The sequence below is a fragment of the Phoca vitulina genome, unplaced genomic scaffold (assembly GCF_004348235.1).
Source record: "Phoca vitulina isolate PV1807 unplaced genomic scaffold, GSC_HSeal_1.0 scaffold11, whole genome shotgun sequence".
NCBI classification, from domain to species: domain Eukaryota; kingdom Metazoa; phylum Chordata; class Mammalia; order Carnivora; family Phocidae; genus Phoca; species Phoca vitulina.
The window spans coordinates 35,816,770-35,888,667 of record NW_022589714.1 but is presented as its reverse complement, the minus strand read 5'-3'; the positions used below and the strand labels follow the sequence as shown (position 1 = coordinate 35,888,667).

The 71,898-nt window shown below is 42.1% G+C and overlaps 2 protein-coding genes across 2 annotated transcripts; both read left to right on the top strand.

Moving 5' to 3' along the window:
* Positions 1-1,661: 1,661 nt before the first annotated feature.
* ADGRF2 (adhesion G protein-coupled receptor F2) lies at positions 1,662-24,174 on the top strand. Its single transcript, XM_032410161.1, has 9 exons — positions 1,662-1,733; positions 6,044-6,086; positions 6,784-6,935; positions 9,108-9,341; positions 10,477-11,838; positions 16,515-16,556; positions 19,632-19,691; positions 22,109-22,185; positions 23,384-24,174. The coding sequence occupies exons 1-8, from the start codon at positions 1,662-1,664 to the stop codon at positions 22,154-22,156; spliced, it is 2,013 nt and encodes a 670-aa protein (XP_032266052.1). The 3' UTR covers positions 22,157-22,185; positions 23,384-24,174.
* A 3,353-nt stretch (positions 24,175-27,527) lies between these two features.
* Positions 27,528-50,121, top strand: ADGRF4 (adhesion G protein-coupled receptor F4). Its single transcript, XM_032410160.1, has 10 exons — positions 27,528-28,004; positions 35,035-35,143; positions 36,063-36,117; positions 38,594-38,745; positions 39,480-39,731; positions 40,603-41,982; positions 44,303-44,344; positions 44,804-44,863; positions 46,095-46,151; positions 49,717-50,121. The coding sequence occupies exons 2-9, from the start codon at positions 35,057-35,059 to the stop codon at positions 46,146-46,148; spliced, it is 2,082 nt and encodes a 693-aa protein (XP_032266051.1). The 5' UTR covers positions 27,528-28,004; positions 35,035-35,056; the 3' UTR covers positions 46,149-46,151; positions 49,717-50,121.
* Positions 50,122-71,898: the final 21,777 nt, after the last annotated feature.

Below are 71,898 nucleotides of genomic sequence, written 5' to 3'. Positions count from 1 at the left end.
ATAAAATATTTTTTTCAATATGACACCTTAAACTTTTTAAGCAAACAAAGATTTCATATTGATCCATCCACCTGATCTAATCATTCAACTTCTTCCCAGCCCCTTTTAAAAAATCTGTTTGAGGGTCTGGGCAGAGCAGTGCTAACCCTTCAAAAGTTTGTTGTCTTCTATCATTCCTTAAATCTTTTTTTTTTTAAAGGAGTTTTAAAGAGAAAACATTCTGTATGATGAGAATTTTAATGTAAAATTAATGTAATTCAGAAAAACATGGACTCATGCTCAGATTTTATGAAAATATGTCAACAAATTCATCAGTGGCTTTAATTTCTTTCTAATTTTGATGATTTTACCCAAAGCAGTAACTGCATTGGTGATGATTGTGGTAAGTCACTTTGGTGATTTTCATACTGGATTTTTATCCCTTTGAAAGATGTAAGTTGGAGAAAAGGAAGCCAACCTGACTGAAATCTACTTGAAACTGTGTGTCTGTCTGGGTTGCTACTAAATACATTAGAAAGTGATAAGCAACAAAGTAATCCTTGTGCTTAAAGAACTATGGACCTCCAGAAAACCCTATTAACAACAGGCTGAAACAGGCAATGTAAAATATTTTAAATAGTCATTGGATTTCAGTGAGGTAAATATTTCACTGCGGGAAATATGGTTAAAAAGACATTTTGCCTAGTCTTTAAAATAATGGTATTGTTTGCTGTAGAATTATGCATGATTGGGAGAAAGGCTACTCCTTTTTGGCTAAAAATGGTCAAATAGCAAACATCGACCATTGCAAAAGCTCCTGGCCTTTGTTGATGACACCAAGTCCTCTGAAGACTTCCATCTAAAAGCAGAGAAACATCAAATACCGTTCAAAGAGGATTTCACTCAAAATGAAAAATATTAAAATTATTAAAATTTAATACTAAAAAAATTCAACTTACGTGAGTCCTCTACAGAGCATGGACCTGATACAAATTGTCAGCTCTTCCTAACCGCCTCCCCTCCCTCCCTCCTTTCCTCTTTCTATAATGAGCATATCGTGGGCCCACCATGTGTCCAGCAATGTTCTAGGTGCCAAGGAACCATTTCAGTTTTGACATCAATTTGGACAGAAATCACAATGTCAGGACTTGGCTAAGATCAGTTTTGAAGTTTGATACCTACCTATGAAAATACAGCTCTGGTGTCAGGTGGGAGTGAGGATCACGGGCCAAGCCTGGAGCCTACTCTCCTTCCCAAGATATTTCTGGGCTGAGTTTGCACATAGGAACCCCAGCTCACCTGCTACCGTAGCCACCCACACGTTTCTCAGGCCTGCCTAACCCAGGGAGTGAACCATCATTCTGGTTGCCTGAACACGGGCTATTATTCACTGCAGCCCAGCAGGCAGCTTCCTTTGGAGGGATTCCCACAGGAGGTATCCCATTGCCTGCGCTTCCCGGGTCCAACTGTTACTCACACCTGCAGCCTCCCCGTGATCGATGGGAGGCCACAGGGAAGCCACCTGTGGGGCAGAGAAGTCTGAGTTGACCGCACGAAGGACAGAACCTAGACTTACAGGTTGACTGGGTCTGCAGGGAGAAGCTTCAAAAGCTTCAGATTGGAGACACTTTGCTTTTTCATTAATTTTTCTAGAAGCAAGAAAGGCAGCTACGTGGAAGATGATGACTCACATGCTTTGGCTGTACTGCTTCGTGTTTCTTTTGCCCACAGAGTCTTGCAGGATGTTATGCCAGGTAAGAAAAGGGAGGTGGGAGGAGAAGGCTGGTGGGAAAGCAATGGAAGCGGAAGCCCATCTGTGAAGCAGCTCCTACTTATCTGTGCTCAAGTGGAGGGAGAAGGCAGTCGTCCAGCCAGAAGAAGTTACCTGCAATGACAGGTATCCAAAACCCACTTTGGCTAATAGCCTCAAACTATTTTCTCTTTGATTTTTTCCTATGAGTTCCTGAGATGCAATGAGGCTCAAATGATTTGAGGTTGATAAACTCCTTTTTTTTCTCATATCCTTTGATGGTGAAGATTGTCATTGCTCATAACCAGGGGAGTGCTATTTCCGTGGAGGCACATGAAGATGTGGGGGTGGTGAGGGGGTGTCACAGTGACTGGGAGATACTTAATGGCAGTTAGTGGGCAGGACCTAGGAATGGTCTGGCTCAATGAAGCATTGTCCCACCCAAAATGAGATCTCTTTGAGAATCCTGAGAGTGAACGCAATGGATGGGCCGGAAGGAGGAGTGAGCCCCTCAGATAGTCAATGGTTAATCAAGGTTTAACTGGGATGAAGTTTGTAGCAATGTACTGGTTGTAAATTTTGTTGGGGCAGTGAGCCCTATGACGCTCTCTAGAATATTTTCCCTCATACCATAAGTCATTTTAATGTCCTTAACAGTTACTTACTTAAAATAAGGTGTGGAGGATCATTGAGATAGATAGATGGAGAGAGAGACATAAAACTACTTTGATATTCTTGGGAATATCAAATTATTATTATTATTGGACTACAAGATCTGGAAGGGAGCTTTGAGATCAACTGGTGAAGCTCCATCTCTTACATGAGAAGGAAACTGAGGCCCATGTCGTGGAATGTGATTTTCTTGAGGTTACATACTGATCCAGCCACAGGACCACCAAGGCAGGACCCCTGTTTCTTTAGATTCTGCTTCTTGTTCTTTCCATTGTATTATGTGCCTTCTTAGCAGAAGCCTCCTTAGGAAAGAATGACTTTGGAAATTCTTTGTAGGAGTTTCCAAATGATACTTACTTTACATTTTAAGTAGTGCGCCACTGGCTGGGAGTTTTCTCTACGACTCCCCTTCTCCCCAGCATTGAGCTGGTGCCTTGCTTTTGGGACAGGCTAAAGACTCCTTCGGAAAGACTTCTTCCAGAAAGCATCCCAACCCCACAACTTGGTTCTCCTTCCCCTCTTCATTTCCTCATCCATATTTTCCCACAAGACAGAACGTGGAGAGTAGACAGAGTCTGGGATGTTGGTTTTGTTTTCTTGGTTATTGGGGACCACCTTACAAACATTCCATACTTTTCTTCTCAATGTACAAGTTGCTGGATGCTGAGCTTCTGGGTGCTACCCCTCTCCTGACCTCCCTTCTCACTCAGGCCACTTCTCAGGTTTAGCAGATTACAGGTTTCCAAAGGGTCTTTTTCATAGTATTCTGCTGAAGATTGCAGATGTCTGAAGCTGAAGGGGCTCATACTGGAGGCCAGCCTAGAAGTGAAATGACCAGGAGGAGTTGGATGTGGATGTACTTTGGCAAGTTAATTGGGAAGAGGCAAATCAGGTCCTTCACTTAAGAAGACAGGGTTTCCAGAATTCCCTGTAAATAGCACACCATGGTCTTCTGCCCACATATCTGATTAATATAATGTGACTTCAGGAGGTTCTGTTTAATGGGCCAAGGGTTATCCAGAGTTGTTCACTTTGAAGTGCTTTATTGTGGTGTATTAGGGACCATGGCCCTCTCAAGATGGGTTTAGGGCATCACTTCCCCACACCCTACGTCCTTGCACGTGGGCTGACTTGGTGGAAAGGGCAGTGTCATAGGATTGAGAAGAGCTGTGTTCTAGACCCAGCTCTAAGAGGAACCCCCTGCATGGCCTCAGGTAAGTCACCTCTTCTATCAAAGACTCATCTTCCTTACCTATAAAATAAAAAGGTCTTTCAAAATGCAAAAAATGCCATTTTATTATTCTTGTTGGGTCAAAAGCCTTTAAGTCTTCTAGGTATATAATAAGGCTTGGATCTCTAGACTGTGAAACGAGAAGTCATTTTACATCAGTGCTTTGAAGGACATTGTATTTCACGAATCCTCGGTGATACCTTCTTCCCCTTGAACAGACCCTAAATGCTCAATTCAGATTTTCCATAAATTCTTATTGGTAGAGAAAATGGAAGATTCGGGCTTGTTTCTTGATAACATAGAGAGAAACAATATTTTGAAGGGGAAAGGGACATGAACTCCACGTGTTACTCACATAGCTAAGTCACTGCGTTTCTAGGTCCTTCCCTAGTGGTGTAGATCTTGGAATGCAAGTTGGAGAATTGGACCATGGCTCCTCCTAGCCACTAGAGAGCAAACTTCTGGCACAAAAACAGGAAATTTCAGTCTCCTTTTCGTTCTCTCTTCGCACACACACAAACACATACATGTATGCACATGTCAGTATATACATACATGTTAATACGTACACATACACACAAACATGTGAGATACAGAACTAGCTACTTAGGGGGATGTAAAGGATACAACACACAACCCATGTTCTTAAGGAACATACAATTTAACTGAAAAGATAATACGTGCATATAAAAATGGTTAGATAGTAAAGAGCAGGTAAGTGACTATGTGCATATATACAAAGCATTGAATGAGTGCTATAGTGGTATATATAATAAATCTTACAGGAGCCAGAGAGAGAGAAGGATGTATCATTTAGAACTGGATCAGGAAAGACTTCTTGGGAGGGACAAACTTGAGCTTTGTATGTCATAGATATTCAGCAAGTCCCTATTCAGAGAGTAATAATGGGAGCTAAGTCTTAAATACCGCTTACAATATTCCAGGCCCTATTCTAAGTGTTTTCCATAGGATGATCTCATTTATTCTTCATTAAAGTGCTCTGAGGTATCACACAATTATAATACTATCATTCTTACCCTACTTTATGGATAATGGAACTGAGGCCCAGAGAGATGAACTTTTCCAAGGTCTCAAGTAGTGGTATTGGGATTTGAACCCAGGTGGTCTGTTCCCAGAGTATACCCCTTGACAACAATGTGTGACTGCCAGTCTGATATGAATGGGTGGGATGAAGAGGGGTTTTTACTCAGGAGAGTGGGAAGTGCTCATGATAGGGGGAAGCCTAGATTTGGAGGAGGTTTCCTTAAAGAACAGGAATACAAAATTACAAATACAAAATTAAGGGAAAAGTGAATGTCTACTTAAATTGAGGAAAGTAATTACAATAAATTTCAAATTTTACAACAAATTTAGAAATGCTAAAGAGTTTTACATTCAGCAATTACTCAGCATTATTCAGTAATAAACCCAGTAAAATCACAGTATTTTTATTAATAAACTGCCCACATCTTTTTCTCTACATTTTTGGCTGCATACTTGCATGTCAATAATTTTATAATATTTTTTTTTCTGTAGAGAAAATAGAAAGATTATTCAGTTTTTCCTCCAGCATTGCTGATCAAATTTGTTTTTTATTATTGCTAGTTTAGAAAAATATCTTTCAGCTTCTCCCTTTCATTATTAGTAATGCCATGTAAATATGTAAGTCTGTTGTCAATTTTGGGAAAGCATCTAACAAGTTTCTTTGAAATATGAGCTGCAAGGTGTCCAGAACACTTAGAATTTTCTCGTTCTGTGACTCATTGTAAATACTATATTTTTAAGAATTGTAAATACTCTAAAAATGAATGCCACTTACATGTCGATGTCCCCATTGTAATGTGGAAATGGCTGCAAATTACATAACTCTATCCTATTAAGTTCAAACTAGATGGATCCCCAATTCAACCTTTACTTGTCCAGATTCCATAAATACCTACAACCTCTCTGGTGCTATCCATCCAAAATGAGGGAGAGTGTGAAGGAAGGCAAAGTGGAGTGGCAAAAAGTAGTGGTCCGAACAGAAGATGGTTAAACTGTTTTGCTTTGAAAATTTAATAAAATATACGATCGTGTGAACACATTGCTGGACCCTCTGTCAGTGTTTTGAAGGGGCCCATACAAGCAAGGGATTCCAAAGCTTAGCCTCCTTTAGCTTCCACGTAATTCCACCTCTGCTCTTGGTGTATTTCTTGGATAGAATGCTGGTCCTTCTTGCTGGAGAGGAAGGAGGGATCCTGCTGAGTTGCAGCAGGAGAGAAAACTGTCCAGACTGATGACAAAATGATGACATACTTCATGGTCTCGGCTGTTGGTGGCGGCCTGGCATCATTAGTCTGTGCCTAAAGTGGATCCTTGGGCTGGCATTGCAACAATTAGTTTTCATGTGGATTTTGATTTTCCCTTTCTAGGTTGCCAACAAAAGCAAGGAGAAGATCTCTGCCAGGCCACATGGTATGTTGGCAGTGGTTAGTAATCAAATGGAAGTTTTTGTTTATTTATTAGGACAGAGAGCCATGCTCAGCCCTCTCTTGATGGCATGACAGATGGGACTCCCTGATGGCTCGCATTTGGACTCTTTAGTTTTCTCATATTAAATTGTACCTTTGGCCCCTGCTCCCCTCTCCTCCCAGGACCCTCTGCACCATCCTGGCCAGAAAGTTCTTTGCCATGAACTCTTTCAATTGAGCCAGGCCAGCCTGGAGCAGTGGCCAGACCAGGGCTGTGAGAACTCATGGATGACATAACTCAACGAAGTTCTGGAGCTGAGAGCTTTCTCAAAGAACACGGGGTGCAGTGGCTTCCATACTGTGTTCTGGGGAGCTGGAGGACTGTGAGGGAGCTGTGGGGTATGAGAGACCTCATGGACTGAACGTGGGCTCTCCCTTGTCACTTCACCTGGGGAAGTTCCACTTTTATCTGTTTTATACGTTTGAGTTCTGGATAAGAGTTTGTTGGAGACAAGAGGTGTTTGTCACTGAAATAGATGATGATCACTGATCTATTTCAACCTTCCTCCACTTTGTGAAGAAAATACATCTGATGTCCACGGGGTTTATGTGTCCTCATTATGCTGACACCTTGGTGATTGGCCCATGCAGTGCAGAGCCCTGAGCTCTCCATCTCATGCTGATACCTTTTATTTCCCCAGGTGTATGTGATGGTGTCTGTGTAGACAATTCCCACTGTAGCCAACCTTGCCCTCCTGACACTCAGGGGAATATGGGGTTTTTATGCAGGCAAAAGAAATGGTACAAGATCACTGAAACCTGCCGGACTCTTAATGCCTTCAACATCTTTGAGGTAATATCCTTTTTCTCATACACAGAGGGGAGCCCCAAATTAGCAATGCATAGTGTGGTCAATAGAGAGAGGGGGAGCACGAAGCAGGGCTGGTAGGTGAGTGCTTTTTAACGTGAATAAATACCTACTCATTTTCTCTCTCTGCACAAGAATGGAAGTCCTAAATCTGGGCATCTGAAAGTCTGTGCTCTGGGCTCCCACACGCTTCATGACACAAAGGAACCTGATCCTCAGCTCAGAGCTAGAAGAGCTGTCGAGAATGATCATGGCCTACTTCTCCATCTTTGCTCTTAGCTCTTTACTACAAAGCCTCGGTCCTCAATGTACCCTTCTCTGACCAGCAGCATGGGCCACCCTGACAACTTTTATTTGTTTATTTTTTTAAAAAGATTATATTTATTTATTTGACAGAGAGAGAGAGTGAGAGAACACAAGCAGGGGGAGTGGCAGGCAGAGGGAGAGGGAGAAGCAGGCTCCCCTCTGAGCAGGGAGCCCAATGTGGGGCTGGATCCCAGGACCCCGGGATCATGACCCGAGCCGAAGGCAGGTGCTTAACGACTGAGCCACCCAGGCGCCCCTACCCTGAGAACTTTTAGATATGCAGGCCCCACCCCAGACCTGCTGAATCTGAAGCTGCAGGTTATCAAGATCCCCAGGTGATTTCTGTGCCCAGTAAAGCATGAGGAGCAAGCTGACCTAAAGGGAAGGACTTCATTATCAAACAAATGAACCTATTTCCATACATACTTAAGTAATGACACATTTTAAAAAAATCATATTTTGATAAAGAAAATCAGGTGAAATATTATTTCTTCTCTTTTTGTTTCTTTCACTCCTTTTCTCCTAGGGGCTTCACCTTTCTGAAGTTCAGCTCCTGATTCCTTCAGAGGAGTCAACGCTTTTGCATCTCTTTAGTCCTAGGGAACATTCCCCATTTGGTGGTTTTGGGGGGTGGCCAGGGGGAGTGCCAGTGGATGCTGTACCTGAAGTCCCTGACCAGACTTCCAAGGACTGCCCACCCCAGGGTGTCCATCACCGGGCCCACCCCTAATTTGAGGAATCTGGGCAAAGATACACACAGAGACCCATGTACCATATGTTTTAATATCTAAATGCTTTAAATCAAGCTTCCAGACTGCTAAGTAAAATATGTTCTGCTGGTCTCCCATCACATTCTATCCTGCACCTCCAGGGTGGTGGAAAGCCAAGGTCACATGCTCATAACCCTGAAAACCAGTGTCCCTTGGTCACCTCTCAGGCCTAGTGGTGAGCATACTGGTGGCATGCTCCATCCTTGGTAGCATAGACTTCGGGAAGAGGCCCATGCAGGCCCCGGAAGTGGGCTTGGGGTTGCTGAGCAGGGGATTTGAGTGTCTAGATGCCGGGACATGAGTTCTGAGTGGGCATATCCTCTAGGCCCACAGTCTCTTTGTCTTGTGAGGGGGCAGGCAAAAGGAGGCCAGAAAAGGGTCCTCTAAAGTAAGGGTTGGCAATTTTTTTTTTCCTGTAAAGGGCCAAATGGTTAATATTTTAGTCCCTGTGGGTCACAGGGTCTCTCTTGTGAGTATTCAACTCTGCCACTGTGGCAAGAAAGCTGCCATAGACAATACTTCAATAATGAGCAGCCTGGGTCCCAATAAAACTTTATTTACAAATATAGGCAGCCAGTCGGGGACCATGTTTGCCCCTCCTGCTCTGAAGTGTGGGACCCAGAGCCTGAATCTGTGGGACAGCCTGTTTATCACTATTTTCAGTCACTCTTTTGTGCTGGTGTCTGTTGATTCATCCAAATCTGGTTCAGAATGTCTATGTTTAAAATATGCTTAGTAAAAATAAGCTTAAATGACACTAGAAATTTATCAGATGCACAGGACATAGATACAGTGCATATACACAGAAGCGCTCTGAAGTGCTATGCTAGAGATAGCATTTGTTCTCGGCAGGGGGAGGGTTTAGGTGCAGTCAGCTGGCAACCTGGACCTCTGGTTTTCTGTTCACCTACCTTGGTATGGGGCAAGTTATCCCATAGCAAATGCGACTATGAAAATGTAAAATTGAAAAACATTTTGCGTGTACAATTGCGTGATAAGGCTATCCTAAATTTTTTTAAAGGTACTTTCATAGTCAAAGCAAAAGTAACCTAATACAAACTTTCTTTTTGCCCTTTCTTAGACAAATTCATATTCGGTTCAGCCATTCGGAGGAAATACAATAGAAAAAGAGTATGCCAGAAAGTCTGAGACCATCACAGACATGCTGATGCAAAAGTGTCCGGAGGATTTGTCCTGTGTACTCAGGAACATTCAGCAGTCTCCCCGGATCCCGGGAAACATCGCTGTCATCGTGCAGCTCCTACACAACATATCCACGGTGCTATTGACGGGTGTTGATGAGGCGAAGATGCAGGTGAGTGACCTTGATTTGGTAGAATGACATTTTGGTGCAAAGGAATGCAGGTTCGCTGGAGTATTCTGTGGGCTTTTTAGGGTCTTTCACATCGGTGTCTGTGATGCTTGGGTAGCAAATGCTCAATAAATGTTCACCACAGAATAAACAAGGGAAAATGGAAAAGGTGAACACAACCAATACGCATTTAGAGACAGAACTTACTGGGTGCTGGGTCCTACATGGGAATCTTTTCCAACGTTCATTTCGGCTACTGAACACCTCTAAGAACCATTCTGGTTCTGCAGAGAGTCTTTTCCTACTCTCATTTGTGAGTCAGAACAGGCTGCTAAAATGGAAAATAGCCGCATGCAAAGAAAACAGCCACACATGTCTGCTGCAGACGTGTGAGGTGGACCTGGATTCACTTCTTTTATTTTTGATCTTTGAGGCAGAGGAGAAAAAGGAGGTTCAGCCTCTGGTGTCAAATTTCGATTTGCTATGTTCCTGTCCAGGGTCCTGCATACAGTTGGGACTTAATAGATGTTCGTTGCATGATGGGTCCTCTGAGCAGGGTAGGCAAGTGGCTGGCTTCACCACGGTGTGAAGGGAAACTGATGATGTCAGTGAGCTTGGGGAAGGCTGCCCACTTGCCTGCCTCACAGGGAGACGCTTCATACATGACATGAGGGCAATTCCTTCCTCGCTCTATTCTCCGGCTCAAACTTCCGTGGCCTGCGAGTACCCTGGGGATCTCATTACGATGCTGATTCTGATTCACTAGCTCTGGGGTGGGCCCCGAGATTCCATACTTCTTCTTCTTTTTTTTTTTTTTTATAGATTTATTTATTTGAGAGAGAGAGAGCACGAGTGGGAGGGGCAGAGGGTAAGAGAGTCTTAAGCAGACTCCATGCCCAGCAAGAAGCCCCACACGGGGCCTGATCCCAGGACCCTGAGATCATGACTCAAGCCGAAACCAAGAGTCGGAAGCCCAACCGACTGTGCCACTAGGTGCCCCGAGATTTCATACTTCTAAGAAGTTCCCAGGGGATGCCTATGCGGCTGGCTGGCGGACCACACTTTATAAAAGTGAACCCTGACTGTTCTGGCAGACTCGGGTGGTGGCTCAGTACTAATGCTGCTCCTTCGTTGGCAGAGTTACAGCGTCATGGCCAACCACATTCTTAACAGCAAAAGCATCTCAAACTGGACCTTCATCCCCGAAAGAAACAGCAGCTGTGTCTTGCTACACTCGGTCAATTCCTTTGCAAGAAAGCTATTTATAAGTAAGTATCCCATTGACATATCAGACGTCTTCATTCATACTACGGGCACCACCATATCCCGAGACAACGCTGGGAAGAATTTCACTTTTTCAATGAGAATTAATGACATGGGCAGTGAGGTCACTGGGCAGGTGCTGATCGGTAGAGATGAACTTCAGAACGTGCCCGCTCCTTCCCAGGCCGTCAGCATTGCATTTCCGACTCTTGGGGCCATCCTAGAAGCCAGTCTTTTGGAGAATGTCACCGTCAATGGGCTCGTCTTGTCTGTCATTTTGCCCAAGGAACTTAAAAGAATCTCGCTGATTTTTGAAAAGATCAGCAAGTCGGAGGAGAGGAGGACACAGTGTGTTGGCTGGCACTCCCTGGAGAGCAGATGGGACCAGCAGGCCTGTCAAATAATTCAAGAAAACTCCCAGCAAGCTGTTTGCAAATGTAGGCCAAGCAAGTTGTTTACCTCCTTCTCCATTCTTATGTCACCCCACATCTTGGAGAGCCCGATCCTGATTCATATCACGTACATAGGCCTGGGCATCTCGATTTGCAGCTTGATCCTTTGCTTGATCATCGAGGCCTTGGTCTGGGGCCAAGTGACGAAGACAGAGATCTCGTACTTACGCCACGTGTGCATCGCCAACATCGCGGCCACCTTGCTGATGGCTGACGTGTGGTTCATTGTGGCTTCCTATCTTAGTGGTCCTGTGACACACCACAATGGGTGTGTGGCAGCAACATTTTTTGTTCATTTCTTTTACCTTTCTGTGTTTTTCTGGATGCTTGCCAAGGCACTCCTTATCCTCTACGGAATCCTGATTGTTTTCCATACACTGCCCAAATCAGTCCTGGTGGCTGCTCTCTTTTCAGTCGGCTACGGGTGCCCTTTGCTCATTGCTGCTGTTACGGTTGCTGCCACTGAGTCCAGCAAAGGCTACCTACGACCTGAGGCCTGCTGGCTCAACTGGGACATGACCAAGGCCCTCCTGGCCTTCGTGGTCCCAGCCCTGGCCATCGTGGTCGTAAACCTGATCACAGTCACACTGGTGATTGTCAAGACCCAGCGCGCTGCCATTGGCAGTTCCATGTTCCAAGAGGTGAGAGCCATTGTGAGAATCAGTAAGAATATCGCCATCCTGACACCGCTGCTGGGGCTGACCTGGGGATTCGGGATAGCCACCGTCATCGATGACAGCATCCTGGCCTTCCACATTATCTTCTCCTTGCTCAATGCGTTCCAGGTAAGTCTAGGTGCTACTGACCCAGTACTAAGTGGGAGAATTCAGGAAGAAGCTTTGTCATCCGGAGCTTCTGCAATGATATTTCTTTATAAAAGACAACAGATTCGGGGTAACGTATTGAGTCAGGAAATAAGCTATTTTTCCCCAGAAAGGCCTGGGTTCAAATCTTGACTCTCTCACTTACTAATGTGTAATGATCTCTTAAGATACTTGCTTAACTTTTCTGAGCCACATTTTTCTCACTTATAAAATGGGTATAATACTGCCCACCTTATAACGGTGTTAGGAAAATGAAATAAAACACCAAATAGGAAAGCACCAAGTACCAAAATGACCTAAAGATCATAAAACAACGGTAAGGCTGAGCTCCTACTGTTTAGAAATTAAACATCACCATTTCCCCCAAATCCAGGTACCTAACTGGAGGTATTAAAATGTGCATCTTTATTATATTTCTTTCCATTTAGAATTTTTAATTCCCATTGGAAACCATCTTATTTTAATGAGGCAAGTCATACAGAGTGATATTAAAGAGAGTTTCTTTTCTCTCACCTCTATGAATTAAGCAATGTTCACAGTTTCATGTGTCTCCTTGCCAAATTTTTATGCTTATATAAAAATATATTTTGACATAATATAGGGGTTAAAAATATACATTATTATGTACCTTACTTTTTCACTTAAAAATACATAGTAGCCTCTTATGAGGTTACTATGTATAAATATGTCTCTTTAATGACTGTATAGTATTTCATATTCAATAATTCCTTACTGAAATTTGTTTTTTTTTCATTTTTTTCTGTCATTGTGTACCAATGAGCCAAAGTTTATTCTACTGAATATTAAATATGTAGATAGGAACTAATTGATAAGAAAGCTTTGATTTTTCTAATGACCTTTAAAATAATCCTTTTTTCTGAATGTAGGCTTATTTGAAAATAAATGTTTTACCTGATGGATAATAGAGATTTGAAGTCAAATATTTTCTCCTTTTTCTCTTTCAAAAATGATTTCATTTTATAATAAGCATTTTGATGCCTTGGTGAACAAGGTTAATAATAATAGGGGTGCCTCATCTTTTGAATCTCTATTTTTATGCATTTCTATAGGAAAAAGATGAAGTGTATCCAACATTTTTTGTATAGCTTTTACCCATGTTTATGCAGCTAGTCACGGATAGAGCTGGGATAACCACCTAGTGTTCTCAAATTTCTGTTCAGCGTATCCCATGGCTGTCAGGAGCCCTTAAGGAGTTCATGTATCTACTCCTCTGCATTTCCCTTTCCTCGTCTCCCCAGGGGCCACCTTGCCTGTGAGTTTTGTTCTGGACTAGGCTGTGTGCATTTGCATTTTGGTACCATGAGCTCCTTTACCTGTGGTGACAGGATCAATCTGTAATTTCAATTCAGTTTCTGCCTTGACTCCTGCCAAGGAGGGTGGAGCTCATCTAAATGCTGGTACTGATGGAGGTGAGGAGCTGAGAGCGGGGTGTGGGTGAAGGGTAGACCCTGGGGCAGGCCATAGGCACTGGTGTGTTGGGGCTGGTGTGTACTGGCTCAAGAGAAAGGACTTCTATTTTCAGGAGTTTTGCCAACTGACCTCATTAAAAATTAAATATGTAAACTTGTAATTAAATAAAACAAAGGTTTTGTGTAAGGTCCTACATCCTCAAAAGGCATTACTTACTAATTATTTGTCAACACTTTCCTATGCTCCTGAGGTTATTTGCATCTATTGTATCTGTACGGGGGAAACACTGTATGATGATGTGTCCGTCGCTTCCTAACTCCACGTTTGGTGATGTCGCATTGCTAGATTTAAACCAGCCAGTGTGGGAGTATTTAACCATGGAGACTGGCAAGTGCTACAAATTAGGAGAGCTGGTTATTGCTATTTACCAGCATGTCAGTGGGCCAGGGCATCCTCGGGATGCCCAGTGTGGGAGGAGAGAAAGGAGAGCCATCAATCTGCTGAGGTGGGGGACACAATCAAGCAAGAGGAAGGAAGCAGGACAAGCAGAATCCTAGGATGAACCAAGATGAGGGGCGCTGATGGAGCAGACAGAGAAAAGAGACCCCTGAACACATGGCGAGGTCCAGAAGATATAGGAGAAAGACTCTTCTGGAGGTTTCCCGGTCCTAGCCCTGTTCCACTGGTTTTAAAGCTCAAACACCCCCCTCCCCACCCCCTTTGCTAGGGAACTATTAGTCTGTAGTCAGTTGCTGACTTGACTGCTTACTTTGTAATCCACAACTCCCGGTTGGTATCCTCTCTTGTATTTACTGAGAGTAACTGTGGGCCGGGTAAGGTTTTGGGGACCCCCTCATAGCTGTTTTGGTGGGAGAAAAGTAAATGTCTCAGTCCATTTGGGCTGCTATAACAAAAACACCAAGGATTGGGTGGCTTTCAAATAAACAGAAATTTATTTCTCACAGTTCTGGAGGCTGGCAAGTCCAAGGTCAAGGCACACACAAATGCAGTGTTTGGAGAGAGCCTGCTTCCTGCCTCATAGACGTATAACCATCCTCTTGCTATAACATCACATAGCAGCACGGGCAAGGGAAGTTTCTGGGGTCTCTTTTAGAAAAGCACTAATCCCTTTCATGAGAGCTCCACTCTCATGATCTAATTACCTCCCAAAAGCATGCCTCCAAATACCTTCACATTGGGTGCTAGGATTTAACAGATGAATTTTGGCGGGGGGACACGAACATTCCTTCCATAACAGTAAAGCATATATTTTAAAATTTTGGAGAATACCTTGAGATTTATCTGCTCAAATTGTGCTTTATTTACTAAAAGAAATACAAAGAAGCTGCTACCAGTGAATTTTTATCAATCAGACACTAAACCCTTGATTAATAATTTATCCACATTTTCTGAATGATGTTTTGTGTAACTTTTCCCAGGGTGGGACCAATGAAAAGTGGAATATTTCCCTGTTACATATTTATGACTGTACGAATGCAGGTTGCATAATAAAGCCATTAAACACACACACACATGTGGACACAGGCACACACACAAATAAATACACAGAGACACCACATTTGCTGACAGTTTTGTGTCAAGCATTATGCTAAATTTTGCAGATATGAATATACTTAGTTTAGCCTCGAGAAATTGAAAATCTTATAAGGAGAGAAATTCCTCTTCGTCCTTTAGCCAGAGGAATGTATTTTTTGGAGGAAACAGGCTAAAATTATGGTTCCTAGATATTTAAAAAATTTAATTCTTAGGCAAAATTCATGGAGATTCTGATTTAAAAATGTATTCCTAGTACTGAAACCAGGCCTGGATGTATTTGTCCCAAACATCTTTATACAAATGACACTTTGTAACCTAATGGACCGTGCTATCTATGACATTTTCTTGGTAGACACAGTGACAGATTTCAATAGTTATCTTGCAGGCTAAGAGTGTCACACAGAAAAGCAATCCCATAGAAGCTCTCCAAGCTTTGGAGTGCTTACTGGACTGGCTGAATGGCTAGGTATATTTAGTATGTTTGGGGGGAATGGATGAGTTTTATGGCCAGCACCAGTCTCTGTGAAATCCTCCACCTCTCAGGTAAGCTTTTTTACAAATAGAGGTAGCAGTGGGTTTGGTATTGTTCCTGCTGAGGACCACCGGGGTGCAACATCTTTATGGTGCCATTTACATTAAACCCATGTGTCTTAATAGACCTCTGCCTGGGTAAGGGTTAACATTCCATTATGAAATCGAAGCAGCTTAACAAGGTGATGTCTTGTTAGCCAAAGGTCTTTATCTCATTTCTCCTCTCAGGTGAGCCGGGACCTGAGTAACCACACCTTCAGGAGAAACTGTCTAATGAATGTTGCAATCGATCACATTTTGAAAGTTGAATCTCTGAGTTTCTTTCTCCTTGTCTGAAAATGGGACAAATATGTTTCCTTCCTTCTTCCAGGGTGGTTTGGGGCCAATTCAAAGGGACTGTACCTAGAGAGGAACAGCTTCCTTTTGACTTGAATGGGGTCTGTGTTTGGATGGATGGTAAGGGATCTGAGAGCTAAGTAAGTCCCTCCATGTCCTCATATTTGGAGCATCTGTTTCTGAGCACACATTATGTGCTTCGCAGCTCAGTCTGTTTTGGGTCTTAGTCTTCTGAGGGTCCATGCACTTGATTTTTCTTTGCAAGTTTTATAACAATCTTTGGCTGTGGATGGGGAAGGAGGTTGAGAGTGTTAACAGAAGCTGAGCATAGCCACTTCTGCTTTTTTTTTTCTGTGGAAGTTTCTTTCCTTATAGTTTGTCCAAGGATTGCAAGGTTGCTGTCCATGGCTGAACATCTCCTCTAGCTCTTGCTCAGACTATTATATTCTGGTGAGATATACATTGTGGTGAGCTCCTGATAAATGCAAAACACTTTTATTTTGCCCAATTTAAGAAGAAAATCCCATCATCTGGTATGGATCATGGACCTTAGTCTGTTTGATTTACTGAGGTATCCCAAGTGTCTGGCACATGGAAGATGCTCAGTCAAAATTCGTCAAATGGATGAATCTAGGTGTTGTGACCTTAAGAGAGTCAAAGATTTAATAAATTGTTTTTATTTTAGGTGGTTTTTTTTGTTTTGTTTTGTTTTTTTACCAGAATAGGAACTGATGAGTACTGGTATTTAAAATGGCTCTTCTTCCCTCTTCTGTCTTTCTCAGGGCTTCTTCATCTTGGTGTTTGGAACAATCCTGGATCCCAAGGTATTGTAAATTCTTCTTCTTCTTCTTCTTTTTTTCATTATCAGTACTTGGCCCTGAAATCCTCACTTGTAAAGACCACTTATTGAGCATCTTTGACCTCAATCATTTGCACACGGCATCGCTCTTCTTTATGATGCAAGTAAAATCGACCCTCTGGCAAACTCCTATGGAGCTAAGCATTTTATGTACGTCAGCTCTAACCCTTAAAACGATCTTGGGTATTCTTATTTTCAGTTTTATGGATGTGGACACCGAGACTCAGAGTGATTAAACTTGCCCATGAGCTCTACGGAAACCCACTCTAACAAGTTGAAGCAGAAAGAGGATTTATTAAGTCTCATATCATCTTCGGGAAGGTCTCTCTGGCTTGGAGGCTCGGAGGCTACACGCCAGGGACAATTCCCGATCTAGAGCACAGAACTAGACCCCAGGGCTCCTCCCACTTCCCTGGGCACAGATAGCACAGCTCACCAGGCCCACGTCAGGCAGCAGATGCTGAGCTAGAATTGCTGTTCCTATTGTCTTGGAGGTCGCCGCCACCTAGCCTGCTGGGGTCCACTGGCACCTGCTTCTTTGCACTGTCATGTCTGATTGGCTGAGTCCAGGTCAGATGGCTGCACCTCCGCAGCAGGGGAGGTTGGGACAGTGAGTGCCACCTTAAAGAGCAGGCGACTTAGGGAAGGGAATTTTCCAATTGCAGATTGAGTGTGTATAGGTGGTGAAACTAAACATGCATGAAATATCAAATGTTTCCTCAGGCTTCTGAGATCACCCTCTTTCCTCTGTACTGTGCTGCTTCCTAGAGTGAGCAAAGGAAACAACTCTCTCAAATGTAGATGCAAACACCTTCACTTCAGGGTTGATTTTTAATTAATTAATTAATTCTATTATTAAGTTAATAGCTGAGGTTTATGAAAGAGGCATTTCACACTGGTCCTTTATCTTGTTATTAGAATAACATATCGACCTAATAAAAATTATTTAGAGGTGGTAGAGTATTAGTGTTTCAGTCTTTCTATTTCTGTGTACTAATTCTGCGCCACTGGGGGAGTTCCTTAATTCTCAGGAACCCAGATCCTCCAAACGGAAAGCAGAGATAATGATGATTTTCCTGCCTCTTCTGCTAGATCCTGGTAAAGAACAAATGTGATTGTGCAAGTGACAAACACAGAGAGCATTTAAGGTAGTACACAGTTGTATACCATATGATTATTTTTTTTATTAATCATAATACCACAACTAGTATTTATTGTCAGAGCATCAGCAGCAGCATTATTACTTATTAATTTACCAGGTGTCATGAGATGTGCAAAGAACTCTAAGACATAGAATTTCTATCAAGATCAAAACCTCTTACATTTAACATTATAGTGTAAAAGGTCAAGATTCAAAGATGTCACAGGACCATACATGATTAATTGACATAAAGTTGTTTATGCCAGTAATCCTCACATTTTTTTTAGGATCAGTAAAAGGCAGTGAACATATGTCCCCAGATGGGTTTATTATCAATTTACAAAGTATGTATTTTGCACGTTATGAAACATAAAATTTAAAAAGGATGAGAAAGAAAGAGATGTAAATAGAAGGTCCAGGTTGTCTCCCCATATCCCCATGGACCCTTGAGTGCACAGCCCCCAAGTCCCAGGGAGTGCTTCTCCCCCTCTGGATCCCGTGTGTGACAAAGAATACCGCATTTTCTGGGAAGCGTGAAGTCACTTTGAGCTGGAGGAGTTTGGTACCTCTTAACTGTGAAGGCCTTGGAAGGTGAATGACATTTTATGAAGTAGAAGGGAAGATGGAATAGAAATAAGACAGCGCCTGCATTCAGCACGAGAGATGTAGGGAAAATGATAGGTTGGTCTGGAGTCTGGGCACATGAAGTCAAGTCTCAGTTCTTCTCAGGAGTCAACTGACTTTGGATGTCACTTCATCTCCTGCTCTTACTGTCTTCAGTTGTAAAATGGAAATAATAGTATCTATTTTACAGGATTATTTCTTGAATAAAATGAGATGATAGGCATGAAAAGTGCTTTAAAGAGTTTTTAAAAAAATATGAATATAAAACAAAATATAATTTAAGAAACAAAATGTATTTGATATATTAATAAATTACTTAATATATAAGCATGCCTTATTAACATTATATTAATTTATATTATTATATATCATGTTAGTATTAACATACAATATATCATATATTATTTATATTATTTAATACATAAGCATGCTTTATTAGTATAGTATATCAATTTATATTATTATTGATTACATTAACATACAATATATAATTATATATGTGATATATTATTTAATATGTATTAAATATATTTACATTTCATATCTATATTTATGTGAAATCTATTTAATATATATTTAAAAAACAAAATATAATTGTTATTTATTACTCTTATTTTCCTCATTCCATGGACTTTTGCTGTGTTGCATAGGATTTTTTTTTTTTAACTATGGATTGGCCTCTAGAAAGGGTTGTTTTTTTTTTAAAGATTTTTTTTTTTAAAGATTTTATTTATTTATATGAGAGAGAGAGAGCATGAGCAGGGGCAGAAGGGCAGAAGGGCAGAGAGGCAGAGGGAGAGAGAGAGAAGCAGGCTCCCCACTGAGCAGGGAGCCTGACGCGGGGCTCCATCCCAGGACCCCGGGATCATGACCTGAGCCCAAGGCAGACACTTAACCGACTGAGCCACACAGGCGCCCCTAGAAAGGGGGGTTCAAATAACAGACAAGCTATGGGAAATGTCTAACTATTCAAGTGCTCCAAAAACCTACTCCCAAAGTGAAATCAAAGATTCCTCCAACTTGTGGCAAACTATATTTCGTAGCCATGGGTTCTACCCTCTGAGTCGGAGTCTCCTGTGCCAGCCTCATCTCCTTATGTCTCTCCCTCTCCCCACCTTCTCCTGAAGCACTCCTTCCAGTTGCTCACCCCAACACATCCCACTGCCAGGGCCTGGCTGGTCACACCCTCTCTCACCAGAGTGTTCGCCCGGCCTGAGCACCTGTGTTGACTTCTCATAATCTTTTAATTCTTAACTCCTTTTGTTCTCTCTCCAGATAAGAGAAGCTTTAAAGAGTCGAGTAACTTCTGCAAAATGGGTCTCCAGAATATCTGAGGTAAAGCCTTCATACTCGTTATTGCATGTGGAGGGTTCCTAAAACTGTCACCCCAACGCTCTGTGGTACGGGTGTTTCCGAAGTGCCCCGTGAGCACCTCTTTGAGCTGTTCAGATTCTTTCTGGAGTAGTGGCACCACAGCCAAAGAGAGGAAAGCAGACTTAGATGCATTTAGAAGAGAGTGGCCAGGCAGGGGATGGGGGTGGGGGCTTGCTGCGGGGGGCAGACCTCAACCTAGGCAGCAGGGGAGCAAGACCCTGCCGAAGCACAGAAATGGGAGCAGAGAAAATCTGATCTTCCTGTGACAGCCTGCTCCTTCTCTCTGACTCCAGTTGGCTGAGCCACATACAAAGTGAGGAAGTCCAGGGAAACAAATTCTGCAGCTACACAAAGAACTTCCTAATAGCTTGATTTTCAAGAGGGGCTGGTTGCCACGGTTATTGGAGATGTAAAGGAAGGCTGGGGCCGGCTCAGCAGTGTGGTAGGGAAGGCTCTCCAGTCTAGTAGCATACACGCCCTTTCCTTGACCTTCACTCGCACAGTGCAGAAACCATGTATTGTTACGCCAAGCTTCGACCCCTCAGCTGTTCTGAGTGAGGGAAACATGGGAAAATGTTTGGATGGCAGCAAAAGGGGCATCAGCGTTGGCCCAGGGGACAGTTCCAATCACAAGAGAAGAGGCAATGTGGAGTTTCCCACGCCAACGTTGGATGGGATCCATACCCACGGTAGGGCCACACCCTGTGGCCCTGAGTAGCAGCACTGCCCCACCCCGTATCCCTTGCCTTTCTAGTCTCTCCTTTGATTTCCTTCATCCCCCTTTTACCTTCCCTCCTTTCTCTTCCCTTTATTTTCCTAGGTCCTTTGGTGTTACTCCTACCCAAACTTGGTCCTTGGTCTCCAAACCTGGGGGATGGTTGACCCCTCCATATCCTTTCCAGCTGAAATTTTAAAAAGCTACATTTTACTGAGAATAAACATCAATAGTGATTTAAAGCAGTGGATCTCAACCTTAGCCAAAGATTGCAGTCAGGTAGGCAGCTTCCAATCATGTTGCCTGAGTCCCACCCCTGGAGAGTCTTACTGGATTGGTCTGCGGTGTGTCTGGGAATTTTACAAGCTCCCGGGGTGGTTCTAATGTAGTCGAGGCTGGGACCCTCTCATCCACGCCTTCCTGAAGTACCTAGCATTGTACATGTTTGCTCTGACCAGACTGCCTGGCGGAAGTACACCGCCCCCCCTCCAACCAGTGCCTCACTGGTCTGCCTGGTGCTCTCCCAGAGGCCGGGCGCTTGCAATCCCTTCTGATTTGGCATGGCTCCTTTCTGATGGGATTTCAGTACGATCCATCCAGCCATACAGGGCTACTCCACCTTTCAGTGCTATCCAGAAATAGTCATTTGGCCCATTTCCCTTGGTGTTTTTACATAAAAGATAAGTCAAGATTATACCCAGAACTTTATCATCAGTTTGTTTGTTGTTGGAGTCCGTGGTTTTCAATGCGGGCTGCACCTTAGAAACACCTAGAGAACTTTTAAAAAATACCACATACACCCAAGAAAATTTAAACCAGAAACTCTTGGGGTTAGGGCCTGTCACTTTTTAAAAAATTTTTCATTTATTTATTTTTAAAACTCCCCAGTGAGTCTGATGAGCTGCCAGGGCTATGAACCACGGGTCTAGGAACTGGGTAAATTTATGCTAACTTCTTGCAGTCCTTCCTCTGCCCACTAGCTTTAGGCTCTTGCAAGTCAGTTCCCCCTCAGAGGAAGTAGGCTTATCATCTGTCTTCTCTCCTGCCTTGTAGACCTGGGCTCCCTGTGTAGCAACCTCCCACAGGCCAGACTGAACTCTGTCCCCTCGCAGTACCTGCCTGTGGGGTGTCAGTCCTGGCTCCCCATACCCAGGATACGAAATGTGCTTGTCTGAGTTCTTTTTACATCCAGTGTGGTGCGTTAGTCTATGCTCATGTGGGGATCATCCCACCGGCAAGTTAACGCATTACCTGTCTTAAGCAACATTTCCCGAAAACACGAGGCTGTTTTAGACTCAGGTGCATTATAAAAGGATGACTGTAACATGGAAGGTTCCAGCAGGTCAGCTGAGGAGAGCTGTTTGAGGGCTAGGAGGCATTCTAGTGTTGCTTGGTCTCTCCACGCCACTCACCTGCCTCCTCCCACCTCCCTCCCACACTAGAGACCCCTCAGGCGAGAGAGCCAGGCCAGGCTCGGGTGGAGGAGTCCTCACACCAGCCTGTTCCCATGTTGTCAGCAGTGCTAATATAAAGCAGGAGGGGTTGGAGTGAAAGGATAAAATCAATTGCTGTAGGTCACCATTCTCTATGTGCTTTGAATAATTGTGATAATCGAAAACGGACTAATGATGATTAAGTGCAATTGTACTTTTGTCATCAACAGAACCTTTCTACTGATTTCTCTTGTCACCCCACCAAAGGGCCAAGCTAACAAACCCGGCCATACTCCTAACTTGGGAGGTGAGTGCGAAGGAAGGGGGTTCTCAAAGACATGCCATCTGTATGACCTTTCTTTTAAAAACATCACAATGTGAGTCGTGATTAGGAATGATTTCTTTCTTGATTGAAAGGATTCTTACACAATCCATTCTCATCTAGGTATGGTTAAAGTTGTGTTCACACTTCTAATGGTTGCACTACTGAAATTTTTGTTGTTGCTGTAAAATAATGAGGCGTATCTGAGAATGGTTGTAAGTCAGCCTGAGTGTATTTTGGGGGGCAGTGAGCAGAGGTGCCAGTTCTCTGTGGCTGCCGCCCCCTCCCCTCTCTAGTCCCCCATCCCCAGGGTGTGAGATCAACAATATCTGCACATATCCCATTGTGGCCCCTCTCTTTCCCTAGTGTGAAAAGATCAAGGAATTATCATAAACATTATCTGTGACAGGCCTCAGGGATAATGTAGAAGTTCACTCACTTTTGAGGTAATGTCTGAGAGACAGAGACATAGAAACAGAGGGAAGGGGGAAACAGAAGTACAGAGACACTGAGGGGCGTGGTGACTCTGGGTTGTAAGAGAGCCACCCAGATATGTGGACATGTGCAGACAAGTCTTCCAATCCTCCGTGTCCGTGTCTCTATAGATCTAGAGAGAGAAGATCAGACAGGGAGATGGAGACACCCACCACAGGATACCCACATTCACAGTGAGTCAGAAAGACACAGAGAGAGGCCAAGGGTTACAGAGAGAGACCCAGAAAAATATAGAAAGAAACAGAGATGTATAGAGAGACTGAGGCTCACTCAGAAACACACAGAGAGTGACAGAGACAGAGCAGAGGGAGATGCAGAGAGAGGCGCTCAGAAATCCAGACAGAGCCTCCCTCCTCCACCCCAGTACATCGGGGCTCCAGTATGCCGGTGTGGCTGAGACTTTCTGTGGCAGCCCAGGGCCTTGTACAAAGAGAGGGGTCTTTTCCAAGAGGAAAGGAAGTGGTCCAGCTTACAGAAAGACAAGGTTTGTAATTCAGTGTTTGTAGGCAACAGAAAACCAGCCTATTCCCTGGATTCCAGAGTGACTTAAAAGACTCCCATTTGCCCAGGGGACTCAACCCAAAGGGGCTTATTGTTCCAGAAAGAGTGAGCCCATAATGCAGCTGTTGTGAGGCTTTGGGTTCTTGCTGCTTGTACATTAAAGTTGTGATTTTCTGTTCTTGAGAAGGTCATACGTTCCAGGAATGGCAGAGCCCCGGGAAAAATGTGCTTCTTCCCGTCTTCTTGCCTCCGGGGAGTATGAAGGAAGCCTCCCATGCTGTGGTGCTGATGGAAGAGTGCATGAAGTATGGGAAGGATGGAAGGCCCCCCTGGCTAAGCTGTTCTTCGCTGCTAAACATTTCTCCCCAACAACTGTCAACATACATGCATATATGCCATGCCAGGCATCCACAAGGGAACAGAAAGACAAAATGAGCCGCAGCAGGACCTTGGTCCTGTTGGAGCCTCCAGCTCCATGCTGTCGGGTTATGTTTATCCTCAGGACAAGAGTCTGGTTCATCTTGGCCAAGGTGGCCTGGGATGTCACCTGGCTGGTTTCTGTGGGTTGCTAAGGAGGGGCCCTCATGAATAGTCACCAAGAGTTGGGCTGACTCTAAGTAGGTCATTGCTCGTTCTGTGTACAAAAGGAATCCAACTGCCAGCATAGTCCACCTGTCCAAATTTAAATGGATTGCACAGTTAGCCTGGCTTGGGCTTGGAGGAAAGTTGGCCGTGAGCCAAGTGAAAAACAGAGCTTTTGAACCAGAAAGATGCTCGTTGTAAGTTATGGAGCCTGGAGCCTGGAGCGATGGGTCATACCTAATCCAGGCTTGAGCCAAAGCTAGAAACCCAAGTCTGCAGGCTTCCAGCTCTGGACTTGCTCCTCAAGACACGGAACCACTGAGAGACTCTGTCTACTCTGATGATGTAAGATTAACCCTCACCAACAATATGTTTTTTTGAAACCAGTGATGAGGAAGGGAGACTATCATATTTCAAGCACAGAGCTGCTCATTTTCTTAACCTTGTAGGTAAACAAATTCGATGTTCAAACAAGGAGCCCCCCGACAGGAGAGCAGTGCAATAGGTAGAAGCTCCTTTGGGGGTGGGGGGGAAGCTCTTTTATAAAGCAGGCACCCAGGCTGATGCATCAGAAGGAAATGAGTGGATAAAGGAAAAGGGGGCAGTGAATAGCCCCTAATTATCCTACCAAGAAGCCAGTGTTAATGATGTTACATTACAAAAGGGAAAGTGAGACACACTTTGTGAATGAGGGGGTCTCTCTCTTCCTTTTTTACTGTAAAAAACTTTCTCTAAGTAAGGAAGCTTGAAAAAGCAAAAAATATAACAAGTCAATCAGAAGGTAGAAGAATACATCAACCTGCAGGTAAGTCATCTTTCGAGTGGCATTGCTTATCTTGCGACAACAGTCACATTTTTCTCAAATGAAGTCAGAAAGGGATTTTAACTTGACATTTCCCTAGTTATTTCTGTCGAGTCTCTTCTAGGGAAGGGAGTGGGGCAGGCACAGTCCCGGTTTTCATAACGCAGAGATCTCAGTACAAAGAAATGGTTCTTACCCAGAGTCAATATATTCAAGTGAGGATGGAATCTCATGAAGCCAAATAGTTATAGGATTAGAAATCTGGAAAAACTTTAGAAAGGACTGGGTCCAATGGCCTCATTTTATAGATGGGAACTCTGGGCATGAACAAGAGAGAGACATTGGTCTTTCATCTGTATGTGCATTAAGCAGGGAACAGTCCCATCTAGGATGAAGGCACGCTTTACTCAGATGCAGAGCACTTCCTAGGATGGGATGGCAGTAAAGGCATTCGGCCTTGGGATTATTATTAACCAAGAAAGGGCCCATGGATGCTAACAGAGAAACTCCAGAAGTTTTTGGAAATCCCTTGAAGAAGTTGTGCCCTCTCTCCTGCAGCCCACAATTCAGTCTGTCCCCTCCTGAAAGATGTCAGTGAACCGCACGTTTAGGGTGACTAGGGAAGACCCCAAGTGGAGACATATTCAGTGCCCTGCTCACACCTCACCAAGGAAGTGACTTGGTCAGGTGGCTCAAGGAGAAACTGGTGCTACCAGTGTTTAAGGCTGATGCGTGGTTAGACACTTAAGACATGATGATTCTTGGGAAAGTTATTTAAATTCCTTAGGCTTTGATTTTCTTTCCCGTACATTGAAAAAAATAGAGTCTACCTCATAAGGTTGTTGCAAAGATTAAATGAACACGTGCAGGTAAAATACTTAGAATAGTATTTGGCCATTGAAATGTTAGCTGTCTTTGTTAAAGTACCTGTGAATTCACGTACATACACAGACCCAAGCAAACACACAGGCGTGGCCTTGTGCAGGAGTTTGGACGTTGACACCCTCATGGAAGTTAGTTCATTGACTTCTAAATAAAAGAATTAAGCATTTGATTCAGTCTGTTCAACATCAGAGGGATCAGCCAGCAAAATCTGCTGAGCTTATCATTGGACAGTTCTCTCATTCAGTGTTACTGTGGTTGTAATACAGAGTCCCCTGCCTGGGAAAGACTCTGGGGTTCTATTCAGGGCACACTGTGTCTGAGCTCTGCTTCGCTTTTCGCCTTCTCTGTGAAGTCTTCCCTGATGAGTCCATCCAGAAGTGCTGATGGTCCCCACCTGATTCCTATAATAGTTACAATCTGTGCCACTCACTTTATATTTATTGTGTTTTATTGCTTATTTACTTTTAATCTTTTGGTGTGCAAATATTTTCTTTCTCAGATAAGACTGGAAACCTTTGGGGGTAGGGTTACTCGCTTGATTTGCTGACCACGTTACTCCCTTTCGTATGCCCGAAGTGCAGAGCAGGTGTGTTGCGCAAAGAACACGTTCAATAAAGGCCTCTGATTACACAACCGCAGGATTGATGATACTGGCTTTTCCAGTTCCCAAATGACCCGGTACTCAACTAGCAACCTCAGGAGAAATGACCTATTTCCACAAATGTGGCCTCCTTAGTTGTCATTATCGTGAAGATGTAACAAAATTGCCTTTCCCTTATTTCTCCTTCATGTCAACACTTCCCCTGGTGATATTGAAATGGAGGTTTGCCTTAGGTTCTGGGGCTCGGAGGAGGGTATGTAAATAGGAGACACTAGGATCCGGATGTGTGGGCTTTGGTGGTGAGAGAGGAAATCCAGCCGGGCTACCCTGTCAGAAATCAGACCATGTGAAGTTTCCTGCAAGTTGAGACTGCGCCTTCCATGTCTGAATTGCCCCCGGTCATGGCCCGAGGCTCAGTAAGAACTCTTGACCCAGTTATTAAAAAATAAAACGAAAATCTCTTTGGCGTAAGGTAGGGATTAGATCACGATTTACGGATCCATTTGCGAGCCAGTGTTTCCCCAAGTTCAGCACCGACACAGGCAAAACTCTGGTAGCCCTTAAAACTCAGCATCCACAGTGGCCTGCCCACCTTTGCATTTTATCCCCTGTGTTCTAATTACACCGGGGCGGTAGATGCAACCCGGTCTCATGTGATCGCCTGAGATAAAGATGAGGAATTAAAGCACAAACAAGTGACTCATTATAATGGATTTACTCCAGACAGGAGAAACCTGTAATTTCTCTTAGGCGTGCTTGGTGGACCCATCGTGGAGTGAATCACAGACTTACACAAGCCTTGAAACCCCGGGCGGTTTCAGACAGGCTTCTCACAACCGGTGGCTGGTTTGCACCGGGACCTCTTGGATTTCCCTTTCAAAAATGGAGAAGAGGGATCACAAGGGCTGAAGGGGGACCATGGGAAATGCAAAGGCAGGCACCCTTGATGGTGGGGCCCAGCGGCCGGACGCTCGGTGCCGACTCTCCCTCTGGGCTGCTAGCTTTCCTGCATGCGGTGAGTACACATGCCAGGACCAAACCTTCCTCCGACTGAAGACCAGGTTGGTATTGCATGTGTTCCGGAATGGGGAAAATGTGTGATTTATGGTGGTATCCTCTGGAATGCTTGATTCTGCAGGAAACTTTCCTGACATTATTTAGAAATTGGCTAGCTCAAGGTTAAAGTATGTCCTAGATCTCTTTTACATTTGTTTTTCTTTAAAAGGTCATTTGTCAGGATCTAATTGCTCCCTCCTAGGAGTGAAAATGCAGAGCACTTTGTCAGGCAATTGGACTCCATTTTCTGATTGTGCCTTTGCTTGATAAAATGGATAAATAAACCAGCTTTCAATTCCCTTCTTTTAGGCTGAACGTAAAGTTGTATATGTATTTTGATAAAGCATTCGTTAGTCGTTTCTTCTTATAGTGGGGCTGACAAAGCTGTCTTTATATCAACTTAAAAGGAAACATTTCCTCCAGTGATGGCTAAAACCTTTTTGCAAAGGCATCTACCCTTGTTTTGAGTGGTCTACCGTACACCATTTAATCACCCATATTCCTTGTCCTCTGAGGACAATTGCGGCCTTTTAGATGTGTATCGTAAGGTGCTCTTTTGTGTGTGCGTCAGCATTCCAGTGAGCTTTCTTCCTGGAGCCGAGCAATTGCCCAGTTTACCAATTACTTTAAAATCGTGTAAGTCTCAAGATAGCTGGTGAGAGGCTAGATAGTTTCCAGCTCTGAAATCGTGTGATTCTTCAAATATAACAGTATTCGAACCAGACTGCCATTCTCAGAAAAGATACTGAGCTACAAAGAGATTGGCTGGAAGCCATCTAAAATAGCCCAGGATAAGATGCTTCTGATTCTAATAGATCTTTTCTATCTTTCTTTCCCCCAAGGCTCTTTATGAAACAGCTCTTCCATGGCAAGGGACAACTGGTGAGTGACTGAATCCATTCTGTTACTGAGGCCAAGCAACACACAAACAACTTGGTTAGCCGTCTGACTCTATAATCAGAGCTCTAATTACCCCAGCGGAGTAGACAGAACGGACGGTTATGAAATTCAGCTGAGGGGAACAAAACACACACACCCCAATGTGTGGGTCAGCAGACTCTAAGTTCCTCACCCTCAGTTAACCTTTCTGAACTGGGCCTTCCCATCAAAGGGATTGGCCAACGAGTGTGAGGTGAGTTGCTGCCTAGAAGGTGAGCCAACAAGTGGAAGGGGCCCTCCCTCTCACGTTGGGGTGAAGTTCATGGAGGGGAATACTTTGGGGCAGTGTCCACTTTGTGGGCAAACATCCTAGTCCAGCTTGCCTTGGGGTGTTCTGTGTGGAGGGGTTTGAGAGATCATGGCTTCCCATGCATTCCTTCCTTCCTGACTATGTTTACCATTCCCAGGCTGTACCCTTTTTAATTTGCTTTGAGAGTCCTGATGCTAGCCCTCGCACAGCGTGTCCGGGCAGGTGGGGAGTGCCTCGGTTCCATGACTCATATCCTACAATCCCATTCTAGCGCAGATCAGAAACAAGCTCTGGGACCCAGGCAGACTAATTCCAACTCATTCAGAAACCCAGCTCTTAGTACAAGGGAGGTGGGACGAATAGGAAATGGTTGTCCGAACAGCTGGGGTCTTCTAGGTCTGTCCAAGAAAGTATCTTGTGAGTTTTGACTGTGGAGAGAGGGCAGAAAGGATGCTCGTGCTGCCATGCCCGGGGCAGACTCACTCATCTGACGTGGCGTTGTCTCTTGCCGGACCTAGATAGGACCTCACAATCTTTTGGGACAGAGGCTCCAGGTAGTATAACAAAGAGGTAGGCTGGGAGCATGTCTACTTAAATCACCGGGTTCCAAAAGGATCTAGAGTACCACATATGCTCACCTTTCCCTCTAAGATAGAGAAGTTGCCTTGTGATTTTAAAACAAAAACTTCAGAAGTTGGTATCATTCTCTGTGGGGGCCATTCATTTATTCAACACACGCTGACTGGGTAGCTATTACGTTTCTTACACTCTGCTGGGTGCTGGGGACAGAAAACTAGCCCTTCCTCTTCACCTCCTAATGACAACCTGATTTTTTTTTTTTTTTTTTTTTTGGTCTATTCTGCTAGGTGTGGGCCAATTTCTCTCAGGCTCTGGGGCTCGAAGCACTAAGTCTTGGGCTCTGTTGACCCCTTATCATCAGGGCTTAGAGCACAGGCAGTGGTGTGGGAGGCATCCCTTGCTGAGAATTCCCTGGGGAGGGACAACCTGAGCCACATGACCTCTGGGACCCTGAAGTCTAGCTACATTGTCCTCCCAGCCTCAGGGGCCAGCGAAGGTTATTCTCTCTCTCTCTGAAGTAATCACTCTGGTAGAGCAGAGTCTGGCTTCCATTAGGTGGCCTAGAATTGCTGTTCATTATCAAGTGAAAGACAAAAGTGGATGGTAGTGGGCAATTCACACTTTTATGAGGACGCACGGAGGGAGAGAGAGGCAGGTTGGGGAAGCAGGGAGGAAGAATTTGGGATGCTACTTTTCTAGTACCTGAGAAGCTGCCAATTCCAGGTTGCTCGTTGCTTTTATCTCTGAAATAGGCCAGCTTTCAGGCACTTTGGGAACAAGATGTAGGGCGTGTTTCTTTGTAAATGTCAGGGAACTATTTACCTAATCACCACAGAAGCCTCAGGCATGAGTTCTTCTGCATCTTGTTTTCTCTTCCTCTTTTTAATTAACCATTTCTGAGTCTGCTTTCCCTTTCCTGGGATCATCCTAGACATCTCAAGGTCATCTCATCTCTGCTTGCCTTTCCTCACCTCTCCACCCAGAGCATCGTGTATCAGGATAATTCTGACTCTTCTCGCTGTCAAAGATGAGCTAGCCATTGCCTCCTTCTTTCAGGGTTCCCTAAGGCCAGGTCTGTTACTCTCTGAGGCGCTACTTTGGGTCCCGGTGAGTGACGTCCTGTGTGGTATTAGCATAGGGGCTGGCACGTGGTAGGTGCCCAACCAATGCACATGGAGCCTGAGTCCGGATACATTCACGTGTTCCAAGATGATGGGCGGTCCCTGAGCAGTAGCCTTAAATCCCCCAGAGCACTTTGGATGATAAGGTAAATAGGTATAACCAGAGTGAAACAAGTCTTTTTACCACAAGGATTCCCAGGAACTCTGCTATCCGTCTGCATATATGTGAGGGGCTGGGGGTGGTGGTGCTGGGACACACGGTTTCTCCAACTGATCTGACCGTGGAACCCCTTAGTCTTTCATAGACCAGTGTTCCACAGAAACCCACTTCAGGACACAATAGCTTGGCCAACTGCAATTGACACCAAACTCTGTATTGTTTGCCTTACTAAATAAAACAGGCAGATTTCCTGAAATCACAGAACATTTAAGTCAGTGTATACAAATGTCCTCAGGGTCAAGTTTCTCTTCCATTCATTTAAAATTCAACTTTGGTGCCTGCTACAAACTTGGCAAATAAGTGGCGGGTAATATGTGTCAACCCTAGGCAGACGTACCCATTGTTGCAGCACAATTCTGTCAGGATTACTGCTTACTGTTTTTATGTCCCCCCACCAGGTACTAGGATCTTGATTTAAATAGCCAGGGACAGTTCTTCCCAACAAAGCGTTTTTCTGCCACTGTACCCCAGGGGTTTCGAGAAGTAGCGATTTTATGAAAACACGCAATTTCGTTGTTAAACTGAACACACTGCAAATCCAGAAGCTAGTGAATGGTATTTTAAGGTAAAGGTAATTTAAGCATACTAGACATAGAGTAACTCCGGATTCTCCATGGGGGAGAGGACCTGGCCTCGACTCCAGCACTCTTCACTAGGAACCAGTAGATCCCTGGGCCTGGCAAGTTGTCCTTGATTAGGTTCACATCTGAAAGCTGCCTCTTTCAGTTCTGTCTGTGTTTTTGCCGATGTTCTTTGGGACAATCCAGTCTTGTTGCATGTATTTAGATTTTGTGTCCTTGTTCTTTTCTTCATTCTTTCAAGAGGTCACTTAGTACATGCAGACACTGTGCTGGATATTGGAGAAATACTATCTCTCTCTATTTTTTTAATATTTATATCTATATATATATATATATAGTATTTCTTTTTTTTTAGAGATGGAGTGCCAAGGGAGAGGGAGAGAGAGAATCTTAAGCTGGCTCCACGTCCAGTGTAGAGCCCAATGCGGGGCTCAGTCTCACAACCCTGAGATCATGACCTTAGCTGAAATCAAGAGTCAGACGCTTAACCAGTTGAGCTACCCAGGTGCCCAGAAATACTTTATATTTGCAGAAAATTTTCATTCAGCATTATGCAAAACTCAAAGTTCACTTTAATTATTAAGGCTTTATCAATGGTGAATCTAAGTATGTCTCTTCCATTCTGTTCTATAAAATATCAGCCTCTGATTATGAATTATGCCGGATATACTTCTTTTTATTTTTTAATTCCACATTTCAGAGCTCTGAAGCTCTGGCTCATTGTGTGCTCTGCAGAACACTCTGGCTTGTGGCTTCAGCCATCTATATTGTGATGGGACAGATTCCATTCTACTCTTTCTGGTGAGAAGAGAAACAACCCATTTGGAGCTACCTTGAAAACATTTCTCCATCTGACCCGTCACTGCCAATCCTCCTCTGAGCAAAAATAAGAATGCCATGCCTCCTCTTGGGTAACATTATTAAACATCCCCTCCTTCCCAATTGTAATAATTGAAGGAACTTTACCATATAATTATCATACAAAATGGTAGATGGGTTACATACACCAGACTATAAGAACAGGAATGATGAAATAGCAAATTAATTAACCAAAACTCTCCAAACAGCTAATTGTACTCAGTTCAAAGTTTGTGTTTCTGAGGTCATGCTTATGATTTCATACTACATATAAATGATCGGCTAGTAAATTTTTTCTTAGGAAAAAAATGAATGTGTCATTATTTCATCATGTTCCATAAAGAGCATAATGATCTACAGAAAATGCCATGACTATTGGATCCTTTAGTCCCTGAACACTTTTGGGAGCTGTGGACTTACAGAGGCCCTAGCACTGCTCAGGAAAACAGTTTTGGGCTTCCTAAATCACATCATCACATCACATCACATCACATCACATCACATCACATCACATCACATCATTATACCAAATGCCTGACTTTCTTCCAGCAAGATTAAGTGAAGTTCTTATATGGAAAACTGTGGACAGTAAAAGGCTTCCTTCTGAAGCCTTAGATAGCAGGCATTATTACTTATAAGTGGCCTCCTGTTGGCTCGTCTTCACCCATTTTCATTGTACATTTCAAACTATTGCTCTCTAGGTGGAAGAGAATTGCATTTACCCTTAGCATTAGTCCTATTATTTGGCTCTGAATGTAAATATCTTTTTTCCCTGATGCATGTACCTTGGGAAGAAGATTTTGATAAAATTGTGAAAAATAGTACAGAGAAAGGACCAAAAGGACCACTTCAGTGGGAGAAGTGAATGATTTTCAACTTGATAATGAAAATGAATCTTCCAGTCTGTATTTCTATTTCTCAAATTGCAGGTTACAATCCATTAGAGGGTTGTGGATTCAATTTAGTGGGTGGCAACCAATTTCCAAAAGAATGTCAGATAGAGTGGAATGCAAGATAAAAATCACAAACACAGCAGAGTGTCTTGCTCATAGGTGGGAAGGATAAGTAATACATAAAAGCTTTTGAAATATAAAAATCATGTACTTTCCAGTTTTGTATATGGATATCTGTATACATACATATATATGTCCGTACGCAATGAGTCATGATGTAAGATCTGTTTTATTACTGTGTCAGGATAAAAAATTTTTGAAAGCCACAGGTGTATATGTGAAACATACAGACACATCTAAGACAACTTATACTGGTTCTTCTGGTATTTCCTTTTGTGAGGACAGTTAAAAATCTATCCTAAATAATATTAATATTGCAAATTGCTTAGTGTGCCCATCCACCAATTTGCTGCATACATGAGAACGTCTTTCCACCCACTCATGTAAGATCTTGAATTCCACACACATATCCCAGCAACTATGCAAATCCATTACCACACTGTGCCTGTCATTCTGCCATGTTTCCTTTCCCTTGCTCAGACTTGCTCTACAAGAAGATAGTATAAGTCAAAATACTTCCCCCCCTGTTCATTGGTTAGGAACTCAAAGAATTTTAAGCTCAAAGACAATTTGGAAGCCTTCCTGTAAGTGCCTGTGACTCATCCTCTCATGTGAAGGCTCACTGGAGTCATGAAAGTCCATCTTAGTCTTGACTCCACCCAGGAAAGGTCTGATCCCTGATCAGTGAGTTTTCTTTGCTCCCTGGCCACAGATTGCCTGGTGAGCCTAGATGGATCAGAGTTAGTTTGTCTCCATTAGAGCATAAAGGAATTTATGTTTGCTGAGGCTCAGTTTCTGCTTGGCCTTATTCACTAGCTGCAGTATGTAGATGATCTCTCTTCTCACTATTGGTTTGACTTGTCTGCATTCCTCACTGGACATCCTTTATGGAAATGACAGCACCCTTTATTTCCCTACCCCCAGCATCTGGCACAGTTCCTGGCAAATAGGAGGCACTTGATAAAGGGTGGTTGGTAGAATGTATAATCATCTCACATTTTATGAGATGGATGAGAAAGAAAATGGCCTCAACAAAGGTCAAATAGTTCATCAATAGCATAAATATGATTAACAACTTAGCTCATGCTGAATCTAAAGTTCATGATATTTTTACTTTGTTGCATCTGTACTACCAGAAAATTGTTCTAAGGAACTTTGTTTCCAATAAATGGTCTTAGTTTCCACTATCTTGTAAGAAAAGTATGGTGGTGATGATCATGATGATGTTGATGAATTTCAACTGTTGTAAAGATGCTTTCTTGGAGATTTGTCTTTGAAAGGTGGAACTATCAAGAAAAAAGCCTTTATCAAAAGAAAAATAATTGTAACTATGTGTGGTGACAGATGTTACCTAGACTTACTGATCATTTTACAAAGATACAAATATCGAATCATTATGTTGTACACTTGCAACTAATATAATGTTACATGTCAGTTATATATTAAAGAAAGAAAAAGGCAAGAAACGGAGACATGGCCAAAGAATAGTTACCTTCTCATGCTTCTAGTTTCTCTGTATAATAGTTGATCCATCTATAAGAGAGAGTCTCAGTGCTTGCTCCAGTAACAGACAATAGTGTATATTCATTTCATTTTAAGTTACTTGACCCCCTTTGCCCCTTTGTAGTTCTCAACTGGGAGCAATTTTCTCTCCCAGGGCACACTTGGCAATGTCTGGAGACATTTTTGGCTGTCACAGCTGGGGAGGAGGCTGTTCCTGGCATCTAGTGGGTTGAGGGCAGAGATGCTACTGCACATCCTACAATTTACAGGACAGCTTCCAACAACAAAGAACTATCCAGCCCCAAATGTCAATAGTACCATTGCTGAGAGGTCCCGTTCTAGAACTTGGCTTTCCAGCTGCATCATCTGGCTCCACCACTTTTTTTGAGTGACCTTGACTCATAGTTGCTCCACACTTTGTACCTTAGCTTCTCCACTGATAAGATGAAGATGGTAATACTGTTTTATGCCATCTGATTAAATGAGTTAGTGCAAAGAAAGTCCTCAGAACAGTGATTTGCAAATAAAAGTTCTTGATAAATGTTACTATTAAAGAAAATTGTGGATCAAATAATCAGAAATGACTCCTTGGTGAACATACATCTTTCCTAGTGCGTCCCTCATTCCTGTCTATTGTTTGTAGACAAGTTAACAGTTGAGAGAAAGTCTTCCCCTTTTTTTACACGTTAGCTGGCCTGAAAGTAGATATTGGGGTCCTTTTTTGGAGCAGGAGGGTTTGGTTTGGACAACTTCCCAGTAGGGTCACCAAGGGGTTGGTTAGTTGGCTAAGTTTTGTGTTATCTGGCCTTATCACCTCCAGCTGGATCCACTTTCATTCTGTATTGCAGGTGAAGATCCTAATGTGTGAAAATGAAGTCCCAGGCAACCATGATTTGCTGTTTAATGTTATTTCTGGCCATAGAATGTTCTCACTATAGATCCAAGATCCACATAAAAGTAAGTTTGATCCATTCTCAGGTGGTCCCATGAGAAATCTGTCAGTTCTCCTAGATGGCTAAATTTATGATAAATAACATAATCTTTAATAAAATTTCAAATGACTACAATTTTACTCCTGCTGATATATTTTTTAAAGGGAACAAAGAAAAGTTGAGAGGTGGCTGGGCCCTGCAACAGTATATTTTCAGGGTGCAACAGAGTGCAACAGTACAGTAGAAAAATCACTTTGCAAGCCATGGAGAATGTAGACAGGCAGCTGTTGGGAGGAGGAATACCAGCCTGGCAGGTAGCATTTCAGCTCTAGACCTTACCTTTGCTTCTCTTAGTTGTGCAAGTTGTTTTGCTTCTTTGAGTTTTAATTTCCTTATCTATAACATAAAGGGTGTTTTTTTTCTTTTAGATATTTTATAGCCCTTTATAGCTACAAAAGAGTGTGATTCTATTCTATTCTATTCTATTCTATTCTATTCTATTCTATTCACCTAACGATTATTCCTAGCGTCTGCTCATTTCTTCCTCTCTGGGGATCTGTGGTATCTGGTGGATCATATTAGCTCCATTTCACAGTCACAGTTAATACAGAAGGAGACCAGCTTAGCATTATAACTGTTACATCCCTTTTCTCCCTGGGTACTTAAACTTTCCAAAATATGTACCCAATCCACTAACCTGACCCTCAGGGGCCAACTGACCACTGGCAAGGTTCTAGCCCTCCTCAGAGGAGAGTTTTTTCTCTGTCTATGCTCACCTCAATGCTTCTTTCTGCAAATTCCCGTGATGTCACACGTGGACCTGGTGCAGTTTTCTTCTGAGTCCTCAACACATTTTCTCTTCATCTCCACATGGAGCCTCTACGTTGAGATAAGAGAGGAGAGTCCCACAGTAAAGAGGACCTTTGGGAATTTATGTTTTACAGGATGGAGATAAACTTCAACATCCTGAAGGGAAACTCAAGACTGGAAGGATGCAAGGTACGTGTCTACAGAACAGTCTTCTTCCATATGGAGCATGGGCAGAGTAAATGAAGGGCACGGATATTGCCGAGCACGTCCCCAGATCGCAAGCTTTCAATTGGAATAACAGTCTCTAACAAGTTCTCATTGTTTACCAGTATTGATAGACTCTCTTACAACTATACCATTATCCATGGCATAGACAATGACCCAAGTTGGCAAATTATTCACATGCATTCTAGAGTAGAAGACAAGTGGTCACTTTAAGCCCCCACAGGGAAATCTGTTTGAACTAATGAGCTAACAAGAGACAGAAGAGGGAACAGGGAAGAATTCATTCCTTCATGCGAAGATATTTTCAGGATGCTTAAATGTACATAACACTCTGGTGCTGAGAAGTCTACTGAAGTGATGTAAGATAGGTATTGTGTTGGTGAGACGGGTTACTCTCAAAAACTCAGAGATAAACTATGGAGATAATCATTACTGGTAAGATAGTGAAATCACATGGTTCTTACCCAAATAGTAGAGATCACTGGATTCTGCACAGACATTGCCAAATATATTTTTTAGCAACAGATACATCTCTACATAGACGAGGAATTGAGAAAAGAGGGAGAGAGATGGCTAACCTTCAGTGAGCGTTTATAGCAACACCAATTGAAGTGCTTAACAGGATGCTCCCTCAATGTTTGTAACAAGACTATGGCATCACCTCCAAACTGTATGGATGAAGAAATTGAGAAGCACTGAGCTTAAATAACTTGCAAAACCAGGGACAGTGGGTAGGTGGTAAAGAAAAATGCAAACTTACTTGTTTCCTTTCTCCATGAATGGAGTCATCCTCAGAGCTGTCCAAGCCATAAATATAGAAGTCCTTGGACTTACAGACAATTAGTCACCACATCTTATTGATTTCAACACCTTACTAGCTTCCATTAGGACCCACTTCTTTTCATTCCATTACCACTATCCTAAGGCAGTTCTTCCTGGGAATACTTCAACAACTTCATTCTTGGGCTCCTTACCTCAAGTCAATCCACTCTACTCATGGGCCAAATTAGGCCTGCCACCAGGTTTTAGAAATAAAGTTTTATTGGAACAGAGCCATGCCCATTTATTTACATATTGTCTTTGATTGTCTTATGTCACAAAGGCAGAGTTAAGTAGTTTTGATAAAGACCACATGGCCTACAACACTGAAAATATTTATACTCTGGCCAGAGTGGTCATATTTAGCAAATAAAAATATGCAATGCCTCATTAAACTTAAATATCAGATAAACCATGAATGATATTGCATGGGTCATATGAACACTAGAAACTTACTCATTGTTTAACTGAATATTTTCAGTTGATCCCTGTTATTCATGGATTCTGTATTTGTAAATTCTCCTGTTCATTGAAACTTATTTGTAACCCCTAAATCACTACTCACAGTGCTTTCTGGATCATTCACAGACAGAAGAAAAATTGAGTTAGCTAAGGTGCAAGTTCCCAGCCAAACAAGGTGGCTCTCTGCCTTCTTGTTTCAGTTGTCCTACTATAAACAAGTGTTCTTTTTGTGGCATTACTAATACCATACTTTTTGCATTTTGTGCTTTTGTTTGTGATTTTGCTGTTTAAAATGGCCCTCAGTGTAGTTCTGAAGTGCTGTCTGGTGTTCCTAAGGAGACTGTGATGTGTCTCAAGGAGAAAATTCACATGTTGGATAAGCTTTGTTCATGTGCTGTTATGAGTTACGGTGCTATTGGCCATGAGTTCAATGTTAATGAATCAACAACATAAAGTGTCTTTAAATAGAAACACACGTAAAATGAGCTCGTATATTAATCAGTTGATAAAAATGTGAGAAGAAGCTCGTAAGAACCTGCCTTGATTTCCCCTCATTCAGTGTTTGTGGAAGCAACTCCATAGACCATAACTACTGCAAATAATGAGAATCGACTGTGTCTGAAAATAAAATGAGTATTTAACTGGGCTTTCTTTATTTTATCTGGCAACTCTATCTGGGCCTTTATAGAAGACTGTGTCTGAAAATAAAATTAGTATTTAACTGGGCTTTCTTTATTTTATCTGGCAACTCTATCTGGCCTTTATAGAAAATTTTACTGCTTTCTGCTCTATGCTATTGTTAATTATCTTTCAAAAATCCAATCATGTTTTCTGGTAACCCCCATATTCGCACAGAATTCAAAGTCCTTCATGTCTTGACTCCTGCTTTTCTCCCATCCTCATCTCTTTCCCCACTCCCCTCAGATGCTCTAAACTAGCCTTTCTGTCTGACCTGCAACCTCTCCTCTCCATGTGCAGTTCACTCTGCCTCCACATCAGCGCCGCAGTCTGCCTGGCACGCCTTACTTGGTGCTGAGGACACTGCTCAGTGTCACCTCCTCTGGGAAGCAAGCAATCCCCAAATCCCTAGAATGAGTCAGCTGCCTCATCAGAGCGCAGCAACCTAATTAGGCCCCCTCCTCTCTCTTTTCCTTTTCAGAGAAATGCCGAGGACCTTGCATCCCTGCTTCCAACTGCAGCCAGCCCTGTGCTCAGCCCTTTCTTGGAGAAATAGGGTTTACATGTCATCAAAACAAGTGGCAAAAATCAACCGAAACATGTACAAGCCTTTCTGTGGAGACACTCTTTAAGGTGACACATTTGCATATTATTGGCTTCCAGGGCTAATTTCCCAGGAGATGGTAGAGGCATTTTCCTGTGTTCTGTTCGGTGCAACAATCTCAGATCTAGATTTGGGAAAATGGCAGAGTGGGTGAAATTTGTCTTTTCTCCTTCCTTCCTTACTTACCCAAATTCTCAGACACTCTCCGCCCCCCCGCCACTCTCTCTCCCTCTCAGCATCTTTTCTTAAAAATAGATCTGAAACTCATTCACACAATGGTAAATGCTTAGAGGTTAAAGTTTGAGCTCTAAAGATGGATTTGTGTGTACCTTCGTCTAATTAGTGAACTCTAAACTTCTTGAAATTGCAATTTAGTATTCTTTATCCTGCCAACCTCCAAATCCACCCCCCCACACACAAATTCCATGAGACTCCCCTTTCAAAAAATTAAAATAAGTAGACAGATTTTGATTTTAGCATTTTTCCACATCTCTGGAGAAAACTGTCTTGTTATCACACTTGAGTTAAAACCACTGTCCTGAAAGCAATAGGTCAGTATCCTGATCTTGTGGGAATTTTGATGGAACTTCTCATTTGTGTGTGACTCCATCTTACTCTTTCCGTCTTTCTTGGCATCTAAACCCCTTTTAGGACTACTTGCTTCTCTCTTTTTCCCACGTGGTGTATTGGTGCCTTAGCTCCTTTACTCTGACATATGTTAGGTACTTAATCATTTTTGAGCGATTTTTTTTTTTTAAAGCAGGACTTCAATAGTGCATCACGCCTTCCTCTAGCAGCATCATCCATACCTGTGCACGTTCTTGACTTTCGAGCACCAGAGCCCGTGGAGAGTGTAGCTCAAGGAATCCGCAGGAACTGTCCAATTGATTATGCCTGCATACTCGATGTTGTGAAATCATCAGAAGCCACGTCTGGAAACATCGCATTTATAGTGGAGTTACTAAGAAATATTTCTACAGATTTGTCTGATAATGTTACCCAAGACAAAATGAAGGTATTTTTTGATAATTTCGTTAAAAAAACTGACAGATTTCTTCTTTTTTTTAAACCAAATCTTGCCTTTTAACAGTTTCAAATGTACTTTTCAGGGTCCAAAATATGACAGCCACAGCAACTGTAACAACAAGGATAGGCATTTTATTTCAATTTTGCATATTGATTCACTCTAGTTTATGTAAGTTTTCAAGAAGTTGGCACATTTTTAATACATCTTTTTGTACAGACTTACTATTTTCAAGAAAATGTCCCAAAAGGATGGCTGTGAGCAAGACTGTGTCTACTCCGGTCTTGCCCAAATTTCATTCTGTAGAACATAATTATTTGGAGAAATGTTAATGGAGGCTCCGTTTCTAAAAGGGAGATCTGTACCTAGCAGAGGTAGGAATTCTGGGTTAAACAAAGTTAAGCAGGTTTCCTTCTGGCAGGACTTTTTAAAGTTTTTCACATGTTAATGAGGTTTGACCCTCTTTATAAAAGGGGGGATTATAGAGATACAGTATGCAGTATTTCTCAAATTTAGGTTTTTATAGAATCTACCCCCAATTCCCTCCATTAAACAATCATTAATATCTCATGAGAATCTTGGGTTATAAAGACTGCAGTTTGGAAATGCTGCCCCGGGGCCCATAATAAAGCAGGTAAACTTTACCTATGATTTTTGTTTTATTTTAATCATTGTTTTACTTTACTTCCTTCTCTGAAGGAATGAGATCTCAGCATGAGATTCTAATAAACAATGAATTTGAAGAGCAATATGTCAAATAAGATCCGATCACTTGATCTTTAGAAATTTCAGGTTTTAGAAATGGACTTTCTACAATAACGTGTAAATCCTTAGCATAATTTCCATTTTTTCTCCATTGCAGAGTTATAGTGAAGTGGCCAACCACATCCTTGACACAGCAGCCATTTCAAATTGGGCTTTCATTCCAGACAAAAATACCAGCTCGGATTTGTTGCAGTCAGTGAATCTGTTTGCGAGGCAACTCCGCCTCCACAATGCATCTGAGAACCTTGTGGATGAACTCTTCATCCAGGCAAAAGGGCTTCGCATCAACCACAATACCTCAGAGGAGAAGTTCAATTTCTCCGCAAGCATGAACAGTACAACAGAGGGTATCTTAGGAATGATAGAAATTCCCAGGCAAGAGCTGTGGAACCTGCCACCAAATGCATCCCAAGCCATCAGCATAGCCTTTCCCACCTTGGGGACCATACTGAAGGAAGTCCACTTGCAAAATGTGAGTCTTCCTAGACCTGTAAATGGTCTCGTCCTTTCGGTGATTTTACCAGAAGGACTGAAGCAAGTCTTATTCACCTTCGAGAAGATCAACAAATCCCGCAGTGCCAGGGCACAGTGTGTTGGCTGGCACTCGAGAAAAAGGAGGTGGGATGAGAATGCCTGTGAAACCACGTTGGAGATCATGAACAAAGTGAAATGCTTGTGTAACTACACCAACATGGTGATGTCCTTTTCCATTCTAATGTCCCCCAAATCTATAGACAACAAAGTCCTGGACTACATCACCTGCATTGGGCTCAGCATCTCCATCTTTAGCTTGATTCTTTGCCTGATCGTCGAAGCCGCGGTGTGGTCCCGGGTGGTTGTGACGGAGGTATCATACATACGTCACGTGTGCATCGTGAACATAGCCGTGTCCCTCCTGATTGCTAATGTGTGGTTCATCATAAACTCTAACTTTCACAAAAAGACCCAGGACTCCAACTGGTGTGTTGCACTGACATTTTTCAGCCACTTTTTCTACCTCTCTCTGTTTTTCTGGATGTTCTTCCAAGCACTGCTCATCATCTATGGAATATTAGTTGTTTTCCGTAGGATGATGAAATCCCGCATGATGGCCATTGGCTTTGCTGTTGGCTATGGGTGCCCGTTGGTCATTGCCGCCACCACCGTTGCTGTCACAGTGCCAGAGAAGGGCTACACGAGACCCGATGCCTGTTGGCTTAACTGGGACAGTACCAAAGCCCTTCTAGCATTTGCTGTCCCAGCCTTAGTCATTGTGGCCGTGAATCTTGTGGTGGTTTTGGTTGTTGCTGTCAACACTCAGAGGCCCTCTATTGGCAGTTCCAAGTCTCAGGATCTGGCCATAATTATGAGGATCAGCAAAAATGTTGCCATCCTCACCCCATTGCTGGGACTGACCTGGGGTTTTGGAGTAGCTACACTTCTAGAAGGCACTTCCTTGATATTCCATATAATCTTTGCCCTTCTCAATGCTTTCCAGGTAAGTACCAAGAGAGAGAGACTTATTTTATTCATTAATATTATTAATTAGTATTTTATTTATAAGATGTTACTTTTATTTTATAATTCGCTATTCTGGCTATATGACAAAAAAAAGGGCTATGATTGAAAAATACAGAATACAAAATGTGCCTTTCATTTCTTTCCATGTCTTAGAGACATTGAGCTGTGGCATCTCTCACCCTGTTGACTGTCAAGTTGGATTCAGCTGATCAGGCTGACTGGGTGGGAACCTCTTTCCTTCTGTCCTCAACCGATCTACCTGTATCCCTCCTGAAGTTTCAGTGTCAGAAGAAGTTGGCCTTCACTTATAGAGAACCAGTCTTTGGTCAAAGATGTGTGAGTCTACACTCACATGGTATGCCTCAAAACAAAGAAGTTTTTATCCTTTCTCAAGCAGTTGGGGAACTCAGTGAAATAGTCATTTTCCATAGTATGACGAGACAGGACCTGCCATTCTCTTTGAGTGTTAACCAGTTGGGAGTTCTCATGGCTCTTTCCTGTGAAATAAATCTAGGTTGTTCTTCATTGAAATGGATCTTGCTGCATGTTGCCTGACCCTAGAAATGTCACTTTTCTCTGGGCCTCACCCATCTCCTTAGTAAGATAAAGATACAAATCTGAGATCATCTCTTCTTTTCTTTTCTTTTCTTTTCTTTCTTTTCTTTCTTTTCTTTTCTTTTCTTTTCTTTCTTTTCTTTTCTTTTCTTTCTCTACCATACTTGGTTTGGCAAAATTATCCCTCTAATAGTTGCTTTACTCTATGTTGGCTACTGAACTTGTACTTTTGGGAAGCTGTCACTAGCCAGACTGCTTTCCATACCTATGAGTAATAGCAAGTTTGGCAGGTTCATATCCTTAATTGTGCTTTTAATCAGGGGTTGGCAAACTCGAGCCTGCTGCCTGTTTTTGTAAATAGGTTTCCTGGAATAAAGCCATACACATTCGTTTACATTTTGCCTGTGGTTGCTTTTGAGCTACGATGGCAAAGTTGAGCAGTTCTAACAGAAACTGTGTAGCCCGCAAAGCCAAAAATATTTATTATCTGGTTCTTCACACACACACACACACAAATTCCCAACCACTGCTTTAAATATATAAATATAACTGCTTAGTAAAGCAGCAATGTATTCCTATTAACGTGTTACTATTACTCTATTTAAAAACATGGTACAAAATACAAAGCAGACTTTTAAGAAATGTCAGCTCAGATCAATTATATATCTTACTCATACTTCTTTAATAACTATGGAGAACATTTATTTCACGCTTTGCCTTGCATGGCTTTAAAGAGAAGCATTTGACTTATGGTTGTTGTTGGTGGTTTTTTGTTTTTGTTTTTGTTTTTGTTTTTGTTTTTGATCAAAAGCTCTTGGACTGACATAAATCTCCCCGACTCTTGAAGTTACTTTGGTGACTAATGATCTCATTCTATTTTTTTTATTTTTTACTTTGCAACTTAATTAAACCCCAGAAAGTTTTATTCTGTTTCTTTTCCGAATCACTTCTTTTTCTCTTTTCTTGATAGAAAGAAAAATACTGAAACACTTTTAGTTAAATACACTCCAACTTTTCTCAGCAAGCTTTCCCTGTGACTCACATTTAAAAAATTTCCGTCTTCTGATTAGCGTTTCTCTGCCATGAGACTATCCTTGGAAACCCAGCCTTCCTTCCACTCTCATGGCAAGATCCAGAATTTTCTTAACTTCAACTTCCACCATTTAAAAAGATTGGCTATCAATTATTGTGACTTTATAGGTAAACAAATAATTTAAACTTGAAGAGACTCTGGTCTTTTAGATCTCTGTAGTTTTCTCTCTTTTATGCATAAACTTATTCCACCAGCTCAGAGACCCTGCCGTTTCGTGACTTTTAACCCCAACTGAAAGTAAACTATAATAACAGGCTTCACTTCTCAAGAAACCTTCCATGATTGTCACTTTGAGCTACAGGATTCCATGTCATGTTATGTCATGTTACTGTTATGATGAATAAGAACAACTACTTAATATTTGGAAAGAAAGTAAACAGATGTGATAAGGTGGAGAAACACCATCCTACATCTGCAGCCTTTCAATAAATATCAATAACTGTCACACACAAGAATGAAGGTGACCCTCTTTCTTTGAGGTACAGTCACAGAAAATACTTGCCAATGCATTTTCTCTGAATCAGTAGAAGCTGAAGTTTCTAATACCCAATAACTGTCCTGGAAGATATCTAGAAGAATGGTATTAAAATTACAATTGGGATGTTGTCTGCCAAACCATCCCTCATACTTCTGTTGAATTTTGCCATAGGGGTTCTTCATCTTGCTGTTTGGAACCATTATGGACCACAAGGTAATTTGAATTTGTTTCTCTCATTGTAAAAATTTCCATGTGGCTCAGGGTAGCCGGGGGATGAAGCAGTTTTGATCAGAAAGCCTGGTCCATGGGGGTGAGTTTATGGGGGTGCTTCAGGCATCAGCTGAGAGGAGGAAAGGAGAGAACTCTACTCTCTCATTTGTTGACTTAAGTCAACAGGAGGCTGTGTGTGAGTGTATCTAAAAGAATGAAAACCATACCGGAATTTTAATTTTAATTTTAATCCTAAATCTAATTATAATAGCCAGAATTTTAATTTTAATCCTAAATGGAATTATAACTACACCTCAACTTTTATCCAAGTCTTATTATTGGCTAAGCACTATGCTAAGCCATCTGATGCTGCTTCTGCCAGGGTTAGTGGTCTCGAAGTTTCAAGGCATGGGTCTGGGTTTGGGGGATGTTGTCATTTCTTCACTGTCATTGTTTCTTCAGATAAGAGATGCTTTGAAGATGAGGATGTCTTCACTGAAGGGGAGATCCAGGGCAGCAGAGGTAAGCCCTCCCTTTCAGTCTTAATACTGAAGGGTCAGTGTCCTCAGCAGAGTCACGCAGAGACAAATATTATAGCTTAGTATTCAGAATTTGTTAGCAAAGAATTCTTAGGGTATACAGACATTCATTCATGTCTTCAGTCAACAAATTTAGAGTATCCCGCTAAAGCTTAAGGTCGGTAGAATATACGTCTCAAGAGAATTTTCTACCTTGGATGTATTTCAACTTGATATCTGGACCATTGAGATGGGACAACATGAAGCCAGGATCCTAGACTCATAAAACAGAGCTGGGAAATGAGAGATGAGTTAGAAATGAGATTCTAGGCCAACCTAGTCATTTCATAGGTAAGGAAACCAAGGCCCAGATTACCTACCAGATTTGCCTGAAGCCACACAGATAATCATGAGAATTCACATTCTCCTTGCTCAGAACTCTTTTGAGTAAACCCTATTCTTGGATTGAAGTATTTGTATACTTATTGATCTTGAAGATGACTTTGACCAAGCTATCCGTCTTTTAAGGTACTGACTGAAATTGCCATCATTGCCAAATTAATGCAGTCATTTACTCCACCAACAGTTTCTCAATAAAAACTACTTTCTTAAAAATCAACAAACAAAACATTTTCTGAACACATTGAGAGTCAGCATTTATGGTTAGCTAGTATTGGGCGTGACTTTTGGTACCCTAGTTCATCAATGCTAAGATAGGTATTTTCTTTACCTTTTAACATTTCTGAAATCGGAATGTATCTTATAATCAGTGGCATGTCATGATTTAATTGGCAAGTTTGTTCTTTCTTTTTCTTAGTGGAACATAAAAATAATGATGCAGGGGCGCCTGGGTGGCTCAGTCGTTAAGCTTCTACCTTCAGCTCGGGTCATGATCCCAGGGTCCTGGGATCGAGCCCCGCGTCGGGCTCCCTGCTCCGCGGGGAGCCTGCTTCTCCCTCTCCCACTCCCCCTGCTTGTGTTCCCTCTCTCGCTGTGTCTCTCTGTCAAATAAATAAATAAATAAATCTTTAAAAAAAAATAACGATGCAGCTAACAATGTTAGGTTCAATGAAATATAATTTAATTCTGTGTAGCTATGTCATTTCAAATGCTTCTTTTCATGTTCCCATTTTTACGTGTTTATCTCTGGGCAGCTGTATACATAAATATAAATGCATTTTTTGTCAATGCCATTACTTACTGACATCACTGTTACTTTTTTTTTTTCCATTTAGAACGCATCTTTAAGCCCAACCAATGGATCTAAATTAATGAATTGTTTAAGATGAGATGTGAGTATTAAAAACTGAAGGAGAATCTTCGCTTTCAGGTTGTGACAAACTCCTTAATGCCCCTGTGAGCGCACTAGTACCTTGGTGTGACGCAGGCGTGAGGTGGGGAGGGAACAGGTGGATATATCTTTCAGAGATTAGAAACTTCTTTATTGCCCAGCACATAAATGAAAATGTGCACATCTTTAAAACTATGTCATCTCAGTGTGTATGTCCAAATCTTTTTAAAAAAACTTTTATTTAAATTCCAGTTAGTTAACATACAATGTAATATTAGTCTCAGGTGTACAATATAGTGATTCAACACTTCCACACATCACCCGGTGCTCATCACAGGTGCACTCCTTCATCCTCATCACATATCTCACCCATCCCCCTGCCCACCTCCCTCTGGTCACCATCAGTTGGTTCTCTATAGTTAAAAGTTTGCTTCTTGGTTTGCCTCCCTCTCTCTTTTATCCCCCTTTGCTCATTTGTTTTGTTTCTTAAATTCCACAAATGAGTGAAATCATATGGTATTTGTCTTTCTCTGACTGACTTATTCACTTAGCATAATACCCTCTAGCTCCATCCATGTCATTGAAAATGGCAAAATTTCATTCTTTTTTATGACTGAGTAATATATATATATATATATATATATATATATATATAATATATCACTTCTTTTTTATCCATTCATCCGTCAATGGACATTTGAGCTGTTTCCATAATTTGGCTACTGTACATAATGCTGCTATAAACATATAAACATCGGGGTGCCATATATCCCTTTGAGTATTTTTTTTCAAAGATTTTATTTATTTATTTGAGAGAGAGAATGAGATAGAGAGAGAGCATGAGCGGGGGAGGGTCAGAGGGAGAAGCAGACTCCCTGCTGAGCAGGGAGCCCGATGCGGGACTTGATCCGGGGACTCCAGGATCATGACCTGAGCCGAAGGCAGTCGCTTAACCAACTGAGCCACCCAGATGCCCAGTATTTTTTATTCTTATATGACCAAATCTTAAGCATACTTTTCTTTCCTCAGTGAGAGGATGATGTCATCACATCTCCACTGATAGAGGATACACCCTTGCTGTCTATAGCACTTACACACCCTAATTCCATCTTGTCAGTGAGCGGTGACACTTATAATAGACTCATTGTCAAGAAGGAAGACTTAATTGATTGAAATCACAAAGCAACAAGCCTGTCTCTCCATAATGAAGTTGGAGCCCAGAATCATCCCTAAGGGGCTGTGGGTAGAATTGTAGCGAGTTAGCTGCCTAACAGCCAACCTCTGAGACATATTTCTACACAGATGAAATTAGGAGAAGACAAGTATTAGGCATCTGTGAAGGGGAGATTAGTAACAAAATGGCAGCCGGGAGCCTGAGAGGTAGTAGGGAGATGTGGGCAGGGGTGATCAATTTTAGTATGGTTGTGTCTTGGAGAGTTTTGTTGGCCTTTGTACATGATATAGCTGAGTCTCAGAGTCAGGGCCGAATAGCGAACAATGGGCAAAGCAGAGAGTTGAAAGAATCTCGTGGACTCAAAGACATTCTGAGTTGGTAGAACTCTTGGGGGACCCGCTGTGTTAGATACAGATCCTACAAACCTCATGTTGTGCTGCTGTGGGACATTGGTTCATGGTCCCGGGGCAAGGGAGGGAAAGGAAGAGGGCTTTGTCATACACACTGACTGGCATGTGTGGGGCGCTGGGAAAACACCAGCATATTATCCTCAATTAATCATCCTCTCACATTTGGGTTTTTATATTAGAACTTTAAAAGCGGGGAGGAGGGATATCGTAGTCCTTTAAAAGGGTTAACTCTCCCACCTCTGCCCATTTTCTAGTCCATAGTGGAATATCACTATAACATCTCTTGATGAGTCACTCATCAAGAGGTAATTCAGATGATCTGTGCAAGCTGACCTTTCCATTAAGGTCCCAGTTTGACCTGCTTTAGGAAATTCGTCAGACTGTTTCAGGTGGAGGAGACTCTGCCTCTTGGGGATACTAAATCTAGACATTCTAGAGAAGAGAGGCATGGTTGAAGTCTAATCTCCAGCTATTTGGGTATACCTGGGTGGCTGTAGTAAAAACTGGAGAAGACCCGTAGAACCCAGGATCTATACTGCACTCATTCCTGTGATTGGGGAGGGCACAAAGCTTCGACAGGCACTTGGGGAAAGTGTAGGAAGGAGGTGGGAGTGTACTAACAACTCCCCAAAGAAATCCTCACCAGGTGATTCTTCAACTTCTCTTTTTGAACCTGTGAGGTGGGGGATGAATTGAGGGTTGCTTTTTTTTCAGCGTATCCTTCATAGGTGGCCCTGTGCCTGTTGAATTTTCTCAGTAATTGGAGCTATGCTTTTTACATCTGGACGCACGTGGAACCAGAAGTATCAGGAACAGCAGCTGACACCGGGGCAGACCACGTTAGGGGGGCTACAAGTTAGATATCAGGGATAGGAAATTCACTCTAAGTGAACGGAGACCTGGCAGCACCAGGGAGGTCTTTCAGCAGAGAGAGAGAAGGGCTCCAGCCATGGGTCAAGGTCAGAATTACAGCTTAGCAACATGGGGTGTTTGGTAGCTCAAGGCAGGGCTAACCCACAAGGAAAAGGCAGTATTTCAGACCTTAAATCAGAGCACAGAACTGAAGACTGATGGGGTCTGAGGAGATAGGCAGAATTCCATTTGTGAGACAGGGGGCCAGAGTTCAGAATTGGACTTGCAGAGACTTGAGACCCTGAGCATGGGTGGAAGCTCCTCATATCCCAGTGACCTGAGGTTTGATCGCTCTTAGAAACAAGGTTTGGAAAGGTTTGTCAGGAGGTCTTGAGATCACGGAAGGACTGCAGAGATATGAAAACCCAGCAGTTTGCTTCAGATATAGATTCTAATCGGGGGAATCCCATTCTAGAGACAGAGGAGGGAGGGAGAGAGAGGGCATGCTTATTATGAAGTCACAGCTGCACAGCGCCCTCTGCTGTTCATACGAAAGGCAGGCCTTTACTCTGAGGCAAACAGCCTGTTTTCCCCAGGGTTATTCCAGTGTCACCAGCAAGTCTCTTCAGTTCCTGGAAAATCCCTTCTACATATTTGTTTATGCCTGAACTCACCTCCAAGGATGCAGAACTCTTCATTCCACAGTGAGACATGAGACTGGCTGAGCAAATGCCCCGAGAGAAGCAACACGGTTTTCTATGTAAGGTTTTAAGTTCAGAGGAGCAGTCATTCTAGAGGTCAAGCTTAGGCAGCCGAAGAGGGAGAGAGGGCTCTGAGCATCGAGTTTAGGGCTGAGGGAGCAGCATGGAGAAGGTAGAGGGCACAGAAAAAGGAAGCTGGGAGAATAGCCTTCCTAATGTGTGACTTTGAGGAGATCGCTCAATGCCTCTGTGCCTCTGTTTCTTCATCTGTGAAATGGGGCTAATAATCGTACATACCTCCGAGGATGGTTTCAGGATTCAATGAGCTAACATATTCAGAACTCATAAAATAATGCCTGGTTCAAATTAAGTTATCAGTAAATGCCAACTGTTCTTCCTGTTAACGTGTGTTCCAACCATTTTGCCTAGGCTGCTCCATTCCTCATGGGCATTCCGTGTCCTGGACTGAGAGTGAAGCTCTGGGAGAGGGAGGCTGGAATGAGGGACAATCGAGCTTCCTTGGAAGACTTTCTCTTCTGGCCAGGAGTGACACCTAAGCTTTCAGGGGTGAAAATGCTTGCTGAGGGAAAAGTAAGCATGACGTTTGGTGACTGGGCTTGAAGGAGCTAGAACCACTGACTCTTTGGCCCATAACTTTCAGGAGCCTGGCTTCTTGGTCAACCTTGGCAAGATTAAGACAGCAAGCCATTTTCTGAGCTCCTGGACAAGCCTGGAGCTGTTGGGGCTCTCCTGGACGAGGTCCGCTTTCACGCACAAGGCCTGCTCTGTGGCTCCATAAACCCAGCCATTGTCACTGTGCATGGATCCTGCTTGCTTTGGGGGACAGGAGTTAGATCCAGTGTTAGGGGTAGGGGCTGGCATGGGGGTGGAGGGTGGAGTGGCAGCAGAAACACCGAATCTACTTTGGAGACAGTTAAGTCATGGTAGGTTTCCTAAAAATAGGGAACAGAATTAAAATAAGAAGACTTTTAAGTGTGTTTTTGATTTTAGTCTATTTTAGACCTCAAGTAAAATAATTTAGCTCCTAGGACTTTAGGTTCCTCATTTGTGAAACTTAAAAATATTCTTGTTGGTATTATTATTATTATGATGATGATGTGTGTGTATGTGTGTGTATGTGTATCTGTGGGTGTTTAAACCGCTATACATAAAAAAATCTTAGAAATAAAAATAAAAACATTTACTTTTCACAATTTGCTCATGTGTGAGTTCATTCAAGGTAGATGGCCCCATTGGTACCACAACATTCTTGGGTACAACCCTTTTATCAATCTACCTCAACCCATTGGCCAGACACACAGGAGGCCCAGGAATATAATCCTACCATGTACTTATAAGGTGAGGACCTGGAAATATTTGGCAAACAGCACTACTTTCGGGCATGCTCAGTGAAATTTCTATTGCCAGTTTGGTTTTAAACAGCCAGCCAGTCGGTAGGGCTGAAAATGGCCGTGTGTGTGTGTGTGGGGGGGGCAATTTGATCAAAGCAGAAGTTATAAAGGCCAGTCACCCCTTTTTCACAACACATGCACACAAGTACCTCTTTGCAGGCCTGCTTTCAGAACCTTTAGTGTTGGTAGTTTAGAAAAAAGATAAAGATTGGTTTCAAATCAAATAGTAATTATTTTAGTGATGAAAATTTTGAGTCAACTTGACATAGTACCCCTTTCATAAAATAAAAATAAATTATTTATGTTGAGGGATATGAATCTAACTTCTATATTTGTAAAAATTTCCTGAGCATTAATTTATTGGCCCCTATTTCCTTTTTGACTCTAGCCAAATGAGTTATGAAAACAAGTTTTACTTCTCTCAACCCCCTGAGATTTAGAAATTCCAGAGCATCATGTAATTCCAAGCCAAATAATTGCCTTTAGTTTGGTAGATTTACTTGGTATTGTATCAAGGTCAAATTAATAATTTCCTATGATAATAGCATTTAGTCTCTTTTCTTTTCCATATTTTCCCAAGCTCTTCATCTTTTTAGTGCATATTAGGGGAACTATCATGCTGAGTAGTCAGTTCTGCAATAAGAGAACACAAGCATTTTTAAAAACCATCACACTAGGCAAACAGGTAATAAAACCTGCAGAACTTATGGGAAAAATGGCATTAGGTACATCCAGGCATGAATCTTAGGCAGAAATATCAGCCCTGAGCAGCTCAGCTTAAAGACAAATTTTCTCCTAGGAATTTTTCCCTTCTGGTAATTCTCATCTCTGAACACAACTCAGTGACTCAATGGTTCTACTCCCATTGAGAAATCATTTTTTTTCTACTCTTTTTTTTTTTTTTTTTTTGGTTGTTTTAGAGAGGGAAGGAGGGGTGGGTACTGGGCAGAAGGAGAGCAGAGCCTGATATTGGGCTCAGTCTCACAACCCTGAGATCATGATCTGAGCCAAAATCAAGTGTTGGACACTTAACCAACTGGGTCACCCAGTGCCCAGAGAAATCCACTTTTCAACTGCATTATGTGGCCAGGTGATATTTTATCATCTCTTTCCAACTTCCTAAATCCCATTTATTCCATTTAGAGGTGTGGCTGGAAGTTTGCATGACAAACAGAAGGGGTGGCTTTTATTTGGTGTCCACTTTGCCATCCCAGCTCTTCAAAAGGTAAAAATCTGCTCTGGGAGTGGGGACTTGGTTTCCAGAGAGATGCAGGATCCCTGGGACACAGTCAAGGAGTAGAACCACTGAAAGAGGCAAGCAGAGAATGGAACTTATATCCCTCAACTTCCCCTGGGAGGGTGCCTGCTAAGATCAAAGAGCCCTCAGCGCAGGACCTGAGGACCAGCAGAGGAAAGATTTTAGCTGATAAAACACATGAAGAATGTTGAAACTCAGTAAGCAGGAGACCATCAAGGTGCACAAGACATTTTAAGACAGCGGATAGAACTTTGGTTCAGACACAGGAATGGGCTCTGACATTCAGGGAGTAAGGACTGTAAACATCTCAGCCTTTGGGCCTGGGGATTTTGGGGGCTTGGCTCTGTAATACCCCTCATGCATACGCAGGGTGGGCCAGTGGAAAGAAGACAGGTTTTGAACAGTCAGATGTGTGTTTCAATTCTGTCCTTTCTACATTCTACGGGGTGACTTGGGCAGGCAATTTAGCCTCTAGGGGTCTCCATAAAATGCTTACCCATGAAGTCGGGGCAATCTACACCACATCTTATGGTCCGGTCCAGAGGGCAGAAGGTGATGTCTATAAAAGCACCTTCCTCCATGTCTAACAGATGGGAGACACTTGAGAAAAGTTAGCTCCCCTTCCCTATCCCTCTGTTTATCTGGGGATGGGAGTGTGAGTACTCTGCTTTCCTCTGAAGGTGTTTTTGGCTCTGTGTGGCAGGCAGGGCAGGGGTGGGGACTGGAGAGGGGAATTGAGGGCTTACATACTAGGACTTTCATTGGGCTCAAGAGCAATAGCCAGGGGAGGGCTTCATACGTCCTTCTCATGGGTTGGCCTGGTCACAGGATAGGAATGGGGACAGGGTTTGAGAGCGAGTGATCTGCCTCAGGAACGACAATTAAAACTGGACCTGGAGTCTGGCACAAGAGAACGAAGGACTGTGTATGGGATAACAATAATTCTCAGAGTAATGGAGAAGATAAATTCCATTCTTGAACAACTTAGTCACTTAATTCCACAATTCAAAGCAAGCTTCGTGGAAGATCAGCAGTAAGGGCTCTGCCGTGCTAAAACTACTGAGTGTACAGAGGGGTCCTTGGGGAGAGACGACTGCACACTCCCATTACAGTTAAGAAGACAAACCATTGAGATGGGTAACGTGAGCTGTGCACAGAGCCATCGACATCCTGGGCTCCGTTTCTCTGTCTACAAAATGGTAGTGAAAGCATGAGCCCTTCCCACAGGCTGTTACGGGCCGGTTGTGTCCCCTAAAAATTCCTATGTTGAAGTCCTAACCCCCAATTCCTCCGTATGTGACTGTACTTGGAGACAAGGCCTTTTTAGAGGTGATTATGTTAAAATGAGGTCATAGAGGTGGGCCCAAACCAACATGACCGGTGTCCCTATAAGAAGAAAATCTCAGGACACTGATAAGTACAGAGGGAAGACCATGTGGGGATGCAGAGAGAAGGTGGCCACTGCAAGTCAGGGAGAGAGGCCTCAGACGAAACTGGCCCAGCAACATCTTGATCTCAGACTTCTAGTCCCCAGAGTATTGAGAAAATAAAGTTCTGCTGTTTAAGCCACCTAGTCTGTGATATTTTGTTACGGCACTCCTAGCAAACTAATACACATGGGGCCAGAGATTAAAAAAAAAAAAAAAAAGACAATTCTTTTAGAGCAGTTTTAAGTTCACAGCAAAATTGGGAGGAAGGTACAGAGATTTCCCGTGTTCATCCTGGTCTCCACACATGCACAGCCTCTCCCATCATCAACATCCCCAGCCAGAGCGGTACATTTGTGACAAATGATGAGCCTACATTGACACATCATAATCACCTGACATTAAAACTCACTCTTGGTGTTGTACATTCTATGATCAACAAATGGTCAATGAGATGTATCCATCATTATAGTGTCATACAGAGTCTGAAATTTTAATATAACAATATGCCAGCAATAGGGCGGGTTTTATTTCAGACAAATCTGATCCTGATATTTATTAAAGCCGACCTACCATTTGCAAAGAGCATTAGGGCAACTAGTAGAGTAGATAGAGACAAAGATGTGATGCCAGTCTGCAAAAAGGTGGCTGTGAAAATGGGCCACCCGTTTATATTCTCGAAGGAAGCATTGGTCGCACATGCCGGGATGCACTGCCGAGACTCTCCCTTGAGGACCGAGACACTTGCTCCTGCCTGGAGCCTTGCTGGCTGATGGCTCACAGCCGAGTTCCTCTCTCACGTTGCCCCTCAAGGACTGAGGCAAGCTGCCTCTCCTAAGGTCAGGCTGGAGTCAGCGTGTGTCTAAGGACTGAGTGATGCTGCACATAAAGGGCCAGCCCCCTTGCTTAAACTTGGAACGTATCTGAGGGGCCACCCACCTCCAGACTTCCTGTGGGATCCGTGGCGGAGGCTTCTGTTGCCCCTACACCATGGTTTGATCCTCCCTCTGCCCTCTCTGGCTCCCCTCCATCCCTCATGGGTGTTCCCATGAATACTCCCCACTAAACTTCATGCAAGCAAACCTCTGTCTCAGAGTCTGTTCCCCAGGGCATGTGACCAATGACACCATTCGTCCTATACTGTTGTTCCTGATGCACTAATGCTGTTCTTTGTGCAGAATGAGTTGAAGCAATTGACAGTCTGAATGTTCTGCAAGGTAGACCAAGAGAGTGTTGGTGAAGATTTTATAACATCTAATGATATGTCATGTCCTATAGAAGTAGGTCTCACATTTTTTTTTCTTTTTTAGTAAGCCACATTGCGGCAAAGTAATCTGGGATCCAAATATTTCAAGTTCCTCAGCTGTTATTAGAGACCTGCCAATCAATGGCCTTGCAGGTCCTTGCTTATAGGACCCTGTAAGAGGAAGCATAGCTCCTGACCTTGCGCGTGGCCTCCCAGCATGAATACACTTTGAGATGTGATTGTTTACCCGAGGAGTGAGGCCCCTTTGAAAGCAGTCTAGTGCTCTTTTTGATTTTTAGAGTGATTATATAGCAAAGACAAACAGGGAAAAACTCGGGCTCTAGCACCTGCTCTGAACTCTCAGAGCACCTGAGGGCTACTAGGCATGGGATCTAAGAAAAGCCAACCTTTCCATCATCCCGTGTCCTCACCTGTCACTGTGGACGAAGAGGAAATAGGTTGGCTGTGATCCTGAATCTCCAATTCCTTGACCTCAGAGGCTCCCAGAGAAGAAGTGCAGGGGGAATGCTCGGCTATTTCTTTCTCATGAGCACTTTTGTGTGCAGTCATATTCTCACAGGGAAGCCAGGACTGGTGAACGGGGCTGGACCACATCACTGGGAGCCTCAAGGACACCTTTTGTCTTTCTGGCCCCAGGCCACATGTCCTTGGTTTCCTTCCTCTCTAATCTTGACTCTCAATGTCTAAAATGAACTCAGACAAGTGCCTCAAATATAAGCACATATTTGTCTTTAAACCGTGGAGCAGTGGTCTAAGCTGTGGACTCTGGGTTTCCTATTTCCGCTAGTACTGTGGTCAGTGGGGCCATCTCTGAAGTCAGTGGGGTCACCTCTGACCCAAGCTCTCTGTAGAGCATCTGTGCTTCAGCCCTGGCCTCTCAGCCTCAGTCACTATGATACTGAAGCCTTTTACTTATCAGCTCAACTCTGCCCACTTCCGAGCTAAGTCCAACCATTTTGGAAAGCACGCTCAGAGCATCATACAGACCGGGGCTTAGGGCATGCGATTTACAGCCATCAACCTGGGTTAGATGTGCCAAGGATGAGTCCTGAGTCCTGAGTCCTGGGTGTCTTTAGCCCGTTCTATGCCTTTTATCTCCTATATCAGCAGGGTCAGGTTTACTGGACCTCTCTCGCTCTGTGACTATTCCCTGCTCCGTAGTCCACCTTACAGGACCAGAGCCCCGACTTCCCCTCTGGACAGTTTCATCCTTGGAGACTGTCCCATGTCCTGGCTGGAGCCCCACTTCCTTTGTCAGCTGCTTGGGATTGATTGTCATTGTCAAGTGTGTTTGGCAGCTGCACCCTGTGGTATCCTGGACTCCTTAGACAGTGTTCATGGCTCAGGTCAAGTGCCAGTTACCCAGCCCCTGTGAACTCTGTCTGGCGCTCTGGCTGCTGCTCACGCTCTGTGGATCCAGTCCCGCTTTGCTTCCTCTCCTTCCCCATTAGCTTTTTCTACTGAGGTTTCAGAATACTTCAAGAAAGAGCTTCTTCCTTCTATCCCCTGTCTGTCCCACCTTACAATCTGCTATTTCTGTCTAGCCCTGACCCTAAATGGAGCTCAGTAGAAAAGTTCTTAAAAATAACAAGTTCTCCCCAATAGGATTTTTTAAACAGAAAAAAAACCCTATTATTTTATGTTTTAATCTGTGTATAGCAAGGGCCTCCAATATGTGATGGAGCTACTTGGACTCCAGCGTTTTCTCCTAGCTGAACTTAAAATTTAGGATCAGACTTGCCTTAGGCTTTAGGACTGATTTTATCCTTAATCAAGATGAAGGAAGCCTTGTTTAGGAGGAACTGGCTGATTCAATAGTAATTAAACATGCCTTTTTTTTTTTTTTTGACCATGTGCCCCTGTTACAGCACGTGGAAGTTTCTACGTTTCTCCTGGGACCCACTTTCCCTAGTGTACCAGCCCTAATAACAAACCTGTGCCTTGTGTTGATAGACTTCTCTGATTTTAGGTCCACATAAGCCTGGGTCTTCACCTTGTCCCACAATTTCTCTTTTCCTCTAGATCCTCCCTGACCATAGCCAATGTCTGTTTCCAGATGTTCTTTACCACATTCTGCCCACTTACTTAGAAACCCCTCTTGCCTTCCACAGGAATGCCTTCTTGCCCAATATTTCCTCGAACTGCCATCTATTTCTTATTTCAATATTTCCAAATACATTTATTAATTTAACATGTAATTGAGCATCTACACTGTGCTTATAATTGTGAACAAAACCCAGTCCCCGTCTCCAAGGAGCTTACCAGGTACTAAAGGAAAGAGACAAATAAAAAGGAAATATTAGTAGCAGATAACTCTGCAAAGTATATTATCTAAATTAGTCCATTTTATTCTCAGAATCCTATGAGGGGGATATTATTATCTTCATTTTGTAGATGTGGAAAGTGAGGCTCAGCTAGGTTAAGTAGCTTGGCCTGGATCATGCAGGCAGGAAGGGGCAGAGTTAGGTTTAGAACCCAGGTCAGCCTGACTTTGCTATATTAGTTAGTAATCCTCATCGTGTCTGATGAAAAGTCTAAGTATAGTTTGTCAGTTCACAGGGAAACAACCTACTGACTTTGGCTGGAGTTACACTGACCTGGCAGAGAATTAATAGCTTGGCAAGATTGTGTCTTCTAATTCATTAACATAGTTTATTCTTCCATGTTAGTCTTTTGGTCCATGGGTCTTCTTTCTTTCTTTCTTTCTTTCTTTTTAAAAGATTTTATTTATTTAACAGAGAGAGGCACAGCAAAAGAGGGAACACAAGCAGGGGGAGTGGGAGAGGGAGAAGTAGGCTTCCTGCTAGCAGGGAGCCTGACGCGGGGCTCAATCTCAGGATGCTGGGATCATGACCTGAGCCGAAGGCAGATGCTCAACGACTGAGCCACCCAGGCGCCCCCATGGGTCTTCTTTAAATTCTCTACTTGTTTTATAGTTTTCTGTGTAGGTGTCTTGCATTTTTTTTTTTTCTATTTATTTTTAGGTGCTTGGCGTTTTTTGCATATTTTTGATATTTTTAGAATTTATTTTAATTTCTTTCTTTCTTTTTTTAAAATTTAAATTCAATTAATTAACAGAGTATATTATTAGTTTCAGAGGTAGAGTTCAGTGATTCATCAGTCTTATATAATACCCAGTGCTGGTATTTTAAAAAAATATTAATTTCTAATTGTTTATTGCTATTATATAGATATAAAAGAATTGATGTTTGTATATTGCTTTTATATCTGGAAAACTTGCTGAATTTGTTTATATAGTCTAATAGCTCATCTTTAGATTTTTTTCCTGTGTATACAATCTAGTTATATGCAAATAAGGACAGCCCCCTCTTTTCTAATACATCTTTTATTTCTTTTTCTTGTCTTTTTTTTTTTTTTTAAGATTTTATTTATTTATTTGACAGAGAGAGCACAAGTAGGCAGAGTGGCAGGCAGAGGGAGAGGGAGAATCAGGCTCTCCATTAAGCAGGGAGCTGGACGTGGGGCTCGATCCCAGGACCCTGGGATCATGACCTGAGCTGAAGGCAGCCGCTTAACCGATTGAGCCACCCAGGTGCTCTTGTCTTGCTGTTTTTAATATCATTTCATTATCTGAATAAGTGAAGCATAACTGGCTGTCAGAGGATATACTTTTCTCTGGCTGATTTCCTAAATTTCTGTTGTCTTTACCATATTAAAACTGAGTCTTGCTCAGTAGTGGCCCTAGGTGGCCTACCCTCTGATGTAAGCCAGAGTTAGGAGTGGGTGGCACCTGTTCTTGCTAAGAGTTGGGTCTGTGTAGCTGTATGAGAGCTTCTTTCTATGACTCATTTATTAGTAAGGGTTTCATTCTATTCTGCATAGGTCACAGAAGATGTGTTGGCACCACTTTGTGTTTATTTTTTATTTCTGTATGCAAGGACAACACCTCAGAAGCATGAGAGGGAAGAAGGGAAGGAGGGAAGGAAGGACAGAGAGAGAGAGAGACAGACTGCCTTTGTTAAAAAGCTTTCTCAAGCCTTATTCTGTTTTGCAGTCAACACAGCCCTTACACCTGGAGAACCTCTTTAGTGTCCTCCCTACACTGCTATAAGGCCTATATAGTTCCCATAGGGGCTAGAGAATCAAGTAATGGCTAACTTTGGGTAAATCCAATGCTCACTTTATTCCTAGGCTGGAGAGGTCAGAATTACTGGGGTCTCACAAAGTAGCACCCAGCCCCCATTTCAGAGAGCCACGCTATCCTTGATCTTAGTAAATACTCTCTTTGAGATTGTCTTTAACTGGGCATCAGTGCTGATGCGTTACTCCATACGACAATCCTGATTTCACCTTTTAGTTTTTTTCTTCTTTTACTCAGATAAGTATTAGTGGGGGCAATTGTGGAAATATATAATACTGAGACTCATATAAGGCTGAATACAGGGTACCTGATTGGCTCAGTCGGTTAAGCATACAACTCTTGTTTCAGCTCAGGTTGTGGTCTCAGGGTTGTGAGATCGAGCCCCTTGTTGGGCTCTGTACTGGGCATGGAGACTGCATAATATTATCCCTTCCTCTGTCCCTCCCCCCACCCCCACACCTCTGGCTTCCACACTCACTCTCTCTAAAAAAAAAAAAGTTTGAATACTCAAATTTTTAGGTTTATGGGCATTAGACATGTACTCCCTAAAGTAACTTCTTGACTTCATGGCTGATATTTATTGACCAGTAGAAATTGGAAAAAAAAGCACTTAAACATCAGCATTTCTTTCCATGAAGAAGAGGGTAAAGGCTATAGGAAAGAAAACTGGGGCTAGTGACTAAGGATCAAAATTCCAGTTTCCTAACTAGTACAAACTTTTCTCCAGTATATAATTTTTCACCTAGCATGCCGATGTGATTGCATAGTTTTAAAGAAAAAATTGAGATATATGACTTGATAGTTCTATTTATCTACTTGTTAGTCTATTATATATTTACATCTAGTAGACATACAGTTTCAACCATCTACTCAAGTGTACAGAAATAGTTTTTAAAAAAAATTACAATTTAATTTTCATTTTGAGACTTGCCTCAGCTTAAACAAAAATATATGTTATTATATAGTACATATAATTTGTATTTCTTTTCTATTTCATATAAATTATATACATATATATGCATTTAAGGTAAACTAGTCCCTCTAGGTCAATTTCAATCACTTCAGGATATGTTTCTCCTTATCCCGTCCCCACTCCTATCTTCCTGAGATTACACTTAAGTTCTAGAAACTTCCATTAGCTTCATCCATCGTTGAAAAGAAGACCTTGAATCGTTGGGCAAGCTCTATCATACAATGGCTTCTACTGGGTACCATATGGTCCTTGGGGAGAAGTCGTCCTCCATGCTGGCATCTGCTGAGACTTCTGTGAATATATCTGGTCCTTGGCCATATGGCTTGTTCCACTTTCCTTTTCCTTTTCTCTTTCTCCTAACTTCCATGCCCTTTTCTCAGTTGTGTGCAGAGGACTTAGTTATTATCCCATGACTCTCTGAAGTTGTGAGACTGCCTTATCCCTCCCTTTTGACAGCCTCTTAGCCATGTCCACCCCACAATCTCTGCCAGTATAGCAGGGAGAGTGTTTGTGAGTCCTCAACTTCCAAAATTTCAGGTAGGAGCGTGGACAAAGTATTTTTTTTTCTTGGACCCCCAAACTTATCATTTGATTTATTCTACACTCTCTGCCAGTCTAGTATTTAACCTCAGGCCTACAAGAGCAGATGATATTTCTGCTCCTCCATCTCTTCTCTCTCACAGTCAGAAGAATCCTAATTTATTCTGTGGCTAGAATAAACCCATTTTGAAATTGGAAAGAAAATTCATGTACTATTTTAAGTCTTTCTGTTTTTTTTTTTTTTTTTAAGATTTTATTTATTTGGCAGAGAGAGAGAGAGCATGAGCAGGGAGGAGGGGGAGAGGGAGAAGCAGACTCCCTGCTCAGCAGGGAGCCTGATGAGGGGCTTGATCCCAGGACCCTGGGATCATGACCTGAGCCGAAGGCAGACGCTTAACCAACTGAGCCACCCAGGTGCCCTAAATCTTTCTGTTTTATCCACAGACTAGGTTCTTCAAAGCTGAAAGCTAAGAATTTGATGTTTGATTCTGTGGCAGTGATTCATGTCTGTAAGACCAAATGGGATGAGGGAAAAGGTCATGAAGTTAAAGGAGTTTGTGTGTGTAAAAAACATTGATTCATGTCTTATACTGGTCTGAATGTCCATCCAAGCATCCATCCATTTGTCCATCCATTTGTCCATCCATCTGTTCATCCATCCATCTTTCCATTTATCCATCGATCCTCTGAATACTCCAGAAAAAATGTTGAGCATGCTGTTTGACTTGAGCATGACAGGGCAAAATATTAAAAATCAAGATATATTAGAAATTCCAGAACAGACAGTAGCTGTGGTAGGCAGAACAATGGCCTCAAAGATAACTATATTCTGTTCCTTGAAACCTGAGATTATGTTAGGTTACCTGGAAAGGGAGAATTAAGTTTGCAGATGACATTAAATTTGCTTATCAGGTGAGCTGAGATAAGAAGATGATCTTGGATTATCCAGGTGGGCCAATGGAATCACAAGGTTTCTATAAGTTGAGGGGGAGGTCAGAATTAGAGATTTGAAGATACTCTATTGCTGGATTTGAAGGTGGAGAAAGGGGCTGTAAGCCAAGGAAGGCAGGTGGCTGCTAAAAGCTGGAAAAGGCAAAGAAATGAATTCTCCCTTAGAACCTCCAGAAGGAATGTAGCCCTGCTTGATTTTAATGAAGTGAGAGTCATTTTTGACTTCTCACCTGCAGAACTGTAAGATAAGGCATTGTATTGTTTTAAGCCAATACATTTGTAGTAATTTGTTACAGCAATAATAGGAAACTAATATAGTAGTTGTAACTCTCTAATCATAAATAATGACTATATAATGACTCTATATGACTAGCAAATGAATTTAAAACTTGGCAAACCAACAGTGCAATTGATTTGAATAAATTAAACACTTAGGTGCCACCTGGTGGCTGAAATCTTGCAGTGAATGACTTGAAATGATCTCAGTTTACAGCTATTTCCTTCCAAGCAGGGCATTCATTCGTCTTATGGTTTGTGGTCAAATGATTTAAAAAAGGTTGAAATGATATCGACAACTAACACTTTCTCCATTTCATACAGAGTATAGTGAAAATACAACATTGTTTCAACCAGAAAGCACCCCTCAACCTTTCCTAGAGGGAAAATCTGGACCCGTCTTAGCATACATGGCCTAGTTAAAAGTGCCAGGTACCTCCTACCTGTTAGGATGGTTACTATTAAAAAAAACAAAACAAACAAACAACACACACACACACAGAAAAATTAGTGCTAAGGGGATTGTGCAGACGTTGGGCCCTGTGAACAAGTGGTAGGATTGTAAAATTGTGCAATTGCTCTGAGAAACAGTGTAGAATCTTCTCAAAAAATTAAAAATAGAACAACCATATGATCTAGCAATCCTACTTCTGGGTATGTGAACTAAAGAATTGAAAGGCCCTATCAGGGGCGAGGGTGAAAGGAAAAAGGAAATTGTTATTTAATGGGCATAGAGTTTCAGTTCTGCAAGGTGAAAAAATTCTGGAGATCTGTTTCACAACTATGGAAATAGGCTTCACGCTACTGGACTGTACATTTAAAAATGGTTAAGATGATAAATTTTATGATGTGTGTTTTTTACAACAACAACAAAAGTGCAGGGTAAGTGGAACATGTACAGTAGAGAATAGAGGATGACAAATCCACCCTCCCACGGGGCATCTAGGTCTTCGACTGAGGAACGTGAAGGTCCCTGTATGCTGGAGAGGCATGGTGGCCACTGTGGGGTTTGAACAGGCTCTATCTCTCAGAGTGGACCCTATTCAGAGGGTCCCAAGAGTTGCCTTCCTTTTGCCATTTTTACATGACTTAACTACAAAAGCATAGCTTTAATGCTCTTATCCTCTAACCTAATTTTGTGCTAGTCATTGAAAGAGTCCAATTTTCCCATCAGTCATGGGTCACTTCCTGCTGGTATAAATATACAGTCACGTTATGCTCAGATCTTTCCATCATAATTTTTCAAATTATTTATAACTTTTATAATACCTCTGAGTCTAGAGGCTGAACTCATCACATAACCTATTTTAAGGAAACCTTTCAGGATTTGAGCTAACTTAATTCTCTTAGACTTTTCATCAGCCTATAACCTTCCTTACGTTAACTTTCCAGAAACCAGTAGCAAGTGGAGGTAAAGAGCATATGAGTGAAGGAAGACAACACCATTTGCTTGCGTCACCTTAGTGACGTGTGAGCTTCGTCACCTTAGTTTAAGAACTGCCTAAAATGGTCCTTCTGATTCTGAATACTCCTTACAGTCTAATTGTCAACAAAGTAACCTGAGTGAGGTTATGAAATTGATCAATATTTTGCTTTATGTTTGTGTTTTTGAAGTTTTGTTTAAAGAAATTTTCTTTTCTTTTCTTTCTTTCTTTCTTTTTTTTTTTTTTTTGTATCCCTAGGTTACAATGATCTTCTTTTCCATTCAGGTATTTATTTCATCTACAGAAGTGGTTCTTAACTGGGGGTGATTTTGCCTCTTGGGAGACATTCAGCGAAGTCTTGGAGACATTTTGATTGCCATGATTTGGGTGGGTAGGGGTGCTGCTAGCATCTAGAGGCACAGGATAACCCCCCTTAAAACAAAGAATTATCTGGCCCTCAATTTCAAGATTGAGAAACTCTGATCTATTGGCCACTTTTTTAAAAAAAAATTTTATTTATTTATTTGAGAGAGAGAGAATGAGTGGAAGGGAGGGGCAGAGGCAGAGGGAGAAGCAGGCTCAATTCCAGGACGCTGAGATCATGACCCGAGCCGAAGGCTGACACTTAACCAACTGAGCCATCCAGGCGCCCCTATCGTCCACTCTTGAACAATATGATATTAGGTGGGAATCCAGTTTTATTTGTTTTTGCCCATAGTAATCCAGTCTTCCAAATACTTATTCTTCAGATTTCCATGTACCCTTTTTTTTAAAATACAATTAATGATAATGGCTAACACTTATTTAGAGCTTAATACATACACACATAGATACATACATGCCGAGATCTTGTTAGTATTGGTGTAAATATGAATATTTTCACACATCCCCCCCCAAATCAAGAGAGAGGCCAAATGAAATCACCCATACCCCATATTGATAACATAATTAGATACAGTTTGGCATTCTTCAGTTCATGTACCACTAGGGAAATATTCATTCAAGACTAGCAAAGCTGCTTCCAGAGCCTGCTTAGAAGGGATGGTTAAGAGGGATTTGCACAGAAGAGACCAGAGGGCAGTGGGTCTCAGTGGCAGAAGAGCACAGATCATGTCAACTAGGATTTGACCCCAAAGGGAGGGGGACCTAGCCTGAAGCCCAGTGAACAGAGAACTGGATACTGGGGAGTGAGTCAAAAGGAAGAGTCTGGAAGGGGAGCAGAAGCAGCAATGTCAGGAAGACCCTAGTCTGGGGGAAACAGAGAAACATAGCAGAGAGATGAGTTGCTTGAGGCCTAGAGGTGAAGAGGAAAAAGGAATCGATCGAACAAAAGTCTCTAATGAAACAAGAGAGCATCGAAGATTCAGAAGAAGATAGATTAAAAAAATACATTAGATGAAAAAATAGTTGAAAAAATACAAAAAATTATGCTTCACAAAAGCAATAGAAGATATCTCTGTTCAAGGCTAACTTTCCTTATATGTAAAGAAATTTTTTAAATTAAGGAGGAAAAAAAATAAAGATATGAGATAAAGATCTAAAAAGACAATTTACAGATAAAGAATCTTGGGGTCTCTAAACACATATATATTTGTTTATTAAAAATATATATCCACAGGAAAGATAAAGATGGAAAATAGGAAATAGGGTTACTAAAAAGTTGGGGGGTGGAGTGAGGAATGGGTTGCACTTAACAGGCATGTGTATTAGTTTTCTCTAGCTGCTATAACAAATTGCCACACATTTAATCACCTAAAACCACATACATTTATTATATTATGATGCTGGAGGTCAGGGTTCTTAAATGGGCTTCCCTGAGCCAAAATCAAGATGTCAGCAGGGCTGTGTTCCTTTCTGGAGGCTGTAGGGCAGAACACACTTCCTTGCCTTTTCCAGCTTCCTAAGACTGCCCACATCCTAGACACCCTTTCGTCTTCAGAGCCAGCAAGCATGGGTTGAGTCCTTGTCTCATGGAGTCACTTTGACCTCCTCTCTTGTAGTCAGATCTCCCTCTGCTTCACTCTTCTGACTCCTTTTTTTTACTTTTTTTTTTAAAAAGATTTTATTTATTTACTTAACAAAGAGAGACACAGAGAGAGAGAGGGAACACAAGCAGGGGGAGTGGGAGAGGGAGAAGCAGGCTTCCCGCTGAGCAGGGAGCCCGATGCGGGGCTTGATCATGACCTGGGATCATGACCCGAGCTGAAGGCAGATGCCTAATGACTGAGCCACCCAGGCACCCTCCTTTTTTTACTTTTAAGAATCCTTGTGTTTACATTGGGTCTACCCAGACAGTGCAGGATAATCTCTCCACATTGAAATCCTTAATCAGGTCTGTAAAGTCCCCTTTCCATGTAAGTGTCATCTTCACAATTTCTAGGGATTAAGACATGGACCTCTTTTGGTGTGGGGGCAAGCATTCTTTTGCCTCCCACAGCATGGAAATGATATTATAATTTTTTAAACATTTACACCACACACATACTTTACTTATTAAAAAATTAACAAATCAAAATAGGAAAAAGAAAGCAAACATGAAAAGAATACATACCAGGTACATTTTATGGGATTCAACGCATCTAACCTTCAATAAAATATATGAGGCAGTGCAATTGTGTACAGAAAACTGAAAACCTTTGCTCTTTAATAATTTTCCCAAATCGGTGGCAGAGTTATGATTCAAGCTCAAGTTATTATGACTCTGGAATAGCTCCCAAGGTCATTCCGCTCTAGCGTTTAAGCCCCAAATGAAGACTTTTTTCCATTACTTCACAGCTGCCCATGGTCAGTTGCAATGCTTACACAAGTGTTTCTTCTCTTTGATCTGTTGCCTATATGAAAAATAATAGTAAAATCTCCTGTACTGCCAAATTGTTATGAAATGTCCTCTTCAAGTTCTTTTAGAAGCTTCTTACACTTGGAAAATATTAATATAAGTAGCAAAAATAACACTTCTCATAGGTGTGATTTAGTACCCAGGGATCGGGGCTAACTTTGGATAGCAGCAGATCTGGTAGCAAATAGAGAGCCAGAATCATTGACTATCGATGCTGATGGGTGGGCAGCAGTGATGATAGGATTCTATGGAAGTTCTTTTCCGGTTGCTTTTTTCAGGTTTTTCAGAGAAATAGGAAGAAGGGTCGTTGGGTGAGAGGGAGGATGGGGAAAAAGGTGTAGGAGTTTGGGAGGACAATGTGTGGCATGGTTGTTTTGGAAAGTGGGGTATCTTTTGACTGCTAGGCAGCGTAAAGGAGCCACTTGCTTTTTATGGTAACACATTTAAAGAGGTTGAGGGTTGAGAAGGCAGCAAGTTGGCTTTCATCAAATTTGTGGCTTGCCAAGCATGTGGGAGCAAGTAAGAGAAGGAAAAGTGTTTAGGTCGACAATTGACCATGGAATTTCAGCCTGGAAGGGAGGGGAGTGAAACCATCAAGAAGATGAGGAACAGCAAAGAGATTTAAGAATCAATGAATCATAGTTCTCAGGGGGGTGGAAGGGTAGTTGGCACAAAGCACTGGGGGACAGAGAATGAGATGTGCACACCTGAGGTTATGGTGCGTGTACAGCTCTGTAAATGATGGTGATGCTGAGTCTTAGGCTCTGCCACGGGAGTGGCCCAGGGAAAGGAAGTCTCTACTACATGTGTATTGAAATTACTAAGGATTAGGACCAAAGTAGCATCAGAGTGAGTGACAGTGAACCAACCCTTGGGAAATGAGGAGGGATGACGTGGGGTCAGTAGATGACCTCGACAGTGAGATTCAGAATGAAAGGGAGGAGAATGGCCAGAAAGCAGCCATGGAGGTTGGCGGGTGGGCAGGGAGGACACTTACTCCCTTCCAGGTCTGGGAGAAGCAGCCAATACTAGAGTTTTCTGCAGGGAGCACGGTGTCCCCCTGAGGACCAGGTTTCTTTTGGAACAAAAAGGTGAGGATACATTGGGAGAAGAGTGTGACAATAGAGGGGATTTGTTCTCTATGATTTGTCATGAGTCTAGGCAGTGCAGTGGAAAGATCTTGGGATCAGGGGAGAAGGGAAAGAGATGGATGGAACTGGAGATATGCAGAGCCTTATGGAACTACAGTGTGGGAGGTGAGGGGTGACCTTGGGGTTCGGGGCTTTTGAGATAATTCTCATAAACAGAGATAAAATGACTAATGTGGACCCAAGGGAGGGATTGGGGGTGAGACTTTGACTATAGAGGGTTGGAGAGGGTGGGTCTCTGGAGCTGCCTTTTTATCCCTGATGATGGGGATAGGTAGGTAGAAGGGAGGCATGTTCTTAGACCAGCTATGTCACTGTCCCTTACTCCCCTGGGCGTTGGGCATCGCCCCAAGGGTGTCTGTTCTGTCTGCCTCCTTACTGATAGCCTGGAAGATTCCTGGAGAAGCAAGTGTAATGTCAAGGGCACCCATCTCTACACATAGTAATAAGAGTTGAAGGCATCATCTTGTTTCCACAACAATAAAGTATGAAGTTTGAATAACAACAGGCCAGGAAACAGAGTAAAGTTTCCTCAAAGGGAAGGCCAACCTAACTGATGGTATCTGCAAAAGGAATGAGGTTTACTTTACTGCCATCGGAAGCATTCAGAGGCGCTGAGAATAACAGACCCCTGAGTTCCTTCTCATCGGTTGAGACTGAGTGTCCGCTGCATGCCCAGCACTTGGGTGGGTGTTGCAGGACATGGAACAAAGGGGTGACACCGTCCCCCCTTGAAGCCTACTCCATTAGAAAACAGTGAAAGTATTATATATAAAGTCAGTGCTGTCCCAAGGGACATAGGCTACCACGGATATTGTTGAAAGGTATCTTCTATTATTTACCTAGAGTTTGACTTTCATAAAGTATCTGCAAATCAAAAGCCAAAAACAAAACTAAAACACAGATTGATTTCTGTTTCCTTGTATTGTTTTCCTGCAGGCATTTTTGATTTTTGAATTTATCATTATTACGCAGGTTCTACATGCACGGCAGCCAGAAATGCCAATGAGCCATAACAGACGTTTCCCCCTGCATGCTTAAGATTAATATATTGAGAACTGAATACCTGTATTTTATATTTCCATTTTTAGAGACGATCACAAATAGCTAAAAAGTGATAGATCAGGGATTTAAATTCATTGATTTTAAAGCCATATGGTCTATTTTGTGTCTCCTGTGATTTCTTTTTTTCCATCTAGGTCTTGCCCTGTCCCATCTCTCTTGATCCCAGTTATACTGCTGAATCACTGTCAAAGATAGGGACTCATAGGAATGGGTCATCTGGAGACGTTTGTCCTATTTTAGAACAAATTAAAAGTCGCCTCAGTTGGTGGTGTCTAACCCCTTAACTTAGAAGAGAGAAAATATTAATAGGAATCAACTCTGCTTATTTAGCAGGTCAAGTCGGTCTGTGGCGTCCTTGGGGATGCTTGAGGACAAGCCGATTCACATTGAGATTTGTGGAAACACGATCAATAGTTTTCAGTAACTGAGGAAGATTACCAGAAGTCAAGGGAGCTTTAACAGGGGCTGTGCAGCGTGGAGCCCAGGCTTGTCAAGCACTTGGCAGGCGATTGAAAAAGTCTAATTGTGGCCGATGATGAGTCATTTTACACGATTGTCACACCTCCATTCGCCAGGTTCCATTTTAGGCACGGTATAACTTGCCCAGCCAGAAACTGCTTAATTTAAACCCTGACTCTTACCTGTGTGAATCAAAATGACTCAGAAAGTGCAAATAAAATATTGCCAAGGAGTCAGTGATTGTTTCATGTTTCTCATAGCTTCTCTTCTTAGAACTGAGTCTATCGGTATAGAAAAAAATACAAGTCCTGGAGAATTGAATTTGGGTTGGAAAGAGAAGAAAAGAAGTCTCACAGGACCTAAGTCAGAGCCTACATTTTTCTCTGACATGAGAATGCAGGGTGGGCTATTTTAAAATTTATGATCAAGATTTTAATTATACAAAAAATAGAGCACTTATTCTTTAAAAGGAGAGAGAATTGTTACCTTTTAAAGATAATTAGGGACATTGAGAATAAACAAAAATGAAGAGTGTATGCACACACACACACACACACACAAACATAGATACATATACTCTTTAATCTTCTATGTTCAGCTCCTATCTGCTGTTCATCTCCTATCCTCTCAGCCTGAACCATTCCCCACTGTCCAATGGCTGTTAGTAATTCCTGATGAAATGAGTAAAACTGACCTGCTGTTCTTTGCTGAGACTAATTTTGATCCTTTTTAATCTATTTAATAACCACAGCCTAGATTCTAAAAAGAAGACTCCAGAACTCACCAAACCATGGCATATTGGCCAATGAAGTGACGAACAAGTAGTGTTTAGTAGTTAGATAATTCATAAGACATCATTTATTCTATTATCCACAAAATATTGATACTTACAACAGCCCTGATCACCTAGAATGTTATAGCTAGCATTCCTTATTTCTATATAGTACTCTTCAGTTTTGAAGATGATTGATTGATTGATTGATTGATTGATTTATCAGAGAGAATGAGAGCACAAGCAGGGGGAGTTGCAGGCAGAGGGAGAAGCAGGCTTCCTGCTGAGCAAGGAGCCTGATGCGGGACTTGATCCCAGGACTCTGGGATCACCACCTGAGCTAAAAGCAGCAGCCTAACCGACCAAGCCACCCAGGCGCCCCTGAAGATGCTTTAATATATATATTATCTCATTTGACCCTCACAAAAACCTTGTATGGTAGCCAGAGCATGAATTTTTATTTACAATTTATAGGAAAGGAATCAGAAATACAAAATGCTCAAATGATATGACTAATACCAAATGATCCTACAAATCATGTATATTTACTCACAATCTAGTGATGGTTAGAAATATATAATACACGATCCAAATATTTCCATCATAAAAGTATTAAGATCTCTGAAATAGTAAGAATATAAATTGAATGGCTTCAATTATACAGAAAAGTTGTATCTGTGAACGACATCATTTCCCCTAATTAGGTGTCACTGTATTTTAAACATATTTTGATAAAAAAAAACATTTTGTAATTCTTAAAGTGCAGATTGTTTCTTGATTCCTTTTATTTCATTTTATCTGTAAAGTTACGTTGAGATCTTTCTTGTTTCTTCCTGTAAGCGTTTGTAACTATAAACTTCCCTCTTAGAATTGTTTTTGCTGTATCCCATAAGTTTTGATATGTTCTGTTTCCATTTTCATTTGTCTCAAGGTATTTTTTGATTTCTCTTTTGATTTCTTCTTTGACCAAGTGGTTGTTCAGGAGCATGCTGTTTAAGCTCCACATATTTGTCAAAATTCCAGTTTTCTTCTTGTAATTGATTTCTTATTTCATACCATTGTGGTTGGGAAAGCTATTCTATATGATTTCAGTCTTTTTAAATTAATTGAGACTTGTTTTGTGGCCTAACATATGGTGTGTCCTGGAGAATGTTCCACATGCACTGGAGAAGAATGTGTGTTCCTGCTGCTGGGGAACAGAATGTTCTATATTTGTCTGTTAGGTTCATGTGGTCTAGTATGCAGTTTAAGTCCAATGTTTTCCTATTGATTTTCTATCTGGATGATCCATTCATTGTTGAAAGTTGGGCCCCAAAGTCCCCTAATATTATTGTATTGCTGTCTATTTCCCCTGTCAGATCTGTTAATGTTTGCTTCATATATTTAGGTGCTCCAATGTTGGGTGCATAAATGTTTGCAATTGGTATAGTCTCTTGAGGTATTGACCCCTTATCATTATATAATGACCTCCCTGTCTCCTGTTACAGTTTTTGGCTTAAAGTCTATTTTGTCTGGTAGAAGTATAACTACCCCTGCTTTGTTTCAGTTTCCATTTGCATAGAATATCTTTTCCCATCCCTTGACTTCGAGCCTATATGTGTCTTTAAAACTGAGGCAAATCTCTTACAGCACACACTTGGGTCTTGTGGGTTTTTGTTTGTTTGTTTTTTTGTTTTGTTTTGTTTTTAATCATTTCAGTCACTTTAAGTGTTTTGATTGGAGAATTTCATCTGTTGACATCTAAAGGAATTACTGATATGTATGAGCTCACAACTGCAATTTTGTTAGTTGTTTTCTGGTTGTTTCATAGTTCCTTTGTTCCTCTCTTGCTTCTTTCCTTCGTGATTTGATGATCTTCTGTAGTCATATGTTTAGATTCCTTTCCCTTTATCTTTCAAGAATTCATTCATTCATTCATTCATTTATTACTTATTTATTTTTTATCTTTTGTGTATTTATAATAGGTTTTTGCTTTGTGCTTACCATGGAGGCTACATGAAACACCTTATAGTTATAACAGTCTGTTTTAAGCTGGTAACAACTTAACTTCACATAAAAAAGCTCTACATTTTTATACTCTCCACTCCCATATTTTATATATATATTTTTCCACATATATATAATACATATAAATATATATAATACATATAAATATATATAATACATATAAATACATATAATACATATAAATATATATATGTATTTAGAGAGAGAGAGGTGGAGGGGCAGAGGGAGAGGGAGAGTGAGAATCTTAAGCAGACTCCACGCCCAGTGCAGAGTCTGACATTTGGCTCAATTTCACGATCCTGAGATCATGACCTGAGCAGAAATGAAGAGACTATTCTTGATTGGCAGATTTTTTTTCTTTTAGCACTTTGAATATATCCTGTCACTTTCTTCTGGCCTGCCAAGTTTCTGCTGAAAAATCTGCTAATAGTCTCATGGGGTTCCCCCGTACATAACAAGTTGTTGTCCTCTTGTTGTTTTTAAAATCTCTCTTTGTCTTTAACTTTGACAATTTAATTATAATGTGTCTTGTTATGAGTATCTTTAGATTCATCTTATTTGGAACTCTTTGTGCTTCCTCGATCTGGATGTCTGTTTATTTCATCAGGTTAAGGAAGTTTCAGGTGTTATGTGTTTGAATCAGCTTTCAGCCCCCTTTTCTCTCTCTTCTCTTTCTGTGACATATGCATGTATT

Bases quoted from the DNA above. Each gene is read 5' to 3' on its own strand.
- ADGRF2 (XM_032410161.1), top strand. From the start codon at position 1,662: ATGACTCACATGCTTTGGCTGTACTGCTTCGTGTTTCTTTTGCCCACA. The intron at 1,734-6,043 runs GTAAGAAAAGGG...TTCCCTTTCTAG, and splicing joins CTTGCAGGATGTTATGCCAG to GTTGCCAACAAAAGCAAGGA. The intron at 16,557-19,631 runs GTATTGTAAATT...TTCTCTCTCCAG, and splicing joins GAACAATCCTGGATCCCAAG to ATAAGAGAAGCTTTAAAGAG.
- ADGRF4 (XM_032410160.1), top strand. From the start codon at position 35,057: ATGAAGTCCCAGGCAACCATGATTTGCTGTTTAATGTTATTTCTGGCC. The intron at 36,118-38,593 runs GTACGTGTCTAC...TTTCCTTTTCAG, and splicing joins CAAGACTGGAAGGATGCAAG to AGAAATGCCGAGGACCTTGC. The intron at 41,983-44,302 runs GTAAGTACCAAG...ATTTTGCCATAG, and splicing joins CCCTTCTCAATGCTTTCCAG to GGGTTCTTCATCTTGCTGTT.